This window comes from Xyrauchen texanus, chromosome 20 (genome assembly GCF_025860055.1).
Source record: "Xyrauchen texanus isolate HMW12.3.18 chromosome 20, RBS_HiC_50CHRs, whole genome shotgun sequence".
NCBI classification, from domain to species: Eukaryota; Metazoa; Chordata; class Actinopteri; order Cypriniformes; family Catostomidae; genus Xyrauchen; species Xyrauchen texanus.
The window spans coordinates 23,834,443-23,886,436 of NC_068295.1; the positions used below are offsets into that span (position 1 = coordinate 23,834,443).

Below are 51,994 nucleotides of genomic sequence, written 5' to 3' on the forward strand. Positions count from 1 at the left end.
ATCACGAAGAAGGAAAATGTTGTGGATATATTGAAGCAACATCTCAAGACATCAGCCAGGAAGTTAAAGCTCTGTTGCAAATGGGTCTTCCAAATGGACAATGACTACAAGCATACCTCCAAAGTTTTGGTAAAATGGCTTGAGGACAACAAAGTCAAGGTATTGGAGTGGACATCACAAAGCCCTGACCTCAATCCTATAAACAATTTGTGGGCAGAACTGAAAAAGCGTGTGTGAGTAAGGAGTCCTACAAACCTGACTCAGTTACACCAGTTCTGTCTGAAGGAATGGGCCAAAATTAAAGCAACTTATTGTGAGAAGCTTGTGGAAGACTACCCAAAATGTTTGACCCAAGTTAAACAATTTAAAAAGGCAATGGGAATGTTTTCTGCGATTAAATGTCAGGAATTGTGACAAAAATCTTAGACAAAAATAAGTGCTAAATCATTGGATTTCTATTTTGTCCCCATACAATTAAGAGTTTATCGTTACAATCTCTCACTAAATGTATTATTTTGTGGTAAATTAGTCATTTTAACACTGATAGAGGAGGTTTTTTGTGTGTTTGTTTGTTTGCAAGTTTGTTTTGTTTTATTTATGTTTTCCTTTATTTTGTGGTATTAGTCATATGTTGTCAAGTATAACATTGGGAAGATATGTGGGAAATTAATGTACATTTAAAACTTTAAACTTACTTTAAAACTTTTAATTCAATATAAGTATTTATGCTAACAGAAATAAAATCATCAATATAAGCTTACAAATATGTTTCTTAGATATCAATCACAAGACCATGAACTGGCTCATTTATCCATGCCCACCCTGTTATAGTCCACCCTGTTATGGGGAGATAGATTCGTGTAATTTTGTTATTATCCACCCTGACGCTGCCCATTTAATTGGATGTCCATCTGATTTTTTTTTTTTTTATAAATATAGCTTTACATTTAGCTATGGTAGTTTTAAGTTCAGCCAATACGTTAATTTAATGCAAACCAGAAGTTTTATCATTTGTTCATATTTTTCTATACAATTTCCCTCACAGCACGAGTTGCAAAAATTTTCAATTATGCTCCATGAGCGCCCTCCCAGCTTGAGGTGGGAACCCTTCAAAACTCACAAACAGTGTTCATACTGTCTGTCAGTTTAGTGAGTGGAGCAGAACAAGGTGGAGCCGGTTTATTCACCCTGAGCCACCCATTAAGCCGCTCTGACTGTCTTTAAGTTAATTTTACTTTTTTGCAGATATTAGTACTGTACTAGGTCAAAATCATGTATAGGTATCTCGGAGAGCTCGTCACTCGCGGAGCCGCCAGCAGCGCTCTGGCCTCGGCATTCGTCGACTCGGCTCTGCCCGCTTCCGCGACTCTCATGCGGGTACGCCGTTACAGCGAGGCCGTGGGAGAGAAAGAGGATGACCCTAACTTCTTCAGAATGGTCGAGGGTTTCTTCGACCGCGGAGCTTCCATCGTGGAGGACAAACTCGTGCACGACCTGAAGACGCGAGAAACGCCCGAGCAAAAGAGACATCGAGTCCGTGGAATCCTCAAGATTATCAAGCCCTGTAACCACGTCCTGTCCGTGTCATTCCCCATCAAGAGAGACAACGGGGAGTGGGAGATGATTGAGGCTTATAGAGCTCAACACAGCCAGCACAGGACCCCATGTAAAGGAGGTAAGCCACGGTCTCAACCGAGAGTTTATGCACGATAAACACCGGGTGTGAGGAAGAAGTCGCGCCTGGAGAAAAAAAGGCATGCAAACTGAGCCACGCGGACAAAAAATATCTGCTCTTACCTGTCAAAGAGTCTTCCAAAGTTAAAGTTTTGAGATTAAATAAGTCTGAATCTCTCCAAACATATTTATATACACACTTTCGTTTTTGACAGTGGGTGTGGGGTGATAGATGATAGGCCTTGAGTGCTATAAACTTGGAACGAATCCTGCGCAGAAGCGACACACTGCGTCTACTCGCGTGCAAATGCTTTCCGATTAGAGTTTACCTAAATTCTGAAGGATCCGAATAGATACATTTGCTGTAACCTATAATAATCGGCTCATATTTAAAGCAATGCATCTAGAAATCATCAACAACATGCATTGTACACGATAGACATGGCTCTCTTATTCGCAGGCTGCTTTTAAACTTAAAGGGACAGTTCACCCAAAAAAAATAACATTTCTCATTATTTACTCGCCCTCTTGACATCCCAGATGTGTGACTTTCTTTCTTCTGCAGAACACAAACGAAGATTTAAAAAAAAAAATCTGCTTTGTAGGTCCTTACAATGCAAGTGAATGGTTACCAAAACGTTTAAGCTCCAAACAGCACATAAAGGCAGCATAAATGTAATCCATACAACTTCAGTGGATTAATCCATGTCTTCAGAAGTGATCCAATCAGTTTTGTGTGAGAACAAATCAAAATGTAACTCCTTTTTCAAATCTTGACATCATCAATCTCCTTGGTGTTAATGATTTCAAACTTGATTACAATTCCTAGCGGTATATAGCGCTCTGCGCTTGCATAAAGCACTAGGAAGTGTATTTGAGCTTGAAATATGATTGTGTCTGGAGACTGCAATGGCTACATAGCTGATGAATCATTATTATTATCAGTGGAATGTGTTTGTGTAATAGTTGTTTTATCAGGCTTGACTTCTAAACCATAGCCTATTCTTGAAATATTTGTTAGGCCATTGATTTTTACTTTGTCAGTACTGACTGTGCAATGCTGTATAAAAGAAGGGAGGTGGATGCCCCAGGGCCAGTTCAATCTTTCAGCAGTTTCCTTGAATGGAAGCCCTGTCCTATCAGCTTTTTTTACCGTGTATGTCAGGGTTATTTTTTCCAGAGTCTACATTTTACATCCCATTTCCTCTTGTCTTAACCCTTATTATAAATGGCCTAAATTGCATGGGCGTTAAGCTGAATTATCACCAAAGCTTCAGAAGTGAATTATGTCATAATACACAATGTTTGATTCAGTATTGACTTCAGTGCGGGAGTATTCAGGAACTGAATTACTGAATGATGTCTAGACTATAAACTGATGTGTTTGTAAACAATGGTGTCAGGTCTTGTATCCAGATAGACAGTGGACACATCATGTGTTTTTTATGGCATTTGTGTCTGGACTTCTCTGATTAAGATAATGTGTAAGTGCCCTCATAACCAGTTTACATGGGAGAGGTGGTGAAAGTTGGTGATTTTATCACAGAAAATTTTTTTTTCTGACTCATTCTTTACTTTTGTACTTTCTATATTGATACTGGTTTAGAACAGAGATATTTCACTGTTACAAGGACATCATGACACTAAATAAAGAATAATGTGATTTGCAATGAAAAAGTTCTAGGGTGTTGCACTGCTTAATACTTTTCTGGATCAACTATACAAAAAAGATTCACTTAAACTTTGTTATAATATGTAAGAGGATGCAGACTTTAGACTCCCTCCTCATGTAAACATGTCATGCTCTGTCAGTGTGTAACTATTACAGTTAATAGTGTCAGTGAATAGTCTGTTGCATCCAGAGTGCCAATGTTGCTGCCATTTGATAAAAATCAGAGTTTCCTTACTCACTTAGTCACAAATAAACTCAGGAAGGAGACTATTTTCCTGTTTGGTGCAACACGGTTTAAAAAAAATCTAAATCTGCATTAATAACTGTAATTTCCATTTTATTGGTTATTTGAAATATTTTACTAGTTTTCAGCATCATCCTTTCCAGTGTCACCCAAGCAGCTTTTTTTTAAGGATAATTGAAAACAGGGATGTTTAGTTTGAGGTAGTGACTTTCACATGAACCACACCCAGTTTTTGTCTTGCTCACATTTTTTCTCTCATAGTTCTATGGAGGGAGTGAGTCATCATAGTGGTTAGTTTACTTACTGCCTGTCCTGCCCAACCAAATTTTCCCTCTCTCAACTGTAGACCTGCTTTTTTGCACATGGCAGTTAAACCATTTTGAATTTTGTGACCACCTCCTCCAAATAGCACATTGCCTAATACAAATAATAATCTAGACTTCTGTTTTAACTAACAAACATGGTCATATTTAAATTTAGCAGCTAAGAAGAGTGGGTATTTATTTATTAATTTATTCATTTTGGCAAAAGCTTAAAACCATCCTAAAAAGTCAACCTGAATCATATAAACCACATAAATACTAACAATTTGTTGTTGGGTTAACCCTTAAATGCATACCTCGGGTATTTAGAGACCTCATTCCACCCCCTGTACCTCATCCATTATTTGGAGTTGTTCCTAAACCTCTTTAAAATTCCTCAGTCTGTCTCTTATAAACTGTGTAACAGACAAAAAAAGTCAAAATTGCACACACATTTTTTTATAATGGTATAAGTACCAAAATGGTATAGGGTCATTAGAGACCCGAGGTATGCAAGTGTCTTTTTTCACGCACTTCCATAAATGATAATTTTATGATTTAATTTTATGATCTATTTAAATTTATTATCACAGGATATCTATGTCTTTGTGTATTAAATGAGATGAATGAGTTCTATATTCATACAAATAAACACTATATCACATTGATTTTAAATTATCAACAGTGGTGAATTATCAGTATCCCATATCCGTTTATACATACAGTACATATTAGACTTGTTATTTCTTACTCAAGGTGGCACTAATGTTTCAGTGATTGATTTGATTTACATTTGACATTGCTAACTAACGTAGATACAACATTGAGTTAAACTATAGCAAGTGTAACAACAGTGTGATGTGACTACTGTCATTTGGGTGTACTACTGAAATAATGGTTGTTCATGAAATAAAGTTGTTCATCTATTTAGACTCAATAAGTGCCTGAGAAAATGCATACAGTACTGTGCAAAAGTTTTAGGCACTTGTGAAAAATTTTGCATAGCGTGGATGTCTTAAAAAATATTGTCATAAAGAGTTTATTTATCAATTAACATCATAAAAAGTCTAGTACACATAAAAACAACTACATCAAAATTTGGTGTGACAACCTTTGCCTTCAAAACAGCACCAATTCCCCTAGGTACACCTGGACAAAATTTTTCTTGGTTGTTGGCAGAAATGATGTTCCAAACTTCTTGGGGGATTCACCACAGTTCTTCTATTTATTAGGCAGTCTCAATTGCTTCTTTCTCTTCATGTAATATCGGACTTGATGTTCAGTGGGGGCCATGCGTCCTTTTCTGTTTGCAAAAGTAATGTTTGGGAGTTTAAAATGTATATTTCCTATTGACACACTGAAGATATAAATAACCATCTTAAGACAAATGTTTATGAGAAACATCTTCTGTGCCTAAGACTTTTGCACAGTACTGTATGTGTAATTTAGGTTTAGCTGATGTGTAGATTATGTGTTATATGTAGCTCAATATGTGTTTGACGGCCAGTTACATCTCATGAAATTTCAGTGTGGAAAATAATGAATCCTGTTCTTGATTTGTTGCATTATCTCTTTGATTCAAAGTATATTTTATTTTATTATTTTCTAATTGTCTTGAAAATATTTGGAACATTTTACACTATCTGGGCATTTTGTACATCATATATTTTTGATGGATATAAGTGCCGGGTCGTTTGGGAAAATGACCATGCATTTAAGGGTTAAAGGGATTAAGACAGAGCCAGTCTGAAAGTGGGTATCAAAATGATTAGCGGCACCAGGGTTATAGTCCTTGAGATTGCCCTTAGCTTTAATCGATAGAAAGAACAATGGCCGTCTCCCATCTTTGCATTATTAAACGAGTGAATGTGACACATGAAGAGCCTTGTTTTAATATGGATCTGGCAGATATATGTACAATATTTAATTTGCTTGGGCCAAAAGGTTGACAAGGATTCAAAACTGCTTCTTTTTGTCCAGGTATCCGTTACAGCACTGAGGTGTCAGTCGATGAGGTGAAAGCCCTTGCCTCTCTAATGACATACAAATGTGCAGTTGTAGGTAAGTTCTGTTTAAAAAAAAATTATTATGTACAGTGGAGTCCAAAAGTATGAGTTCACTATTGAACATTTATTTATTTTTCATTTACTCTGCATATAATTTAATACAAAAATCATTATAAAAATAAAAAAAAGGTAAATGAAGTTCAGATTTTCTTAGTATTTGGTATGTGAATGATGTGTGAAGCCTGGTGATTCATGTTATCCCAGCTTGATTTGAGAATAATCCAAAAGGAAAATCTGAAAATCTAATATGGTTAGTTTCATAAATTTGCTTCCATTTGTTTAACAGTGACCCAGAAATAGGAAAGAAATTTAAATAGTTCTTCATAATGTTTCTTTGGTTAAAAATTTTTTTAAATCTAAAAGTCTCTGTATATGTCTAGAAAAATCACAGATTTTCATATTGGTCTCAGTCAAACTTTTGGACCGCATTGTTTAGGGGTGGGTAAAAAATATAGATTTTCCGATGCGTTCCGATCATTTGAACGATCTCGATATCGATTCTTAAATCCCATGATCGATCTTTTACACTTTGCGCAACCCTCCACTACAATGAGTTTGTGCTCTGCAACTAAAATATAGCTATATATTTGGCAACTGACTGGTAAATGTTACATTTCACTCACCATTAATTGTGTAGTATTGTGGTGAGGTATACAGCAGCAAGATAAAACCCCAATCCCGAAAAAGTTGGGACAGTATGAAAAATGCTAATAAAAATGAGTGATTTGTATATTATATTCACTCTTTGCTATATTGAAATAACTACAACTACACATACGATGTTTGAACCTGTGAATTTCATTGTTGTTTATAAATGTACAGTCATTTCAAATCAGATGATTGCAACATGCTCCAAACAAGTTGGGACAGTCGAGTGTTTTCCATTGTGAAACATCACCATTTGTTCTAATAATACTTATTAAGCATGTGGGCACTGAAGACATAAGTTTGTTAAGTTTAGAAAGTGAATTTCATTATGTAGGTCTTTAGCTGCACAATTGTACGGGGTCTTCATTGCCGTATGGTGTGTTTCATAATGCACCACACATTCTCAATTGGAGACAGGTCAGGACTGCAGGCAGGCCAATCTAGCACCCGCACTCTCTGCTCACACAGCCATGCACTTGTAATCTGGGCAGTATGTGGTTTGAAGTTGTCCTGCTGGAAAATGCAGGGACATCTCTGGAAAAGACTGTGCTGTGCTTTTACATGTATGTCTACAATCATGGTGTTCTCACAGATGTGTGAGTTACCCATGCCATGGGCACTGACACACCACTGGCCCATACAGACACTGGCTTTTGGACCTGATGCTATTAACAGCTTGGACGGCCCTTTTCCTCTTTTGGCCCGGAAAACACAAATCACTCCTTTTTTTTGTTTTTAATTAGCATTTTTTATAGTGGAATTGGGATTGTACTTTCACTGCCTGTTGAAAGTAAAAGTTGTTCCATGTAATGTGTGTCCATAGACGAGATCCATGCGACCCATTTGTCATTGAATAATGTCTCTTTTATTATTCTTTTCTCTATAGTCAGTTGTTGATCAAAAATAATAATTATTTTTTTTTTTAATTCTAAGCATTCATGGCACAGATGAGAAATACTTTTGAGTCTCTCTCTCTCGTTAATATACACTAATTTAAAGAAGCTGCTTACAGAAATGCCGATTTTTAGCACGTGTTTAACAAATAAATGTAAATACTTGTATGTAGTACATATTATGCAATTAAACAAAAAACAGGTAACACAATTTTATATAATATCTTATTTATTGATTGAATACATGGATTTATTCATTTTTAAAAAGCCAAAATGTGACTAAAATGATAAACTAATAAATTCTCATTAGTAAAATTAATATTTTCTTAATGTGCGAGAGACTTTCTTTCATATGTAAGCAAAATGGACATTAAAACTGAAAAATACACGAATCGATATCAAATCAAATCAAGAGCATGTGAATCGGAATCAAATCAGGAAATCTGTATCAATACCCAGTCCAGGCACTGTATATTTGTTTCTTTATGGTTGTTTGTATGACGATGTAATCATCCACATGAACTATGCGCTTAACAGACGTGCCTTTTGGAGGAGCTAAAGCTGGTGTGAAAATTAACCCAAAAAATTACTCTGTGAGTATTTTCTTTGTATTATGTCAGTAAATATGAGATGTATCTACAGCCCTAATTTTAAATGTGCTACTCCTAAATATGAGTTGCTAGATTTATATTTTGTATTTATATTTTGTTCAATTGTATTGCCTAGAGTCCTTTGCCTGTTGATAAAGATTTAATGATGTGGTCCTAAAAAAGCATTGAGATGTAAATCCCATTTATGCAATTTTCTTCTAGTCGCAATCAAGCCTGATTTAGTTAAATCAGCAAAATGTCAATTAAAGTGAAGTTGCATTAGTCAATGATAATTATTTAAAAAATTATTGACTTGGGTAAAAGCTTACAGTATTTAGTGCCTGTGCCATTAAATACACTATTTTGTCTCTGTCCACTGATTGTTGGTGCTTTGTTATTTGTGGCATGATTAAACATGCAGTTTTGAGGTTAGAATTTTGGAGTTAACATCTACTGATAAATACTGACTCAGAAACCCCATCAACAGTTGGGATACTGAATGATTTTGCTTTCTTAATGTTTACTTTCTTAATCACAGTATAGTCACTGATGCCTCTTCTTTTTTGCTTTCCTTGCATAGGACACTGAACTGGAGAAGATCACAAGAAGGTTCACCATTGAGCTGGCAAAAAAGGGGTTCATTGGTGAGTGATAAGCAGGCCCAAATGGAATCTGTGACCACAGAATTCAACAGAAAGCTCTGCTGAATTGGAAAGCCCACCATTCACAAAGTTCTACACAACCTTGTTTATCAGTAGTTGTTAATCCAAAATGACTTCCCTTTTAAGCATATTATAGTTATATTAGTGTGAGAATGTGCTTTTGATTTTACACAACGGGTATTCTGTTGCAGATCAGACATTGATAAACACAATAACTCTTAAGAACAATATCCGGGAAATAGTAAGCTACCACATTGAGAAATTGAGTCTGCTGTAAACCTGCTATTGACACCGCTTCTTCATTTCACTTAATTTAGTGTTTGGCCTATAAGCCTAGATAAGCTGGATTCCAATGACACAACTTTCAAACACCTTGAGTCAACATTCTTTAGCAAGCAGTTCATGTTTTTGGGTCTGTGCTGACTTGTCATACTTTACACCTTCCTCGTTGTCAACACAGTGCAGCTCCAATATCAAATTTAAGGGTGACCGTGCACAGTTGGCATAATGTAATATCACAGAGGTATTACAATTGGTGCGATATTCAGTGATATTTGAGGTCCAGGCAGTTGAGGTATAAAGAGCCATGGCCATGGGAAGGGAGGATCAGTAGCACATTAAAATCTAATTTCTGTTTCCTGTTTCAGGGCCTGGTATTGACGTCCCAGCCCCAGACATGAGCACAGGAGAGAGGGAAATGTCTTGGATTGCTGACACTTATGCCAACACTATGGGCTATCATGTAAGTTCACTAACCTGATTTACTAAAGTGCTTGTTTCATACAAAACTGGTTTGAGAAAAATGTATAGGGGTGGCATGTGCTGAACCTACATCAGTCACAGAAGATTGTGAAATGTTTGCTTTCTTTATTGCAGACGAAGTGGAATTCAGATAGACAGAAGTTTAAATATTATATATAATAACCAGAAACATTATTAATTTGATATGGTCATGTGCTGCTTAATACAGTACCTGTGTACAAGAAGAAAGTCCAATAAAAGCCTGTATTATTTTACCAATAATTTTAATAATTTTTAATTGTTTTTATAAATAAACATGATTTTATTATGATAAACCTAATATAACATGACATAAACATGATGTACTGTTATAATAATATGGATTTGAGAGCGTTTAGCAGAATAGAAGGTGTCAGAATAAACACATTAGCAATGGCAGACAACCACACAACTCTTATTTCTGCCATAGACTGACATAGCAGAAGCAGTATGACTAGTATGTGTAGTATGCTGTTGCGTACTCAGCCCATGAAATAAACGTCACTGTTAATAAACGTTGGTGAGTCTGGCCAATCGCGATTTTTGTCTTCATGCTCATCTCAACGTTTTCATCAGCGATTGCATTCAAAGCCCCATATCATCACAATATAAACTAATATAAAAAAAAATTGCCGCCATGAAATTGGTCTAATTTAAAAATAAAATTATAATGATAATCCGCAATAGGTGCAAAACAAAATAACTAAACCGCAATTTGCCACATATCTTTTTGTTTATAAATAAATATTAAAATAACAAATCGTTAGATTATGTAAAATACTGTAATTTCTCACCTCGGCTGTTTATTTTTATTTTTACATTTTTCACAATAGCACAATAGCATTAAGCTGCCAAATATGTCTAGTGTTATTATAAAACTTGAGATTCACTTATGCCTGATGTCCTTCTCTCCAGAAGATGGCAACAGAAGGCTGTTTTAAGTGAGAAGGTTCTCTCTGCGGGCACGCAAACATTGTATTTATGCTGAAAAATCATGAGGATATCTTTAAGAAGAACTATCAAGCAGTTTGTCGCTATGTTGGTGACTCGGTGCCCAGAGCCGTCCCTAACAAAGATCACGTTGTTGACGAGAGCAGGAAAACAAAGCACCCCTGTATTTTTCCACCCTCTCCTGACAGACTCTTTCAATACAGTCTGTCCTCCCATGCAGTCAGTTGCTTTGTCTGGGTAGCTGTGACATTTGGTTCTATTTTTGAGCTGCCCTGTAGCCAGATAAAATGAAAGGACATTAGAGAAATGAGTAAATAACATACTGTTGGTGACCAGCTACCATGGAGATCTTATTGCATCAGTTTTGTGTGGTTGACTTTTTACCTCATACTAGTGTTGAAGATTAGGTCATTCCATTTGAATGCAAACAACATTCTTTAAATGCTTAGAAAGCAAATTAATATTCATAAAAAAATACATTTTCTTTCTTGATTTATTTCTTAGGATATCAATGCCCATGCCTGTGTGACTGGTAAGCCCATCAGTCAGGGTGGGATTCATGGTCGCATATCTGCCACTGGCCGTGGTGTCTTCCATGGCATTGAAAACTTTGTCAATGAGGCTGCTTACATGAGCCAACTGGGTCTGAATCCTGGCTTTGGAGATAAGACATTCGTCATTCAGGTTTGTGCACAACCACAATACAAATGCAAGTAATTGTTTATGTCAGGGGTTCCCAACCTTTTTTTTGTCAGCCGAACACCTATAACTTAAATGAACGAAGTACCACCCGTGATGAAACATAACTATAAGGAATTTTACATCTTCACATGTTATTATCTAAATAGTTATTTAAAATAACTACTAAAAACGTACTAATATTAAAATATATATATAAGACCATGTAAGTTTACTTGTTTTGTTTTATACATTTTTTTTATTATACATTTTTTTACAATTCTTATGTTTTTATACACTGGCATTTCTATCACAATCTCACAAACCCCTTACAGTTTGAAACCCCTAGGGATGCACCGTTCCCCACTTGGCAAACCCTGGTTTATGCTAAATGTGTCTTTGATTCTCCTCTTTTCAGGATGAAATGTAAATATTGGTCAAATTTAGATTTTGCAGTCATATCAGATTTGTTGGGTGAAGTGTTGTTCACTGTTGTAAAACTTGTAAATATGATTTAGTTATTTTGTTTATTAATAAGAGCTGTGCTGACTGTGAGTACGGTGTCCACCTACTGCATGGTGCAGCTGACAGGCACATTATACACTAGTTAATGACTCTGCCAGTACTCAGTGTATGCTGACATGCATCATTCTGACATTACATATGGACTTTAAATATTCAGCACATGCCACTGTGCTCTAGAGGCTTAATTGACAAGACTTAAAATTTACACTCCAAATGTGATCGAAATGTTTTTAATTTGTTTAGTTAACACATATTGGCATAAATGGCAGCGATACAAAAATAAAAAGCAAACAAATTTTACAGGTTTAAGCAGGGTTATTATAGTTTTTGATATTTTATTTAGTTATTATTTCTAGTTTATATTCATTTTGTCTTTAAAATTAAGTTTAGTTTTCATACTTTGTCTGTTAGTTTTAGTTTAGAGTATTTTCTGATATCATTTAAATTGTCAGACATCATTCCATTTCTCAGGGCGGTCTAATATTTCCTCCATCTTGTGTATTTCTCTCCCTTTTTATAATATAGGGTGGAGATGGGTAAAGTGGGACAGTTAAGCTTGATCCCCATTGTATCCATATGTATTTCTTTAATTGGTTAAAAATCATTACTAAACTAATCTTTGGGAAGTTGACAATTAACAAAAAACAAAAAGCAATGGTAAAGAAAATGAATGAAATTTGAGGTAAATATTTTCAAGCTTCTAAAAAAGTAAGAGTTGACTTAATGTTTGTAAATGCTACAAATTATTCTTTATAATGTGAAATTGTATAAGAAAATTTACAGATTCATTCCAAATTTGTAGATATTTTCTATAGAATCCTACTTGAAACAAATCTGGGAACTGGTCAAAAGAGGGTTTCAAAGGTTCTTCTTTTCCCAGTATTGATTTTCATCGTTCGTCGTTTTTGCTTTTGACTAAGGTAGGAAACATCCTAAGCTTTCTATAAAGGTATAATGCCAGGTTATGTGGCATTTGAATCATAAATATAAGTGCCAAGAAATTTAAAGTTTCCAAAAGTGACCCACTTTGCCCATGTTCACCCTGTTGTGTATATCAAAAATGTTAATTGTTTTAAGTTGTTTGTTTCAACATTGTGAAAGTAATTGTTTCAGTTTTTTCCCATCATTTTAGTTTTTATTTTCATTTAATTTAATATGAATGTTTTCATTATGTTTTTGTTTCCTTCAATGATATATATTAAGCAATATCACACAAGCAAGTGTGCGATATGGTCCTACATCAGCACTGCTGAGTGCCGTAGGTAATTACAGCAGTGCTGATGTAGGGCCATATAACAGTTCAATGAACAAGTACATTTTTTAAAATTTGAAAAACTGAGTCATAAAAACACATTTGCGCATGGAACTACTTTATTACGAGACCGATCAGAATCTGCCGTTGCTGGTTCAAAACAAATGATGCTTCGTTAGTAATTAAAAATGTTCACTTCAGAATAGGGTTGCAACTGTATGAGATTTTCACGGTATGATAACAGTCTCAGAAAATATCACGATATCACGGTATTACACAATTACTATTATTAGTGAAAACAGAAGGGTTATTTATTTATTTTTGAGCAAACACTTTATTATAATTGAAATTTGAAACCATTTTATTTTAAGTATGTGTAAAAAAAAAAAGTCTCTTTTGAAAATAAAATAAATAGAAAAAATAAGAAAGCTAACAGAATTATAATAAACAGAAATTTAAACATGATAAAAAATAGCATGTAACTATAACATGTTAGTTTACATGTTAGCATAGCATGTTAAATTAATTACTAAATGAAAAATAACATCAGCTGTGTGAGCTTTCCTGTGATTATTAACAGTTAATATATACTGTAGATGCATGACAGCACAGTCAGACTGTCCTGTCTGTACATTTAACTCAGTGCTTCTCAACTGGTTTTGCTTCAGGACAGATTTTACATTGGAAATCAAGTGTCGACCTACCATAGATTAAACATAACCTGTATTTTATGTATCCTGGGTCGCATTTCCTTTTATGTTGTATAGTTTTGTTCATGGTTTTCCAGTACAAGGACATGCATCAAGTGACATTATTTTTGTTGATGATGTCAACAACAAAATCTACAGGAAGTTTTCTCTCCCCCTTTTAAACATTGAATAGCATATTTACTTATATGGGCCCATTATTATCCCGTTTGTTACCTAATATTAAATATTTATACACATATTACACAGAAGGAAAGGCTCCTCATTACCATGGTTAGGTCAGTGTGCTAGTCTTAAATAATAGCAATAATAATAATAAATTAATGTATTTATGAAAAATAAATACTAGCTGAAACGCATCTTAAAACTTGAACTACAACTGCCACTGTTGAGGCCTAACAGATTCTACCTTTTTAGATTATTTCAAATGAAACTGAAACATTTTGTCAAAATATAACAGTTACTTTTACTCATGGTCTTTTCCTCCTCAGTGCTGTTTGGCATGTCAGGGCTGCTACTGTTTGAGAGGTTTGAATTGACAACGTCCGGTTGCATTTTTTCTCAATACCGTAGATAAGCAAATGTACATGGTATGATAACTGTCAATTCTCAAACCGTGGTATACCGTGAAACCGGTATACCACTGGAACCGTACTTCAGAAATAGTATCACAGCTTGTGCTGTTTCTTACAAGTCATTGGATAAACAAGGATGGATGGATGGATGGATGGATGAGGATGAGATGAGAGAGAGAGAGAGAGAGAGAGAGAGAGAGAGAGAGAGAGAGAGAGAGAGAGAGAGATATGGAGCTTGTGCCATCACCTGTTGCCATGCATACAGCTTTCTGAAGGTCAGTTTTCTCAGTGGAATATAGACGTTCAAGCGGGGTATTCCTCTCTATTTCGGGGTAGCCGGTGCCCAAATGTCATTCACTACAGAAACAGCGATGCCCTCTGCCATTTTAAACAGTATGTATCCAATGTGGAAACTCACTGAGCTCTTTTCTATGTAAACAATGACTAACGTATTCACTTCACGTCACCAACTGGCTCATATTACACACACCTGCTGGCTAACATATGTAATTTAAAAAATAAAGACAGTAACTCCTAACACATATGCACTACGCTTACACTTTAGTTTAGAACAGCACGAACACAAGCGGAGTGATAAACACAGTGAAGCAACTGAGTGCTGATTCTGTCACACCATCAGTGCTCATGGAACGTCTCTTGTCCAATCAGATTCGAGGACCGGAACTAACTGTGGTGTGTATGTATGTATATGTGTATGTATGTATGTGTATATATATGTATATATATATGTATATATATATATATATATATATATATATATATATATATATATATATATATATATATATATATGATCAATCCAAATAAAGAATATGTCTCAAAACCCCTGCAAAGACTGAATTCTTTGGTATTACACATTGCCTTCAGCTCAGCTGCCAATATGAACAATCTTAATATTTAATGCTGTCTAATGCTTAATTTCGTTGGTAGGGCTTTGGCAATGTGGGCCTGCACTCTATGCGTTATCTGCACCGTTTCGGAGCAAAATGTGTAGGTGTTGGAGAGCTAGACGGATGCATCTGGAACCCTAACGGCATTGATCCAAAAGAGCTTGAAGACTACAAGCTGGTGAGTGTGAATCACTCATTTACTTTACAGTTATGATTACATTCACTAATTACATTTAATAGAACTCTGATCCATATATATGCCACTGTAAATACACTGCACACATGTCAGACTGTTACCATTGTTATTGAAATGTATGTACTATGTACACCGTTAAGTGCTCTACATGATAAATGCAGTTCTGTTCCCATGTACACACATGGTTAAATGACTTGAACCTTCAGTGCATTGTAAATTATTTTGTTGTAAGGGAGCCATCTTGTGGTCAGTGAGCAGTATTAGTTCTTAAGTGTAACTGATAGATCAAATACTCTCTCCAGGCCAATGGCACTATTGTCGGCTTCCCCAAGGCCACCCCCTATGAAGGCAGCATCTTGGAGGCTGATTGTGATATCCTGATCCCCGCTGCAAGTGAAAAGCAGCTAACTAGAAATAACGCACAGAAAATTAAGGCAAAGGTAAATAGAGCCATCCACACCAATTATTAATTTTAAAATCAATAATGCCTTTAATAGATTCATAATTGAATATGTGTAATGCATATGATGAAGAAATGGTTTATTCCCTACATCCAAAACGCTCCCTTTAGAATGTGTAAGGAAAATGTTTGATTCAGGCTTATGCTTGTTATTTCACAGATCATTGCTGAGGGAGCCAATGGCCCCACTACCCCTGAGGCAGACAAGATATTCCTTGAGAGGAACATCATGGTGATTCCGGTAAGTCAGTTAATCATATTTGATATTTTTCCAGTTGTAATGTTAAATCTAAATGTGCAAGCCTATTTTACAACTTATAATATGTGTAATATACATACGTACATAGGACATGTATCTGAATGCTGGAGGTGTGACGGTCTCTTACTTTGAGTGGCTGAAGAACCTTAACCATGTCAGTTATGGCAGACTGACCTTCAAATATGAAAGAGAATCAAACTACCACCTCCTCAGTAAGTCCATCAAAAATGCATTTCCCAGTATATGTGACCTACAGCAATACTACATATTGGTATTTGCGATTTAGATATTTTCTTAGTGAAAACAGTATGATTGTTTATAAACTGGATATGAAACTGGCCTTACTATTGAAAGGTCATTTGTTTTTGTAATCTGTCAGGGCTTGTTTACCAGTGCTTAACACTATCTTCTAATTGCTCTAGTCTACGTTATGTTGGTAGTTCTGGCAGGCTGGGATACTTGGTTATGTGATATTCTTGTTAACTTTGTTTATTTTGCTGCCACAAGCAAAGATAGGGGTTATTGGTGCATCCCTGAAAACATTTTGTCATACTTAAATATGCACATGCATATAAATTCAAACATTTGCTCTATCCCTCCATTCTGTCTGCCCTGGAATGACCTTAAATAATTGTATAAAATAATAAATGTTCCAGGATGGGAACCCACACAGACAGACAGTGACAGGGATAGACACAGATGGATGCCTGTCTAGAACTCCTCCATTTACTCGTGTAGGATCTGTGTGATTTGAGGTTGTAATCATATTAGCTATCACATAGATGAAAACGTTCAGTGAAAAAATACTTTTGTTAACTAAATAAAATTAACTTGAGTTTGGGAAAGAACACAAACTAAACTGAAACTATAAATGTGCTCTAAAATCTGAAGGAAAACTCAATATAATGACAGAGACTTCAGTGTTTGTATTAGTGTATGTTGGATGATCCGATTTAATTAATTTCCCAAGCCTGAATTTAGACTCTGTGTATTTTGTCCACCCAAAGTAAAATGAGTCATTTTCCAAAGATACAGATGTTAGAAACTTGTACATTCTCTATTAAAGCTGAAGTATGTAACTTTTGTGTGTTAAAATCATTTCTCCTATCACATCTTAATATTCAGAGACAACTATTGGCAAGCCATTCATAGGTTAATTTTCTCGAAAACTGTAAACACTGTATTTCTGTTGTGCTATGAAAATTTGTATTTGTAAAAGTTTGTTTTGAGCGACCTGCTTAAACCCGCCCCAACAACATTACTCAACCGAGAGTTGGGGGCAGGACTATCTCTTTATTTGACCAACGGCAGATGGGGGACATATTCACAAAGCAGAAATGACATACTTCAGCTTAAACTATTTGTGAACAATTAAAACAAACTAAACCTAAATTAAAAATCCAAAACAAACTAAAATTTTCAAATATAATGAACTAACAACTGTATCCGTACTGTATGTAGTGAAAAGTTAAATTTTTCATTTTTTATGCTCTTGTTCATACTAATTTGTAAAATAAAAAGCTTAGCTAAATATCAGTAACATAAAACACAAGGTTTATCTTGTCAAATTTTCTCTTGGTAATAATTATTTCTGTTTTTCAGTAGTTAGTCCCTAGTTTCAGGGTCAGAAAGCTCCACGAGAGAAGCTTTTAGCTGCATTTGTTGATGTCATTGGTGTTTGCTGGTGCTAAGTGTTTGTGTATTTATATGAACTGGTACAATCAGATATTTTCTTGCAACATTTGTAGAACATGTAACTAAATTGAACTAACACTCAGTGAGGCTGGAGGGAAGCTGAAGGAACAAGCGGTAATGTTTGCAGTGGTAAAAATTGCATCGTCATCTCCTAATGATCTAATGTATTTTTTGGCAGTGTCTGTTCAGGAGAGTCTGGAAAGAAAGTTTGGGAAACATGGTGGATCCATACCTGTCATTCCCACCTCTGAGTTTCAGGACAGGATTGCTGTGAGTACAAACACACAAACATATACACATATGAACAAAAGCTCTTGACATCTTTCATAATCTTTCTTGCTTTAATTATTATAAATTAGACTACCACACCTTGGATTGTTTTGTTTTTCTTGTAGGGAGCTTCTGAAAAGGACATTGTGCATTCTGGATTGGCTTACACAATGGAGCGATCTGCCAGAGTAAGTAAATGTTCATCATATTTTTCTACTCTTGAAATTGAAATGTAAAGGTTAGGCAAAGTCTCTGGCCAACAGTATTAATGGAGAAGATTTATTCGGTAAGAGATAATGTACAGTTAGGATGATCAGGACCTCATCGCGAAGCATCCATTAAGTTAAATGGACATGAAATATTGATTTGCATTGAAATTGTGATTTCTCTCCTCTCACATAATTCCATAGAGTCTCCAGAAACAGCTGAATTCCAACTCTGGTTCAGTTCTGTTGGTGTTTATTTTGCAAAAATGACCAACAAATTATCCATCTTATTACAAGACAACTTGCCAAATAAAAAATAAATGGACATGAAATATTGATTTGAGTTCAAATTATGTTATTAGCTTACTTGTAGTGATACAAGAAGTAGAAAAATATGATACACAATACCTGGTTGACCAGTCTGATATCACCTAATCCCCAGATATCAGACCGCTAGATGGCACGATTGACCAATAATAATTGAGTATTCCAGAGAGGTGTGTAATAAGTAAGGATAATGTACAGTCATTCAGTCATTATCTTAAAATAAATCCTGACAGGTTGATCAGGACTCTATCACGAATTGCCATGGCACAGAAGCTAATACAACTATGTAGGAAATTGCTTGGGGCAATGGTCAATTATAAAGTTATAACATTTGACCGTGGAGTCTGTTGAATCCCAGGATTGACCAATCAGAATAGAATATTCCAGATAGCCATGTAATACTGTTTATTGGCCATGTTATAGGCCAGTTCTATGAACTGAGCATTGTCAAACGCTTAATTGTATCACCAATGCAATAGTGTTAGATGGAACCATCACACCATGAATGTTTTATACCATTCTGATATAATGTCCTATCAATTGCCCCTCCAGCAGACTCCTTCCTGTCATCCAACCATAGACACAAACAGACACTCTTACCTGTTACACACCCAACTACTGCTTTTGTGTTAGACTGGGATCTGGTAACCAGAGAACAGCATCTGTTTACTCATGTGCTATTGTTGTTTCCAATCATTTGTTCCAGAACTGGATATTATATCACGAGGCAAACAATTTAATGTTACCTAATTTCTAATCATTTACCACACGCAAGAGTTGGCAAGCGAATTGAGAAAATTTACCGTCCATAAATATTTTTTATCATTCATGAAACAATTTGGCATTATTTTTTCCCCCTAATGACAGAGTGAATATTTAGCTGTTTTTACTTGCATGTTAGTGAAGAGTCAACATCATGTACAAGCCTGTCTATCTCTCTGTATAACTGCATTTTATGTGTGGCATAAAATGTTGCTTCAGAAATGCTCAGCGGTTACTGACGTTCATCTTTCCTTCTTTAGCAAATCATGCGCACAGCCAACAAGTATAACCTTGGGCTGGACCTGAGGACAGCAGCTTACGTCAACGCCATCGAAAAAGTCTTCAAAGTGTACCACGACGCTGGCCTTACCTTCACATAGATGGATGTATTATTCATTACAATTCTCTGTATTTCTGAAGTCTGTTCATCAACACAGACGTGAGATATATCACTTAACTCAGCTCTTCACGTTTACATTTTATACATCAAAATATATTGTCACATCATTTATGCATGTGGTTACCGATATGCATCTGCTTTGCCAAACTTATTTTAGAAGCTTCCAGTCTCATCTAGTGCATCATCTTTTCAAATATGCATGGCTTTTAGAAAAGCCTTAAAGCCAAAGTCCCTTTACTTCACGTCACTCTCTCTGAGTTCGGAATTGCATACTACCATACTACTCTTACTATTTATGCCATTGACATGCATGGAAGAAGTAGTACAGGATGAGTAGTATGGGTAGAATGCAATTCCGAGCTCTGCATCTGTCTTTGCTATGTCTAAGAGCATAGCAGGAAGAAATTAATAACTTTCTACTTTATTTTAAACCTCTTTGTGAGGTTTTCTTAAGGTAAGGTTTAATGAAACAGTTACTGTATGAAAAGGACCATTTAAGCCTTAGTCACAGCAGCAATCTTAATCACAGTGCTTGTGGCTGTAGTTTCTAGAATTTCTAGTTAGTCTCCCCATTTTTGACAATATGGTCAATAGGGTAAGTGATCTCAGGCTTTTTATATCTGTTTCCGAAATATTGCACAGTAATATCTGGTTTTGCTGCTCCTTTAGAACAGTTTTCCTTGAAAAGCTTCCTTTTTTTTATTGTGGTCTAGACCATATTAGAAAATGTGTTGAATTACTTCATATGCAAATTGTAGGGCATATATTTTGGATCAAATGTTTATTTTCATCAATATATTAGCATTTAATATGAAACAGCCTTTGCATTTCTCGAAAGGAAAAATAAACTTTGTATTTCTTTATATTGTAAAACTAATAAAATGTAAGCGAAAATGTGTGTCAGATGATTTACCAAGGAATACTTTTCCAGACCCTTCTAGTTTGTTTGTATCATTTGAAATGTTTTTAAGTATAACATATGACAAAAAAAAAAAGGTTAATCCAACATGATTGTCAAACTAAGATAATAGGAAGGCAATGCATAGGTGGATACAATTTTATAATTTTTTATTCATTAAACATATCTTAATGTCACATGATATTAAAAACAAATATGCAGTAAGTTATTTTAACATAAGCAATGTAATATATACAGTTTCCAGTAATCTTTAGTAGTGATCCCGTTGAAGATGGTGAATGGACACCTGTTAAAAACTGTCCAAAATCTATTTACATTAATATTTTCTTATGTTGTTTGAGTCCCTAACATTTTTGAGATTGTGCTGATGTTAGGTAGAGGATTCTGGCTGGAGAACTGAGTGGAGAACAATTTTCCTAATTGATAGATCATCATTTATCCGCAAACTCCGTAGCAAGGTCATCCAGTGCATCATTGAAAGCTAATCAAACACAAAAATGGAAATAGAAATAAATAGATATTACGGGATTCATTGGCATTGACCAATTGACATTGTGCTTTTTTTTTTTTTTTTTTTAAATATCTATAGAATTTTGAAAAAATGTATATAAACAGTCATAGATGTAGTCATAAATATGTCACAAGTAAACTCACAACTGTCTCCTCCACTGCTGACTCCTCCAATACTGTCTCCTCCACTGCTGACTCCTCCACTGCTCATTCCCTCTTTTCCTGGTTCTGCTGAAAGGAGGCCACCAAAAATTCCACCTCCTGACTTTTGCTTTGGTTTCTTGTCCTCCTCAGATGGGAAAAGGCCTCCCATGCCCCCTGTCTTATCTGGCTTATCTTGTTTCTTTCCAGTAATTGTTTCCTTCACCTTCCTTTTGGCCGCAGAAGCTGTGAGAATTAAACGGAAGCTTTATTACAAGGCACTTTAGATGCAAAATAAATTGTAATACATTTTTAGATGGCTAAAGATTGTTAAAAGAAAGTCTCCTTGGATAACTTTGCCTACATCAAAGGCTCATTCCATCCTACTTTTAAGGTCTTAGAGTGGCATCACTACTGGACTAACTGCATTCTCAAGCATTATTTTAACTAGTACCTTTTTAGAGAACAAACATTGTAGACCAATTTAAATAGGATGAAAAAAATGACACTGAAACATTGCTAGATTTTGTGGCAAACTGAAAGGAAATGAACCTGCCCAGCCTGCAGGAAAGTTCATATTTCATATGGTAATAAGTCTAACAGCATTTAATTAAGGTATAAACATTTGCACACTACTAAAAAGAGTAACTGTTCATGTTTTAAGGGTTTAATCTATTGATTCCCGGAAGAATCTTGAAAAAACTGTTTTTCTGGTAAAACATAAACAAATAAGCTACCAATTAATTGCTACTTTTGGCGTTATACTTGCTCAGCAAAAACTTCACTTTTCCATTTCAAATTTGAAAAGTAAAACTCAAAACTTGTCTGGATAAATGAGGACACAAAGTGTCTTGATACAATAAGCCAAAAAAGCAAACAAACAAAAACAGAATTTGTCAACACAAAAATTGTTTTAAGGTTTCCTTAAGGTCACACATGGGACTCACCTGCTTTATCCACAGCCTGATCAACAAATGAGTTTGCTGCTTTATTACCCAAAATGCCTGAAAGGAAAGACATGTTTGTATAGTCCTCAGTTGTTAGTGTTTGCAAGTGTGTGTATGCGAATGTGAATGTGTCAGTGTTTTTGGGCAGAAGGGGACTGTTTTTATTTGAAGGCTAGTGCTCTGGGAATGTATGTCAGTGACGTGTGTGCCTATTGGCTACTTGAACTTGGGTGGAGTACAAAAATGTACTCATCAGAAAGAACTTGTTTACCTGGTTTATCAGAGTTTCAGTGTAGCCTGTCTATTGGTAAATATGAGGAGAGAGTGCTTTAAAAATTGTTAATAATTTAAGCATGTAACGGATGTTTATTTTGCAGTTTTGTGTACACTTTAAATATGTGTTTTGTGTGTAGTATAGTGACAACAGTCTAATTGATGCTTGGCCTAATTTAAATTAAAAAGCAGAGCATTGCCACTTAGATATGTAAATGTTGCTAGCATCCCTGACATCAATAGGATTGTTTATGTTTTGGTGTACATGGCTTCCCTCTAAGCAAGTGGAAAATGATGGGCGGTGACAGACACACGTCTCCTCCCACAATTGCAATGTAGAAAAAGCTGTATGACTGCCATTTAAAAAGCTTGGATGGCACACAGAGACCATGAAAATTTGATAAAGTTTGACATTTTAATAGCGGCATAGTGCTATATATTTTTGTGTATTATCATAGGCATATGGGTTATTTAGTTTACACCATAAACTCTTTGTTTGTTGGTGGGATGCATATTTAATATTATATGTGGGTATGTTGAGAATGTGGAGGTGAAGAGAGGGAAAGGTGTTCTAGTTTGGGAAGGACGTGCATGACGTACCTTGATTTTACATTAGCATCCTTTGTTTCACAGTGTTTGAGGTGGAGCTTGCCCTTCCTCTTTGTAAAGAACATAGTATGTGTCATTGATTGAAAAAAAATTATAATTATGTTCAAATATTTTGCCTTGATTTTGGATTTGGCAAGTTTCCTTCAACATATTTTTTTTTTTGCATGGGAAATCCACACTGTAAAACAAATCCTGTTGTTTTTATGAAAACAATTTGGCAGCTGTGGTTGCCAGAATAATTATGTAAAAAATATAGTTAAATGTAAACCACTTTACATAACCTGTACATTTTACAGTTTAAAATGGTTGTAATTTACACGCTGGCACTGTAAAAACAAATTCTGTTAAATTTACAGTAAAAAATAAAATTAACATGCCTTCTTAAACTGTAAAAATCTGTTGTTTACTTTATGAGGTATTTGTTAATCACCGTAGTGACTACAGAAGGGCACATGATGACATGAAGTTCATCAGTAGTGCCTATTCCAGGAGCAATAACCAATAAACATGTAGAGACAGTGCTCAGTGTCACTCACACAAACACCATCATGGTAACACATATGAGATTTAAATAATGCAGTAAACATTAACTAAACTACATCAAATATAACACAGAACACCCCAGTGTAAGTAACTGATATTAAAAACAAGAAGAAACATAACTATTCCCATAACATATAATGAAATGTAATGGGTCATGCAGGGAATTGTGGGAACGGCCGATTACTGTTTTTTACTGTAATTTTAACAATAATTTACTGTAAAAAAATTATTCTTATTCTTTTTACCATTAATTATACAGGAAAATCGCACTTTTTTACATGTAAATAATTTAATTGTTACATAATTTTATTGTAAAAACTACTGTATTGACTTAAAATATATTAAAACATTTTACTGTATATTTTACAGTTCATATTTGTTAATCAATTAACATTTTATTTCTGTAGCATTTTTACACTATTTTACTTAAAAATTACTGAAATGTTTTACAATGCAGGCTGATATTCAGAGTACCTATACTGTATTAGTGGAATCTGGATATGTTAACTAGCAATATTCTGTTTTTATTAAAATGATAAAGAATAAAATGAGAATACAGTTTTTTTGTTTTATTTTTCACAAAACAATTGATTACAGATGAAAAAACCTTCAGCTGTCTTCTAAGACTTCATGGGGAATAATGAGTTAAGTACAGGAATTTGATGAGTTAGAATTTGTGTAATCATGAGTCAGCATGCATGGCTTCCATAGACATCAACAAATACTGAAACCAAGCAACTGCTCTGACATAATATGCTAATTTTAAAGAGAATGAAGATGATTAGAATGGAACGTAGAATTAGAATTAAACTATAGAAGAATTCATATAAGGATATTATCAAAGCCTTAATAGAAAATTGAACATTTTGTAATCATACTAAAGCACTTAAAGTTCACCAAAAACTTTAATTCTAATAATTTTTTTCTCTCTCATGCTATCCCAGATGTGTATGACTTTCTTCTACAGAATACAAATTAAGATTTTTAGAAGAATATCTCCACTCTGTAGGTCCATAACAATGCAAGTGAATGATAACCAAAAATGTGAAGCTCCAAAAAGCACATAAAGTCAGCATAAAAGTTATACATAAGTGGTTTAATCCATGTCTTCTGAAGTGATGCAATCGGTTTCGGGTGAGAACAGACCAAAATGTTACTTTTTCCCTGTACATCTTAAAAGCAGTCTTCTTGGTGATCATAAGATTCCTATTGCGCCATCCAGCACTCTGTGCACGCGTCAAGAACTAGGAAGAATAATCAAGCTTTAAATCATGATCCTGCCTAAAGACTGAAATAACAAGACGTACAGTGAAAAACTTGTTATATTTTGGTCTGTTCTCACCCAAAACCAACTGGATTGCTTAAGAAGACATTGATTAAACCACTGGAGTCTGATGGATAACCTTTATGCTGCCTTTGTGCTTTTTGGAGCTTCAAGGTTTTGGTCACCATTCACTTGCATTGTATGGACATTTTATTGTGTTTTGCAGAAGAAAGTAAGTCATACACATCAGAGATAACATGAGCATGGTCATTTTCATTTTTTGCTGAACTATACTTTAAGAGAATCTACACAGACACTTGCTATATTCTTCACACTTCACATTCCATCTTCTTCTGACTCATGTCTCAAACATCTTTGGTGATATAAGCAACAACAGTGGACAAAAGATTGATAGTGTGTATTGTCTGGAATGTTTTGTATCTGAAATAATTCTTAATGGAGGAAAACTGGTGGACACCAGTTTTCAGGGCTAGTTAATATGATCTCCAAAACACAAGCACATGCACCACAAATGTGGTAATTACATGCAATGAACACTGTAGGTAAACCTCACATAGCTAAATAATAATGTCATGTTACATGAGTATCTCTGTATGTGTATATGTCTATGTGAAGGAAAGAGGTAAACTTGAGATAAGTAGAGGTTGTTTGTGAGGAGAAAGGAGTGAAGTAGGATATATTTTTGTGCCCATTAGAGGTTTAGCAATGATAATATTCAGGAATGGCCAGCAGCTAATGAACTCTCTCCTCTTTTGCAAAGAAGCAGAGCATCACGGGGTGTTCATCAAGGGGCATTCACCACGACATCACCCTGAAATGAAGGAGAAGGACTGTTACAGTATGGGAAGGGTGGAAATGCTATTAATGCTTTAACAGGTGAAAGTGTCAAGGTCTCTTCAGGCCTTGGTAATATATTTTTCAGTAGAAGTGGCAAGACTGCTGCACTCAAAACAAAGAGATACGTTTTATATAGGCCTGTGCATTGTTGTTTTCTTTTCCTGTTGGCATTACAACTTTTTATTTTTATTTTCTCCCCAATTTTGGAATGTCCAATTGGCGCGGTTACTCACCTCAATCCGGGTGGCTGAGGACAAGTCGCAGTTGTCTCCGCTTCTTCTGAGACAGTCAATCCGCGCATCTTATGACGTGGCTCTTTGTGCATGACACCGCAGAGACTCACAGCATGTGGAGGCTCACGCTACTCTACACTATCCACTCACAACTTACCACGCACCCCATTGAGAGCAAGAACCACTAATCGCAACCACAAGGAGGTTACCCCATGTGACTCTACCCTCCCTAGCAACCAGGTCAGTTTGGTTGCGTAGAAGACCTGGCTGGAGTCACTCAGCACACCCTGTGTGTTAGTCAGCGGCAATATTCGCTGAGCTACCCAGAACCCCCATTACATCTATTTCTGAGCCCAATACACTGTGCTTTGATGTACTATGCTGTGAACCTAAAAGCTTGTCTGGCAAGATTGTAAATTAACAGGTGAAAGTGTCAAGGTCTATAGTTGAGATCGTTCTGTCACGTAAGTGTCCTCAATATCTACATTCTAAGATTATTATATGGTACACGGTAATGTATTTTATTAACATATTGAAAGAAGAAGAAAAAAAAGATATTTGGCCAAACTTCAGCCAGCATAGTTTGCCATTGTCTAAACATGTTGTAGCTAAAGTCTGAGTCACTTTCCAAAGGATTTGTTTCGATTTAATCATAAAAGCTGTCGTGCATTTCAGTCATAAGGCATCACATTTAAACAACATGTACTGACTCAAACACGTATCCACGTATATTACTCTTAAATTGTTAATTAACCCAAAAAGGAAAACTCTCTCATCATTTACTCACCCTCATGCCATCCCTGGTGTTTATGAGTTTTTTCTTCTTCCGATTAAGCTTTTTAGAAGAATATTTCAGCTCTGTTTGTCCATACAATTCAAATAAATGGTGACCAGACCAAGCTCCAAAAATCACATAAAGGCAGCATAAAAGTAATTCTTATGACACCTAAACCTGTCTTCTGAAGCAATGCAATTACTTTGGGTTAAAATCATCAATATTTTAATCCTTTTTTACAATAAATCTCCACTTTCACTTTCAGAATGTGAAAGTGAAGGTTTATAGTAAAAAGGGACTTTAATATTTATCTGTTTCTCACCTGCAACTATTATCACTTCTGAACAAATAGATTTAACCACTGGAGTCATATGGATTACTTTGATGCTGCCTTTATATACTTCTGGTGCTGGAAAGAACCGCTCACTATTCACTTGCATCGTATGGACCTACAAATCTGAAATATTCTTCTAAAAATCTTTGTTTGTGTTCAGCAGAAAAATGAAAGTCATACACATCTGGGATGGCATGAGGATCAGTAAATGATGAGAGAATTTTAATTTTTGGGTGAACTATTCCTTTGTGCTGAAGTATGTAATTTCTGCACCACCAAACAGTATTACAGAAATAAACTCTGTTTTCCAAACAGCTTTCTATATATGCCCCCATCTGCCACTGGTCAAACAAAGAGGTAAGCGGGTTGCTCAAAACAAACACAACAGAAAACAGTGCTTACAGTTTTTGAGCAACGTAACCTATTAAGTGCTTTCAAGCAAGTCATTCCACTGTCGGCCATCTTTGGAACACTATTGGGAGGCTATTTCCAGTCATCCTTCTATATACTTGAATGGGGGACACAGAAATCTCAAAAGTGGTCAGTCGAGATTACGATCAAAGTACATATTTCAAATCAGCAATAAAATATTATAATATTGTAATCATAAATTGTGCTTCTTGACCTTATATTATGCTAAAACACGCAATTTTCTCGGCTTGTATAGTTAATGCGCATTAGCGAGTTGATTGACAGGTGGTGTCTATATCTAAAAGGCTCTTTTATCTATAAGGCGGGACTTCCTTTATACATCCATTGACCGCTGGGCATGAGAGCTTCTTGGTTGGGCATTCCAATTTCTCCCATTTATTTAAATAGAAGTGGCCCGTCTCTGCTAAATACTCTGTGGCTTGGATTACTCCGCTTTCCTGTGTTTGTGGCACAGGATAATGTATGTATGTGCCATACTCGGCAACATGCTTTGGCTTAAATTGAAAGTATTTTTTCGGTCAGCCCAGTTACCTGACGATAGTGTGTCGAAAATATTAGTTACTTGATTAACTTCCTTTTAAAGGACTGTTGTATGGTTAGGCCTATGTACAACAGTACAAAAACAGTCCCCAGAGCATGTTGCGTGTTGTTAATTGAGCAGGCGTTTTCTCTACTTTCTATTAAGAATGTTAAGCGTTTTTGATTTTTTTAAATAATAACATTAGCTTTTGCCTGTAGTTTGAAGCTTCCTCATCTTCTCTCTGAACTGGCTCCCACCCTACACATCAGGCCATCTTGCAGTTTCTTTCTTACCTACTGTTCTGCAGCTCCATCTTGCTTCGAGTGCTCCTCCTGGAGGCAAACAGACAATAACACTGCTCAGTTGGCAGAAATAGTTCACCATGTTTATCAAATCTTCACTCCCACAGGTATTTATAAAACATAATATTTATAACACTTCTAGACCTTTTGAATTATGAAGTAATGTATCAGTTCTTAAATTCAATCAATTAGAGTGCCATGCTCTTTGATAATTCAGACTCATATTCATGAATTAGTTTGTTCAGACCACTCAGCTGATAAGGGTTTTATGGCCGATGCTTGTTTCTTTATAGGCTATTTCTTGCCATTTAAATGAATAGGAATTTAATTGGGAATGTATTTAAGAAAGCAAATGAAAACAATTAGTTATTTTTGAAGAAAATTTGGCTAATCTTGCTAGGCAATGTGTCAAATTCTTTCAACAATGCAGGCCTTTCTCTTTCCTAAATGGCAAGAGCATAAGAGAGGAATATATTTGAGATGTTTTTGTTAAATGGTTTGTTTCAATGGATAGATTTTGCACAGCTCATCCTGTCCATGATTGGGCAAGAATCAAAATCACATTAAAACACTAACAAAACATCAAAAAATATACCAACTCCATGATGGCAACAGTGCATTTACCAATTTAAATATTATGTCTGCATATCTATTGAACGATTATAGGCCTACAAATAATAATTATACAGTGCACCTCAAGACATCAATGCAAGTAAAATGTTTGTGGATTTTTGTAGTAAATGTTTAACCAATGATTAGCTTTCAAAAAGTGCATATGAATATTTTTGTCCTCACCAGTTTGACCAGGCCGGTGGATGCGACCACACTCTCCAGCCCCTCCACTGTCTTCTCTGACACCTGATTGGCTCCAGCCACAGTGGTCTCACTCACAAGATTTGCCTGATCAGTTGTTTTCTGGGCAACTAGGGCAGATGAAAAAATTATTGTGTTTTATAGTTTCATTTGTGACTTTTCTTAGATTTGTGTATTTAAGGAATTATATTTTAGTTTTTCTTTTAAATTGATCAGTTTTTCCGATTTGCTCTTCTTTTTTTTTTTTTTTTTTTACCTGTGTTTACACTTGTCACAACACCTTCCTTTGTCTTTGTGCCTGTCAAAAATAAAAGGAAAGCTTTATTGCAAATGTATATACTGAGGATGAAATTATATTGAGCTCTTGGTCAGGCACTCCTGTAAACAAATGCTTTTCCCACAATTTTATGTTTATTCTAATGGTGCTCATTTTACAATATTTTAGACATATGTCTAATGATCTATTGATGCTCTCAACTCGGTCTCCTGTTCTTTCTGTTCTGTCCTGAGATCCATACACTTAGTCTGTTGCACAAAGACTTCTCTGGCAGAGCAATGTCCAACCGTAAAGCCAGTAAAATACCTCTGATCTACAGTCGGTCCACTGGCTGTTGATTGGCACCATTAAGTGCCATTAAGCCTTAATACAGATCGGGAAACATCTATCCTACTCTGAGATGCTTCCTAAATGTTAACTCTGCTAACAGTGGAAAAAAGCCACTTTGGCCTCTGAAAGGCCCTGATATCTCCAGCACTGAATCTCTCTCACAGAACGAGTGGTCCACAGAACAAGCCTTATCTCGGATCCTTCCCAGAACATTTAAGCCCACCACAATGTGTTTTTAAAAGTGCCCCTCTTCAACATACACATATACTAAGAGAGAAAGAGACACACATAGCTAAAACAAACACACCCTCTCAATAGAGGCAGTACATTGTACTTGTTGTCCTAGACAAAGAGCTGATTTAATATCAAGACACACTCTTGAGGACTCGGCTTGCAAAATGAATGCAAAAGCCTGGAATTTTAAGATATTGATGAAAATAAAAAAGATGAAAAATATTACCACTGCTGCTGCAAAATGATGTCACTTCCAAGGACAATCAGATTACATGCAGAGGCATAATATGTCTCTATGGCTTCAACTCCACTGCTAAGTTTAAAAGGAGAAGACAGTGATGTTCTAAATATAGTTGCGCATAGATTATAGAGGAACCAGATCCTGTTTGATATAAAATGTTATTTTGTTCTTATTCGTATTCCACAGGGGGCATACGTTTTCAAAAATAATCATACAAGATTTCACCATGATACCTTCATTTGTATTCTGTACATTTGTCTTGATTACATCATCTCTCTCTGTGCTCCAATCCTAATGGATTTATTGCAAACTCTAATTAATCTGGACAATCCTAACACAGTTCTGTGATGAAATTGGTGTTACATAATGTGATAGAAAGTAAAGTAGCTCAGTGTGATCTATATGTTAAGATCATTTCAAATTAAATATTTGAAAGGTTTGAGAATCATCCATTTATAATAAAAATGCATATGCAGTCAGGCATGTGAATTATTAATATATAACAGTGTTCTAACATCTGTCCTCTCTCCTCTAGACCAGCACGGACTACACCACCCAGCCCCTGGCTGTCTGACGTCCTTCGTGAACATCGGACTGATCTCAGGGCAGCTGAGAGGAGATGGCGGAAATCTAAAGATCCAGCTGATCTAGGTAAATATCAGCTTCTGCTCGCAACTTTTTCAAATAACGTTAAAACTGCAAAAACTTCATATTACCAGACCAAGATCAACAGCACCACAGACACTCGTAGCTTGTTTAGAACATTTAACACACTTCTCTGCCCTCCCCTCCACCACCTGACACATCACTGACAGCAGATATATTCGCCACATTTTTTACTGATAAGGTTACAGCCATCAGCAATACATTCACAGCACCACACCCTGTCAAACACCTGGCTCCTGTATGCAACCCTTCTTTCCCTATGTTCTGTCCTTTAACTGACACTGAGGTCTCTAAACTCCTCCTCTCCAACCACCCCACAACCTGTTCCCTTGACCCCATTCCATCACACCTTCTCCAGGCCATCTCTCCGTCCATCCTACCGGCACTTACACACATAATTAACACATCCCTTCTTGCAGGCACTTTTCCCACTACATTTAAGCAGGCTCGAGTAACCCCACTGCTGAAAAAACCTGCACTTAACCCCACACAGATAGAACACTACAGACCAGTCTCTCTCATCCCATTCATGGCAAAAACACTTGAAAGGGCAGTTTTCAATCAGATCTCCGCCTATCTCTCACAGAACAAGCTGCTGGATGACAATCAGTGGGGCTTCAAAGTGGACACTCCACTGAGACTGCCCTGCTGTCTGTCATCGAGTCGCTGAGACAGGCGAGAGCTGAATCGATATCATCCGTTCTGATTTTGCTGGACCTTTCTGCTGCCTTTGACACAGTCAACCATCAGATCCTACTCTCCACCCTCTCTAAACTGGGTATCACTGGAACCGTGCTTGACTGGTTCAACTCTTATCTCTCAGAAAGGTCCTTTGAGGTAGCATGGAGAGGGGAAGTATCCAAGCCACACAAGTTACTTACTGGGGTACCTCAGGGATCAGTGCTTGGGCCACTTCTCTTCTCCATATACACAACATCACTGGGACCCATCATCCAGTCACATGGTTTCTCTTACCACTGCTACGCTGATGACACGCAACTCTACTTGTCTTTCCAGCCCAACGACACCACAGTGACCGTTCGAATCGCTGCCTGTCTGGCAGACATCTCGGCCTGGATGAAGGAACACCACCTTCAACTCAACCCTGCCAAGACCGAACTCCTTGTCTTTCCAGCCAACCCGGCTGTTGAACACAACATCACTGTGCAGCTGGGTCCAACTACAGTTTCGCCTTCCACAACGGTCAGAAATCTAGGGGTAACCATTGATGATGAGCTAAATTTCACAGACCACATTTCAAAAACTGCAAGATCTTGTAGATTTACACTCTACAATATCAGGAAGATAAGACCCTTCCTCTCTGTACATGCCACACAACTGCTCGTTCAGTCCCTTGTCATAACTAGACTGGACTACTGTAACGCTCTCATTGCAGGCCTTCCTGCATGTGCTATTAGACCTCTCCAAATGATCCAGGATGCAGCAGCACGTCTGGTCTTTAATGAACCTAAGAGAGCACATGTTACACCACTCTTTGTCTCTCTCCACTGGCTGCTGGTTCATGCACGTTTTAAATTCAAGGCCCTGATGCTGGCATATAAAACAGTCACTGGGTCTGCTCCAGCATACCTAAAAACATTTATGCAGAGCTACGTTCCCACCAGAAGCCTGCGGTCGGCTAAGGAACGTCGCCTTGTCGTACCAAAACAAAGAGGCACCAAAACACTTTCCCGGACTTTCAGTTTCATCATACCACGGTGGTGGAATGACCTTCCCAACTCAATCCGGGAGGTTAACTCACTCTCTATCTTCAAAAAACGGCTAAAAACACATCTTTTCCAAAAGCACTTAACCGGTCAATAAAAAAAATTAAAAAAAATAAAAAAAATTTACATTTGTTGTTGCACTTAAATCTGTTTTGTATACTATTATGATGATAGTGAAACTTTGTAATAAGGCACTTTTTGTACCACTGTCTCCCTAAGATGATTCGCTGATGTTCTTCCTCTTTTGTAAGTCGCTTTGGATAAAAGCGTCTGCCAAATGAATAAATGTAAATGTAAATGTTCTATGTGCATTAGAGAGAGAAGTACAGTTTAGTGACACTTTAATACAGTAGATGGTAGTAAACTGACCTCTCTTTTGCGGCTTGAGATTCTTTGGTATGTGTGGTGTGGAGTAAAGCTTTTACACTGTAAAAAGTGATTGTAAATTGCAATTGTTTACTTCAAAGGGTAAATTTGATTCCTCATGACATGATCTCTTTAAGTAAACAATTGCACTTTACAATCACTTTTTCAGTGTAAAAGCTTTAATAAGTTTTGAGTTGAAACCAAGCTGCAAAAACACCTTGTTCTCTACATCTGCGACTTCCCTATGTCACTAAAGGGGGTCGCACACCGAACGCGCAGCGCATCGCCGCGCCGCGCAGCGCCATGTCTTTAAAATTCTATCACATTATTCTCTATGAGTGTACACACACCGGCGGCGCCATTCGGCGTCTGTCCGCGGCGCCCAGCTACGGCTCAGGACCTTGTTCAAAACCATGCCGCGCCACAGAGCGCCATTTACATAGTTGTATATTAAATGTACATTTATTTGTCTCAAATCGTCGTTAATATACATACTGACTTCACCCTGTGCTGCAATATACATTTAGTTTAACATTCCTAATTTAACAGCTTGAATAAAGTCATATTGGAAAAAATATATAAAAAACATAGCCCTTTTAAATCTTTCATTTCCCCCTGTTGTGCCATTTTTCAATACTCTACTATACTAACCATACGCTCTTACATAACATATCGTCAGTTACGTATATAATAAAAAAGAATATCTTTTTTGAAAATAAAGAATAAACTTGTTTGGTTAACGTTGTCACTCGGGTTAGCTAAACGCTAGCTAAATAAATACTATTGTATGTAACATAGTTGCCAAGACAACGGATAACGTTACAACAAAATAACAGACTTAACAACGTGCTCGCGCGAATAGAATGTGCGCGTCCGGTGTGCGATACCTGTGAGTTGTTCTAGACGTGGCGCGGCGCGGCGCGGCGCTGCGCTGCGCTTCTCGTTCGGTGTGCGACCCCCTTAAGGGTATATTAATTCATGACTGCCTCTGCAGCGAAAAAACTTCAAGACCTACTTTACATCATTGCACACTTGGCCCCACTCACCGGGGTTCAGTTTGTACTCGGATAGCCCTTTTTCACTGCCATGGTTCGGGTGCAGGTTCCTGGCCTGGTGTGAATTTTCAAACTGTTTGAGTTTAAAAAATGGCTGTATATAATATTTAAGGGGTTGCATGATGTTACCAATCAGGACAGTGGGCATTTATGTACATGTTTCCACAAAAAGCGTATTTTTAGGTTACCTGCCCAAATGTTGTCCTAGCTGCAAAACAGGCAGTCAACCCCAGATCACACACAAATCTCTAACCTCATCTGCCTCCCCATGTGATGATGTATGTCTATATGTGAGCATTCACACTTAAAGGCACACCCTTTTTGACTCATTCAAGCACAGACATACATTTCTTATGAGGATGTGCTCCACAGCATGTGTTTGTCCAGTTTAAGAACCAACGGCATCAATAAAACTGCATGTTATAGCACTCCCAACACATACACGCATGTCTAGCATCTTCTGTAGCTCTGACTGCATGCTCCAGTGATTTAACAGTTTGTTTCTTGTTAAAGCTGTCCCTCCTTCCTCTGATATAGAGGGCAGTTTACATCAAGCTCTTACGCAGTCTGAAAGCAGAGATATAATTTTTTCCCCATACTGGCCAGCACCTATCACTGGTGTGTACACACACTAAGAGCAATTACAAATCATAAAAGATTGTGTATTGACCCGGGCAGACCCTGGTCTCTGTGGAATGGGATGCAAAGTGGACTGAAAGGAAATGGGATTACAGTGGTGTGTGCCTCAATGATCATAGACTTAAGAAGCAAAACCAGAGAGAAAACATGTATTTTCAAAGAACATTTTTGCTGCCACAACTCTACAAATAATACTCATGAGGCAGTGGAAAGATGCAGTATTTTACAGGACCATTGTACTGTGCAGCCATGGTACACATATTATACATTATATATTTAATTACTAGCATAACATAACTATTCCATGTAAAATAAATGCTGTTCATGACTAAGTATGCAGCGTTGGGTAGATTAATTCTGAAATATAATTCGGTACTTATTACAAAATTAAGATGACGTTTTAGATGACTCTTTTATAATTTTCATTACTTTTGATTTACTACAATGATAACCTGCATGTAATTTTAAATGTATGGTCTGACTAGGCATGTCACATATATCTCAGACTCTGGCTTAGACCACTCTTTTAAAAATGTAGGAACTCAATAAGTAAATTATACACTAGCTATTGCCATTGTCTGATTTGAAGTGTAATAAAAAAAATAATAATGTAATCTAGCCGTGTAAAAATGCATCTGACAAAGATATTTCGATGTATCAACATCAAAATGTTCATTTCATTATTCATCGTAACTATTCATTACGATATTAATACACAATGTGATACAGGTGCTGTCTCAGATTACACGAGCCTTCCCGCCACAGGCATGGAGCACAGGAGATTGAAGGGGAAAAGTAATCTAATGTACTAATGTAATGTAATCCATAAAAAGAAACTAATCTGATTACACCTCATTTAAAATGTAATCTAATTACAAGTGCTTCATTTTTGTAATTTTATTACATAATCCAAATAACATGTGATATACTGTGCGTTACTGTATTTAATCAGATTGTAACAGAAACACTAATGTAAAGTATGTCATATGTTACATATAGCGTCCCACAAGGTAGTTAACAAATCCTTTAAACAAGTAGTGTTGGTAACATGATAATCAAATGGAGTTTTATGGATTTAAATTAAACATGCTGGGCTTTTCTATTTTTGTCTTGTTGAAAGCACCTGATCATTCATATTGATTGCATCCTGTATAATTATTGCCCTTCCAGAAAGTGCTTCCTTCCGCTTGTCCTTCACTTCTGTCTTTCATTTTCTTTCCCCCTCTTTCTTCCCTGCCCATTCCTGACAGTAAATAAAAACACAGTATGCCATGATGAAGACACAAGAAACCACGTGAGGGGCTTTTCTCTTTCTATGCTGCTCAGTTCAAGCAGATGAATTTGTGATCTGATATCAGGAGACAGGCAGGTGGATAGTGCTGGTATGTCTTGAATGCTCAGTGTTGTTCACTTACTGTGGCAAGGTGGCTGAGCATAGCGTCACATGTAATAATGGACTCATGCCCCACATTTTTCCTCATTGCCCTGTTTTCCTTCCCTTTTTGGGACTGTTATCATCAGTGCCTAATACTTCAGCAATCTAAGATCACAAACTGATATTTTCTCTTTTTAACATCACATATCATAAGCAAAAACTGTATTTAATTAGTATAATGACTATTGTATTTATGTATCATTTAAAAAGTGTAAAATTTTAGAGACCCATTCATTTGCCTTGTATGGACCTAGAGACCTGAAATATTCTTCAAAAAATCTTTTTTGTGTTCAACAGAAAAAAGAAAGTAATATATGGCTTTAAACACTTTAGACACTATTAAAAAAAAAATATATTTATTATTGAATTAATATCATGCCTGGTGTACCTAATCTGTCTCCCCTTTCTCTCTTGGATTTGCACTTACCCACATACATGACCCCCTCCTTGGTTTTGGCAGCTGCCTCCTCCACCCCGGCTTTGGTTTTCTCAGCAGCGGCCACCACTCCCTCCTTAGCGATGGAGAATCCCTTCTTAAAAACATCCATGCTGGAGCTCTGAGCTGGATTTTATGTCCTTCAGCTGGAACTGCCTCTTGTCTTATAGCTGGTGGATGAAATTGTGTGTGCGTAGCTCTGTGCCTGCCAGTGTGGTAAGTGTGTCTGCCCAGACTGTGCGTCGGCTGTTGGTGTGTGTGCAGCTCCTTTGAGAGTGGGATGGGCACTCAGTGCTCAGACAGATTGGGACACCCTTAACAAGAGGAAATGTCAAGAGGATGGGCAAGACAGAATAGAGAGCGAGAGAAAGAGATAGAGAGAATGTGGTATAATAACAAGGGGGTGAAAGGAATGCCGGGAAATGGAATCCACAAGAAGAAAAAAAGTGTTTTCACTTTGCCCTGTTTTCTGCAGCCACCCATAATAAATGAGATTCACATACTGCTAGATTAAATAGTTAATGTTCAAATCAGCATCAGCACACAACTTCATAAAATTAATAAACAACCTCTTCTCTTGATCCTCCCTGAATATATGCACGTGAACCACAGCACTCACTTAATTAAATATGAATTATTCAAATGGGATGGATATCTAAAGAGTTACACAAAAATGAAAATTCTCTCATCTGTTACTCATCTTCATGCCATTCCAAACCCATACCTATTTCTTTCTTTCCACTTTGTACAGTGAACGTGAACGGCAACTGTGGTCGAATGTCATTAACATTCTGCTTCTCTGTTTGTGTACTATGGAAGAGAGAAAGTCAAATTGGTTTGGAACAAAATGAAAAGGAGTAAATGATTACATAATTTTCAGATTTATGTGAACTATTTTTTTAAAACAAGATGCATTTATTTGAAAAGTAAAGTTGAATAAGCTCTTGCAAAATGTATGTATGCTTTTCTTTCTCCCCTTTTCTCCCCAATTTGGAATGCCCAATTCCCACTACATAGTAGGTCCTCGAGGTGGCGCCAGACGTGTTTTACTCACCTCAATCCGGGTGGAGGAGGACAAGTCTCAGTTGCCTCCGCTTCTGAGACTGTCAATCTGCGCATCTTATCATGTGGCTCATTGTGCATGACACCGCGGAGACTCACAGCATGTGGAGGCTCATGCTACTCTCTGCGATCCATGCACAACTTACCATGCACCCCATTGAGAGCGAGAACCACTAATCGTGACCACGAGGAGGTTACCCCGTGTGACTGTACCCTCCCTAGCAACCGAGCCAATTTGGTTGCTTAGGAGGCCTGGCTGGAGTCACTCAGAACACCCTGAATTCGAACTTGCGACTCCAGGGGTGGTAGACAGTGTCAATACTCGCTGAGCTACCCAGCCCCAAATGTATTTATGCTTAAAACAAGAATAAGTATTCACTGATTTAACAAATGTCCCTTTAATATTAACCCTATCAAACAAAGCAGGCTCCAATAAGAATACACTTGAAGATCCCAGAGCATGTCATATTCATCAAATAAAATTTGAATTTGATGAATATATGTATTTTCTGTAATCTAATATAGATCCTCTTCAGTGTTGACCATTAACATATAATGTAATCAGGTTGGATCCGTATAATACCTGAAGAAAGCTGTTAGCGCTCCCATTCATCTCAATGGCAGTTTCTCTGCAGGCAGGTTACCTGACAATTTTTTTTTTTTTGTGATGGTGGTGATTAGGTGTTGCATACTGTAGATAAGTCACTATAACTAATATAGTTAACACTGTCAGCCTTGTGTTGGCTTGTCGCATTCCACGTGATTTACAAAACGTGTCTGTAGGAAGTACAGCTGATGGCAGAATTCCGAAACGTAGGATGACAAGGGAAGACTCATTAATATTAATGATAAAATCTCTATCTGATTTGTTAGGGCTAGGTTTAGGGGTTGGGTTATAGTTTGTCTGACTAACCAGGTAGCACTTTCCTGATGAATATTACTGAATCATCCAAACGGTTTTCGCTTTACTAATGAATATAAATGACTCTTCCCCTGCCATCCCACATTTCTGAAACGTGCCAGCGGTAGTGCACTGAAAGAGCAAAGTGGCTCAAATGTACTTTAGATAAAGATGACACATATGCTACAATAACCTCTAATATATGTAAAGTGGCCTTTAAATATAACAGAAATACTACTGCTATGCAAAATGATTTAAAAGGCACCCGCCAGCGCTAGCGACTATTAAAATCAGTAGTTGTAGAGCCCCTAGTGGTGATGGGGGTTCAACAGATTCATCTGGCTATAAATGCCTTTATAATGACAGAGAAGTTTAAGAGGCGTGCTCAAAAGGTCTTATGAATTGGCATACAGTGATTTTTAGCATGAGAATATAGTAAACATGGATACCTTGCACTGATGACAGTATACATGTAATAGTTGCAAGTCATCATTCATCCAGGCATAAAAACAAATAGGAATCATCTTGCGTAGTTATACCATAAAGACTGCTAAACAATTTCTCCTGTTATGCTGCACAGTTTCTGATTGAACTCGCTTAGCAGAAATAACGTCTGGTCACCAATAGTCACATGATATTGTTATCCACCTCCAAGATGACGTCCTGTTTAAGCTAACTAGATGATCTCCACAGTATGTCTAAATATAACGGCTTGAATTTCTCACGGCAATGACAAAATGTAATCTAATACTGGATGCTTGGAACTCAGCGCTATCAGGTCGATAAACTTGCAGGCATGTGGCAAAAACAGAGGCACTGGGCAGAGCTGCACGATCAGTGCTTTGTACTAATCATCAAGATGGTGACAGAACCATGTTAAATATCACATCCTAACTCACCCAAATCACTTTCAAAGTTATATGATATCCAAAGTAAAACTCTGTAAAACAGAACTGCTGTTTGTTGGTGGACTCTCTCATTTGTGTTCAGAATCAGAACTAATTTAACAAAATTCATCAGCTGAAAAAAAAAAAGCCTTTATATGTTTAAAAGCTTGAGTGTTCCACACCCAGTGTTGCAGAGTCATATTGACTGCATAAAAAAATTAATGAAGCATTGGATCTACTTGTTTACAAGTACCCAATATTCATCAAACAGGGGTTACCATCAATGTATTGCTAAAATTTGAAACTAGACCAAAGGTTGAAAGGCCTTTCATTCTGAAGTTAATTTGCCTATTTACCCTTTATGTTTCTTATACATTTTCTTTATTCTTATTCACATTTCAGCTTCTCTTTCTCTTATTCTATCTACTGCCTGAAACAGGAGTCATTGTGGCTTATAAAACTGATCATCTGACTGTGGTTACTTTAATAGAGTGATGAAGCAACCACCCCTAATGTGTTCAGGTTCATTGACATGTGCTTTAGAGCTGCTTTGAGACTGTGATTCAGGGAAAAATCCCATTTGTTTTCATACTACATTTCACATTCATTTTTATCGTAGCTACAATTTAATGCAAATTGCAGGCCTTTCATGAAACATTAAAACAATGACAGTTTTCTCTTATACAGTATCTCTATTATGACATTCACATGTTGTGAATGTTTTTTACTATACCTGTACTGAACTTTAAAAAAGCGTTGAGTTTAGCTGTCAGCTGAACATTTAACTGAACATCTCTTCCAGAACGAGCACTGAAATAAGAATGTAATGTAATGTCATGAATTACTGGGGTTTTTGGAATCACAATAGTGAGAAACAATTATCATGCTATATATTTATTTACATTTACATATAAATGAACCTGCGTCTGGCTGAAACACAACAGAAAACGTGCACTGTCATAGATCTTTCCCCGGGCCAATTCTGTCAAGTGTTGTGTCCATGTAACATAGAACAGCAGATATCTCACACAACTCATGTGAAAGGTGTGTGTTTCAGGTCAATTTTCTCTCAAACAGATGAGGTTGTAGTTAATGCTCAATCAAGTTTTAAATCAACAAAACCTACCCCTTACCAAAAAACCTTGAACCTAAACCTAATCTGATAGTCTCATAAAAAGCAAATATGAGAAGAAAAATGCAATTGCTCCTGCAACCACATCATTTTGTGGTGCTTCTATGACACTTTCAGCTCACGTTTCAACTCACACGCTCTTCAGGACTCTTACCCTTTGCGTTGCAAGTTCAAGTTGCGATTACATCGAGTTCAAACAAGTTTGTAAATGTAGTTAAAGTAATGCAAATATAAACCTTACAAGTCATGCACTAATATACGTTTTTTTTGATAAGATAGAAATTGTGTGAGGAACTGGGCAAAAATAATGTTTATTTTTATTTTTTATGATAATAACTGATAATCTGCCATTTCACTCGTGGTTTGTGTTGTTGTTTAAGTGCTTCTAGTGTTACATTTCACTAGAAAACTGTTGCAATACATAAAACAAGCCATGTTAAAATCATGCAAAAATGTAGGTATAGTAATGTGATTATTTGAGACCAGGTTGCACAAAAAGTACCATGAAATAACAATGGTTTTGTGAACTTGATATCATAGGTGTAATTTGGAGCACTTTGGAGTTCCATTTAAATATCATGGTATATGAATATGGCAATATTCAGTACTATGGTATATATCAAAGTATGTTAATATTACATTTTGATGCCATGATAACTGTATACTGGTACTGCCAAAGGACTGTTTTGTAAGACAGTAAGAGACACAGAACTTGTCACTTTTATTACGATGTGCAAAGGACACATTCATTGTTATAGCTGAATTGTTTTATTTGAAGTAAGGCCATTTTTCAAGCCTCTCTTTAAATACTTTGAATACTTTCTTTAAGTAAAGAGATCACATTCATACTTCCTAAACAGAGTATGATAGTGAGTTTGAGAAGCCATTGCAACAAAACATTTTTTGCATAGAATCTAAGGAATCTGTTTCTCTATGCATCTCCAAGTATGCAGTTCTTACTAAAAGCACTTAGAGCGAAAGTTAGTTCACTGCCCGAAATTCTCATTATGACACCAGAATACATAAGCTAGCTTAAAGAATTTCTAATTGGTTACTGAAATGTAGGGAACCAATTTTCACAATGGTGCTAAATGACACAGAAGCTGGAGACAGCTACAAGCCATGCTCAATTACCTGTCAATATTATTGGCAGCTATACCAACAACAGGTACCAGGTCTCCTGATTGTGTACCATCAGCGTTTTTCTTGACCACACTGAAGCTAATGGACTGGTACTGGTTAAATAATTCACTTTAACTGCATAAAAATATCATTGACACTTGCACATACTGGGAGTATCTTCGGTCAAACTGTGAGTCAGAACTAAAATGGCTCTATTATCAACACACTTTCCAAAACAAAAATACATGATTTGTTAAGTGAGGTCTTTAATATTGCCATTCCTCATCTATTAGAACATACACCAGCACATTAGTGTATCTGCTTACCAAAATACTTTATAACACAGCTCTCTTGCAATACTTGATTCTGATCTTCATATTTAAATGTTTTCATATAATGACAGATAAACTGTACATTGGATCATTGTCCCAGGCAACTGGCTTTCTACGTACTGGCAGTCATTTCAAGAATTTCATATCGCTCTGTGGTCTCTCCTTTCATATCAAAGCAAGGTAGACTATCTAATTGGTGGCCACAGAGGCGTAGATTCCTCAGACGAATCAAAACAAGCAAGTAACCCCCACCCCAATATTTATACCATGATTGATGGAAACTTGGGAAATGCTTCACGCTGCAACCCCCAAAATGTTCAAGCCAAGTCTATGCCCTTGGTTAGCTACTGACTGTAGGGATGGGCAGATCGATTCTGAAGTATCGATCCTTGCGATATTGATGTTGAAATCAATACAATACTCTTTTACTAGTGATATTTAGTCACCATGAAAATGAATGCATATCATAAGCTCCAAAGTAAAAAAAAAAAAAAAAGAAAGAAAAGTAGTATATATTAGCAAATGGTTGCACAGGATAGGAACTATTTGATTTTCACTCATCTTAACATGCGAAATGCTGAAAGACACAAGCAAAGACAGCGCTCGAGCCACTAATGGCACTTTTTCACTGCACGTTACGGTTTAACTCGCCTCTACTATTTTTTCTGAGCTTGCATTTTCATTGCAGTTTAGTGCCATCTCAACGTGGGTGAGATTATAAACTGATCGTCATAGTTGTGCCACCTCTACTGCCGTGACATTATCTTAAACACGACACAAACTGACCAAAACTAGCTCATTGTGCTGCATAAAGCAGTTGCATGGTGATTTTACTCAAGTGTAACAGTTAAATTGGCCTGGTTGTTTTAGAAGCAAGCTTCCAGTAGCTGGTCAACTAAATAAAGTGAAGCTTTCAAGCAGAGTATAGAGTTAACATAACAAAACATACCATCCTCCATCGTGGATCAACGCCAGTCCAGGGCACTCTCCCTCCCATTGCTCGCCGGTTTAGATACCGTCCATTTGGTCGAACCACTTCCACTTTTCCTTGATGGTTCTGTAGTCACTTTTAAGTTTTTTTACTTTTCCCTATACTGTTGGTAGGTCTGGTGGTAGCCGTGTGTGGCCAACAGCTGATACACTTCCTGAGAGACTTTATAGTTTCGCTCATCGCTAACAAGTGGACCGTCTGCACCTCGTTTATTGACCATGGCGTGGTTATGAGCACAGCCATTTCTTTTTTCACAATTCGAAAGTTGCATGAACAAATCATACGGTTATTGGCGTTAATAACTTTAAAACTAGCGGGTTGATGTCGCTTGTCGGAAATCCAGTGACGTCAGTAGTGACGATTCTCCCCGACTAATCAGTGATCTGCAGAATTTTGACGTCACATTTAGTATTGGCTTGGCTCACTTGGAACATCGACCGAGGTCGTACTAAAAAAACGTATCGGTTACCTAACGTAACCTCGGTTCTCTCTAGATGAGGGAACGAGTATTGCGTAAGCTAGCTTACGCTACGGGAAAGATTCATCTTTTCTGAGATATTGAAGCCAAAAAATTATCCTTAATTTTTGTATCCATTGTCAACGCAGTGCGGCAGCTGCAGACCTTGAGCGGGCTATCTAGCGAGCTCATAGGTTGCTCTCGCGGCAACTGCTGCAGCCTATAGACGAGCTTGGGCGAACTCGCATCCAATGAGAGGCGTCCGCACGCTCACTGCATCAAAGCCCGCCAAAATGGGCGTGACTAGAGTGCATATAAGCGTAGTTCGTGAGGCTGGAACCCTGGTTTTCATTGACTGAAGCGAAAAGTCAGCCGGTGGCGCTGAAGCACAGCCGGCTACGCAATACTCGTTCCCTCATCTAGAGAGAACCGAGGTTACGTTAGGTAACCGATACGTTCTCTTACGAGAGGTTTTCTCGTATTGCGTAAGCTAGCTTACGCTACAGGAACCCATTGTCAACGCCGTGCGCGCCAAGCATCCACTGTATGAGCCCCAGGGAATTAAGGGGGGACCCGGGGGAGCCCTTATGAGTGGGGAAATAATATTTGGCCGGCAAGAATGCAGGTCATTGATTGTGTAATACATAAGCACATAGTGGGAAGGGAACGACAGAGCGGCGGTGCCGGTCTGTGTGGAATGTGACCCATCAGTGCAGCTCACCAGGGGAGCTGTAGCTTATTAAACCGCTAGTAGTTTTGCCTGCAAAGGTGGAGGGGGAAGTCCATCCCGCTGCCACACATATGTCGTGAATGGAAATCCCGCTGGACCATGCCCACGAGGATGCCATGCCTCTAGTGGAGCAAGCCCTAATGCCCAACGGGCATGGCAGGTCTTTTGACGCGTATGCAGCAGCAATAGCGTCCACTATCCATCTAGATAGTGTCTGTTTCGAGGCGGCGAGACCTTTGGTGCACCCTCCGAACGAAACAAAAAGCTGCTCAGAGCATCTGAAAGCGGCGAGCGCGCAGTATACAATCTCAGTGCTCTGACCGGGCAAAGGAGATTGGCGTCGCGTTCAGCTATCGGTGCTGGCAGCGCCGATAGGGAAATGACCTGTGCTCTGAAAGGAGTACCGATCACCTTGGGAACATAGCCGTGTCTAGGCTTTAAAATGACCTTGGAGTCACTTGGTCCAAACTCAAGACATGCAGCTGACAGACAGCGCGTGAAGGTCTCCCACACGTTTGACTGATGACAGGGCAGTCAGAAAAGCGGTTTTGAGTGGCCAACGCAGTTGAAGTGGTTCGAAAGGGGGCTTTCATAGTTTCGAGAACTATAGAAAGATCCCAGATAGGAACCGATGGAGGCGCGGGGGTTCATCCTTCTAGCTCCCCTGAGGAAGCGGATGACCAGCTCGTTTTTACCCCATGACTGGCCGTGCAGGGGTTCAGCGAACGCCGCAACGGCCGCCACATACACTTTGAGCGTGGATGGGGATCTGCCCTTATCCAGCAGCTCTTGTAGGAATATGAGCAGCGACGACACCCCACATGTCCGCGGGTCCAGTTCTCTGTCGGTGCACCATTTTGAGAACACAGACCATTTTGACGCATAGAGTCTTCTCGTGGAAGGGGCTCTAGCGTGTATGATGGTGTTTATTACTCCTTCTGGCAGAGCGACGGGTAGTCGTTGATCACCCACGCATGCAGCCCAGCTCTGGGTGGGGATGCCAGATTGTGCCGCTGAGCTTGAGAGAGGAGATCTGCTCTCACTGGGATGGGCCACGCGCTGTCAGTGACAGCTGCGTAAGCTCGGGAACCATGTCTGATTCTCCCAACGCGGGGCTATGAGGAGCACCGAGTGACGCGTTTCCCTGATCCTCTGCATTACCTGTGGCAATAGCGAGACGGGAGGGAAGGCGTAAAGCGGGCGTCTGGGCCAGTCCTGGGCCAGCGCGTCCTCGCGTTTCGAGAAAAATATTGGGCAGTGAGAGTTCTCTTTGGACGCAAAGAGGTCTATCTGTGCTCTGCCGAATAGGTGCCATAACGTCTGGACTGTTTGAGCGTGCAGGGACCATTCCCCTGGGGGAATATTGTCTCTGGACAGTCTGTCCGGGCCGTCGTTCAGGTGGCCTGGCACGTGCGTCGCCCTCAGCGAGCGCAGGTGGCACTGGGACCAACTCAGTATGCGTTTCGTCAGATGGAAGAGGTTCCTGGATCTGACACCACCCTGATGGTTTAGGTAGGATACCACAGATCTGTTGTCCGAACGGACCAGGACGTGGTGACCCTGAATGACCGGGAGAAAGCGCACGAGCGCGTACTCGACCGCTATCATTTCCAGACAATTTATGTGAAGGAGCTTTTCCTGAACTGACCATAGGCCGAAAACCAGAGAGCCCTCGCAGAGTGTTGGACGCGTCTGTCGAGATGATTTTCGGCGAGATACAGCTCCCATTGTCACTCCCCGCTGATACCATTCGGCCACTGTCCAGGGCTGCAGAGCTGATATACAGGTCTGAGTCACCTTGATGGGCTGGCGGCCTGTGGCCCAAGCCCGGCGAGACGCGTGGTGTTTAGCCAATGCTGAAGCGGGCGATGTGCAGTAAACCCAGCTGAAGTACTGCTGCGGCTGAAGCCATGTAACCTAGCACTCTCTGGAATTTCTTCAGAGGCGTGAGGCTGTTCATCTGAAAAGATGCGGCTAGTCGCTGAACACGGCGCAGCTGTGTAGATAAGCGAGCCGTCATTGCCACGGAGTCTAGTTCTATTCCAAGGAAGGAAATTGTCTGACTGGGCTGTAGTGAGCTCTTGGTCCAATTGACTGCAAGACCCAAACTGTTCAGATGGCTGAGGAGAACTGCTCTGTGAGACAGAAGCTCCATATGTGACTGTGCCATAATCAGCCAGTCGTCCAAATAGTTCAAAATTCGCAAACCCTGACTCCACAGGGTGCGAGCGCCGCATCCATGCACTTCGTGAAAGTACGAGGTGCTAAGGACAGGCCGAACGGGAGGACGGTGTATTGATAAACCTGGCCGTCGAGGCGAATCTCAAGAATGGCCTGTGACGGGGATTTATCTGAATCTGAAAGTATGCATCTTTCAGATCGAGAGAAATAAACCAGTCCCTCTGGCGCACATGCGCGAGGAGTTTCCTGATTGTAAGCATTTTGAACGGTCTTTTGCAAGCACCTTGTTCAAAACCCTGAGATCTAATATGGGTCTGAGGCCGCCGTCTTTCTTGGGAACAAGAAAATAACGGCTGTAAAGCCCCGACTCGCTCAGAGAGGGTGGCACTTTCTCTATGGCCCTTTTGCACAGAAGGCTTGCTATTTCTGAACGAAGCATGCACGCTGCTTCCGTGTTCACAGTGGTTTCGAGCCGCGCTCTGAAGCGAGGAGGGCGGCGATCGAACTGTAGCAAATAGCCCTGTTGTATTGTGCTTAACACCCACTTGGATATCCCTGAAATAGCTTCCCACGCTTTGAAGCGTAACGCTAGAGGGTGAATGGCCAATTCGCTCTGATTGCCGCACACAGAGCGCTGAACAAAATGTGTGAGCGCGTTTAGTGTGTTCATGCATGATTGCTCGCAGATAGCATGAACAGGCTGTTTTGTGAGTGACTTCCCGATTGGAATGAATGGGGAAAGAATCACATCTGTTACGTGATGCGCAAGCATAGTCATGGGCACGGGACTTACACACAGAGGAATGTTTGCTGGCCGTGTAACAGAGCGGGCAGAGAATGGGCGCACGCACGTATTCGTGGGCGCATTTATTGACTCCAGCGCTCGAGCGGTTCGTAACCGCTTTATGTGAGCGTGCTCTGGTGGGGACACGAGACATGCAGTGCTTGTGTGCAGAAGTGAACACTGGATTGTGGGCACATTTTCTACACATAGGGCTGGTCGTGTGACAGGGGCCAGAGAATGGGCGCGCGCACGCATTTGTGGGCGCCTTCATTGACTCTGACGCTCGAGCGGTTCGTAACCGCTTTATGAGAGCGTGCTCTGATAGGGGCATGGGATGTGTTATGCTTGTGTGTAGGGGCGAACACTGGGTTGTGGGCACATTTTCTACACATAAGACATGTTTGCTCTTTACAAGATTTATTTGGGTCGCCGTGAAAACGGCGTTTGAGTGCAGAGCAAGCGGGCAGTGTCACCGGCTTGTTGGCTGCTAAATTCACCACTGTAGTAGCCTGAGAGAAGGGGACTGACAGGGGGCAAAGCTTTGACGGTGGTCCGGCCTGGCGGGACTGAGCCGTCATTTGTTCAACAAAGTTAGGAAGACTTCGGTTCCTCTGGTTTCAGCGTTACCTTAAATCGAGGCCCGCGGGGCGGCGGTCTGCGGCGGCTGTCTGAGCGCTGATCGAGGGCGGCCGCCCTGTCGACGCTGAGAAGTCTGAGATTGTTGAGCTGGGCGCTGTGAAGAGGCTCGTGCAGGAGGCTGATCACGTGAGCGGCCTGCAGAGGAGCTAGCGCGACGAGGCAGAAAGAGATTCATGGCTTATGTGGCTTTTGGACCTCTGAAAACCGGTCAATGATACCACTCACCGCGGAGCCGAAGAGACCGGATGGAGAGGCGGTGCGTTGAGGAACGTAGAGCGCTCTGCTTCTCCCATGTCGGCTAGCGTTAACCACAGATGTCTCTCGGTCACAGTCAGCGGCCATGCACTTCCCTATAGCTTGGGCTGCAGCTTTGGTAGCCGGAGGGCGAGGTCCGTAGCACTCCGTATGTCTGCAACCGCCTCTGGATGCCTACTTTCTCATCCCACTCCGCAGAAGGTCCGCTTGGAGGATCTGTAGGACGGCCATAGAGTGCAGAGCAGATGCAGCTTGGCCGGCGGCGGAATAGGCGCGGCCAACACAGGCGGAAGTTGTTCTGCAGGCCTTAGACGGGAGCACTGGTTTAGACCGCCATCTCGCGAGGGCGGGCAAAGGTGTGCTGCTACCGCATCCTCGACCGGAGAGATGGAAGCGTAGTCCTTCTCAGTGGCGCCGTCCACGAAGCAAGAGAGGTGGAGACGTGGGATCGGACCCTGGCGAGAAAGGCGCGTTCCATGATTTGGAATGCTCAGCGTGGAGTTCCGGCAGGAAGGGAGCGGCCCGGTAGCGGATGCTGCTGGCGGCGGCTCTGTAGAAAGCAGCCGTCAAGTCTGTTGGGTGCCTGCTCAAGGGCGGTGACCACTCGAGCCCGAGGCGGTCGACGGCCTGTGTGAGGAGGCGTGTTAGTTCCCGCTCGACTCGGCGCGGGTCCTGCTGGATTCCTGGGCCGAAGAGGAGGCGTGTGAGCCTGACCACTCCTCGCTGTCCGAAGCCATGATGGAACAGCCCTTATCCTCCGCTTCTTCGTCCGAGATGCAGCAGAGCAGCCGCTCGGCGACAACTGCGCGTTTAGGTCAAATACATCCTATTTTCTCTATGTAAACAAAAAAATCTAGGGGATAAAGGGATGTAACAAGTAAATGTTTGAGCGATGCAGACGGACGGCGCGCACGTGCACACTTCAGAAGGGGGAAAGGCCAAAAAAACAAACATAAAAACAGGAGAAAACAGTGGAAGTGTAACAAAAATTGATCCCACCTTCCTACTGCATCCATAATACACTTTAACATATAACGAATAAACTTAGAGTAAGCTTCACCAACTACAAGAACTAAAGAGCTCAGGCAATGAAACACCAAGGCTACAACTTAGGCATAACACAGTATATCACCAAGCACTGGGAAGGGAGAAAGACACCACTCCTCTACTTCCAGCTCTTTTAAGCAGGAAGCCTCCTGATGACAATGAGGTTCAGCTGGTGAAAATCAGCAACCTGATAAGCAGAGTTGAAGGAGCAACAGAGGGATTAGAAAACAAAACATGCACAGAGGCATCACGAAGCAACTAAAAATAAACACATCGACATGCAACAACATGTGAAATGAATTTGACAGTACTAATAATAAATAAATAATAAATACATCCCCAGGGATGTAGCAGCCATGAACACAAGTGGATCAATACAAACAGTGAAGCGCCCGAGTGCTGCTGTTCTGAAACAACAGCACTCTTGGAACACCTCTCATCCAATCAGATACGAGGACCGGAACTAACTGTTGTATAATTTGCATTAACAACCTGCTTACTGTACATTATCCCTTAATTAAACCCATTTAGGGTAATATAAGACCCCTACATTGTACTGCATCAGGGTGACAGAAATTGAAAAGATATTGACCCGCTGACTGTACATTATCCCTTACATATAAAAATATTGTTACACAGGCTTCACTTAAATTGTGAGGCATGCATGAGGCAGTGGTATTATGCAGTAAATAAAAAGAACTGGCTATTTATAACACTTCCTCTAAGAAACAAACCATAACTGTAGTACAGTACAATGTGTGAAATACTAATGGCATGCAGGGAATTTGGCCTTTAAATCTGAAGCAATCAGAACAGAAACAAGAAGGTCAAAAACACAGGATTATTTTGGTGTTTATATGGCATATTCTGCAAAGCATATCAACAATTGCTGTTTTGCATAAAGATTGTCGTAGAGGTAGGCTACAACTGATCTCCCAAACTCACTTCTACTCTCTCCAGCAGCAGGAAGAGCCAGAAATGTGTTTGAGTTCTGCTGGTTCGGAGGCTCAAAGTTTCAGAACTGGTGTGAGCTGGAACAAAAGAAGCTTGTTACAATGACTCTCTGATTTTGGAAATGTGCTCATGACATTTAACTTTTTTTCTCACCGGTATAGTGAGATGACCAAAACCTGAAAAATGCAGGAAGGAAGGAAGCCATCATGGCACGCCGAATCCAGTGTTTCCGTAACATCCTGTCAACTTTCTGAAGGCATAGATGTGTCCTTCGCTTCCTATAGTATGATATAACGCATTCCTGTGCAAGCAATTTTTGCGGTTGGTTAAATGAATAAAAATGGCAACTGATGGAGCAGTTGAAAGCAGTGTACTTGCATACTAAATCACTTATTGACTGGAGTGGGTACCAAGTAGGACTGGGTAAAAATATACATTTTACAATGCGTCGCGATCTTCATTTTAACAATCTGGATTCTTAAATCCCAATAACGATCTTTTACTCTATGCGGCAACCATCTGCAATGCAAGAAAACAATTCACATATGAGACAACATTTCGTGCTATGCGACAAATGTTTAGCTCTCACTCACAGGTGATTGAGTAGTATAGTGGTGAAGAAGTTTAGCACAGTGATCCTTCCCAACATGTTGAGAGTAAAAGTTTGGTTTGACTTCTGTGTGTTGTGTGTCCTAAGATGAGACCAGCAATCAATTTGTCATTGAATAATGTCTCTTTTAAAACCCTTTCTGTTGTTTACAGTCAGTTGTTGATCAAAAACAACACAAACATTTAATTCTAATCACACATAGCACTAATGCAGTTAAGACATCTATATGACGCTCACCGGAAAGCACTTTTCTTAAAGAGACAGTACCGTTTTAGCGCGTGTTCTACAAATCAATGTAAATACTTGTAAATAGCAGAAATTATGAATGTTAAAAATAAACACATAAAATATATTTATGCAGTTTAAGAAGAATTTTCAAAAAGCTAAAATGTTGATAAAATTATGAAAAACTAATAGTAAAATATTTTTTATATTCATTTAAAATGTATATTTTTATAATAGTGCACAATGTTTTAGTTAATAGTGAAAAATTACAAATAGTATCAGATTTTAAATACCTTGGAATTATTTTAGACTCACATTTGACATTTGAAAAGCATATGAAAAAAATGGTTAGTGTAGTTACATTTAACATAAGAAATGATTCATTTATACAGAATCAACTTTCAATAGATGCTGCTAAAGTATTTTTACATTCGATGATTTTTTCTCATTTCTCTTACTGTACCACATCGTGATCACAAGCAGGAAAAAACACCCTTAGACCTTTACACAGTTTATACAAATGGGCACTAAAAATATCTGATAAAATACCAAAACATATCATCATTGTCATTTAATTACAAAGTATATATTTTTTTATTTTGATAACTTTATTAAATGTAATATTTGTTGTCTAATGTACAAAATTATTAATAAACTTGCTCCACCACCTTTGAAAGAATTTGTGTCATCGCTTGGAAAACACAAGACAAACTAGAGCCTCATTAAGAGGATATTGTGAAGTGCATGTTTTTGTTTGCTGTCTAATGACTACTGTTTTAACGATGCTTTTGTAATACATTTTTTCTGCCCATTGGCTACAGATGAAATTAAGATCTGTAGCTAATTCTGGGGTAGTCTTTGAATGTCCACTGTCCCTGTTAAATAAACTTCTACATAAATCAAGTAATGTACCTAGTTAGAAGGTCCCCTGTATAATTAAGAGCATTAAAAGGATAGATCATTTCTTTCATATGGAAGAGAAAAGAAGATTGTAACTGAAATATAACCATATGAAACGTAATAAAATCTGGAAATCTGTATCAATACCCAGCCCTAGAAACAAGGCAGCTGCATTCGGTTGTGGACACAGCCAATTACTCA

General features: G+C 38.5%; 3 protein-coding genes across 3 annotated transcripts; 1 reads left to right on the forward strand and 2 right to left on the reverse strand.

Moving 5' to 3' along the window:
* The first annotated feature begins 1,116 nt into the window (after positions 1-1,116).
* glud1a (glutamate dehydrogenase 1a) lies at positions 1,117-20,614 on the forward strand. The gene is made up of 13 exons (XM_052150492.1): positions 1,117-1,675; positions 5,873-5,953; positions 8,037-8,092; positions 8,670-8,733; positions 9,399-9,493; positions 10,987-11,166; positions 15,171-15,308; positions 15,629-15,766; positions 15,947-16,027; positions 16,134-16,257; positions 17,919-18,010; positions 18,136-18,198; positions 19,566-20,614. Exons 1-13 carry the CDS (start codon positions 1,273-1,275, stop codon positions 19,683-19,685), a joined length of 1,635 nt encoding a protein of 544 aa, XP_052006452.1. The 5' UTR covers positions 1,117-1,272; the 3' UTR covers positions 19,686-20,614.
* A 142-nt stretch (positions 20,615-20,756) lies between these two features.
* On the reverse strand, positions 20,757-23,421 carry zgc:193505 (uncharacterized protein LOC559113 homolog). Its single transcript, XM_052150495.1, has 3 exons — positions 22,223-23,421; positions 21,279-21,521; positions 20,757-21,105 (listed from the first exon to the last, which is right to left on the reverse strand). Exons 1-3 carry the CDS (start codon positions 22,293-22,295, stop codon positions 21,056-21,058), a joined length of 366 nt encoding a protein of 121 aa, XP_052006455.1. The 5' UTR covers positions 22,296-23,421; the 3' UTR covers positions 20,757-21,055.
* Positions 23,422-24,201: 780 nt separating this feature from the next.
* On the reverse strand, positions 24,202-36,866 carry sncga (synuclein, gamma a). The gene is made up of 5 exons (XM_052151164.1): positions 36,576-36,866; positions 29,435-29,476; positions 29,161-29,288; positions 28,357-28,395; positions 24,202-25,743 (listed from the first exon to the last, which is right to left on the reverse strand). Exons 1-4 carry the CDS (start codon positions 36,694-36,696, stop codon positions 28,357-28,359), a joined length of 330 nt encoding a protein of 109 aa, XP_052007124.1. The 5' UTR covers positions 36,697-36,866; the 3' UTR covers positions 24,202-25,743.
* Positions 36,867-51,994: the final 15,128 nt, after the last annotated feature.

What these genes read in the sequence shown, in the direction of transcription:
- glud1a (XM_052150492.1), top strand. Translation starts at nt 1,273, where the DNA reads ATGTATAGGTATCTCGGAGAGCTCGTCACTCGCGGAGCCGCCAGCAGC. An exon ending in CACAGAAAATTAAGGCAAAG is followed by an intron (nt 15,767 to 15,946) that starts GTAAATAGAGCC and finishes GTTATTTCACAG; the next exon opens with ATCATTGCTGAGGGAGCCAA. An exon ending in CAATGGAGCGATCTGCCAGA is followed by an intron (nt 18,199 to 19,565) that starts GTAAGTAAATGT and finishes TTCCTTCTTTAG; the next exon opens with CAAATCATGCGCACAGCCAA.
- zgc:193505 (XM_052150495.1), bottom strand. Translation starts at nt 22,295, where the DNA reads ATGTCTTTCCTTTCAGGCATTTTGGGTAATAAAGCAGCAAACTCATTT. An exon ending in TCAGGCTGTGGATAAAGCAG is followed by an intron (nt 21,522 to 22,222) that starts GTGAGTCCCATG and finishes TAATTCTCACAG; the next exon opens with CTTCTGCGGCCAAAAGGAAG. An exon ending in CAGCAGTGGAGGAGACAGTT is followed by an intron (nt 21,106 to 21,278) that starts GTGAGTTTACTT and finishes GTGTTTGATTAG; the next exon opens with CTTTCAATGATGCACTGGAT.
- sncga (XM_052151164.1), bottom strand. Translation starts at nt 36,696, where the DNA reads ATGGATGTTTTTAAGAAGGGATTCTCCATCGCTAAGGAGGGAGTGGTG. An exon ending in TGTGACAAGTGTAAACACAG is followed by an intron (nt 29,289 to 29,434) that starts GTAAAAAAAAAA and finishes CATCTGCCCTAG; the next exon opens with TTGCCCAGAAAACAACTGAT. An exon ending in CCACCGGCCTGGTCAAACTG is followed by an intron (nt 28,396 to 29,160) that starts GTGAGGACAAAA and finishes GTTTGCCTCCAG; the next exon opens with GAGGAGCACTCGAAGCAAGA.